At 33.8% G+C, this 72089-nt stretch overlaps 2 protein-coding genes across 5 annotated transcripts in view; both read left to right on the top strand.

The window, feature by feature from the left end:
• The window catches only part of LOC129940863 (proton-associated sugar transporter A), a 30789-nt gene extending 4402 nt beyond the window's left edge, over positions 1-26387 (top strand). The window contains exons 1-6 of one of the 3 annotated variants that reach the window (XM_056049375.1): positions 13527-13637; positions 23890-24873; positions 24935-25222; positions 25283-25413; positions 25471-25645; positions 25889-26387. In XM_056049375.1, coding sequence (XP_055905350.1) covers positions 23914-24873; positions 24935-25222; positions 25283-25413; positions 25471-25645; positions 25889-26110 — 1776 coding nt within the window. In that variant the 5' untranslated portion in view covers positions 13527-13637; positions 23890-23913 and the 3' untranslated portion in view covers positions 26111-26387. Of the gene's footprint in view, positions 1-13526; positions 13811-23889; positions 24874-24934; positions 25223-25282; positions 25414-25470; positions 25646-25888 lie in introns of those variants that run through there. The other 2 variants (XM_056049373.1, XM_056049374.1) reach the window with 2 other exon arrangements.
• A 4448-nt stretch (positions 26388-30835) lies between these two features.
• LOC129940556 (sodium-dependent nutrient amino acid transporter 1) lies at positions 30836-67435 on the top strand. 2 transcript variants are annotated; one of them, XM_056048934.1, is made up of 8 exons: positions 30836-31186; positions 56617-56739; positions 56819-57086; positions 65371-65638; positions 65759-66029; positions 66168-66638; positions 66700-66976; positions 67046-67435. In XM_056048934.1, exons 2-8 carry the CDS (start codon positions 56623-56625, stop codon positions 67288-67290), a joined length of 1917 nt encoding a protein of 638 aa, XP_055904909.1. In that variant the 5' UTR covers positions 30836-31186; positions 56617-56622; the 3' UTR covers positions 67291-67435. The 2 variants fall into 2 exon arrangements, with proteins under 2 accessions (XP_055904909.1, XP_055904910.1); XM_056048935.1 differs by lacking the exon at positions 65371-65638 and adding an exon at positions 57177-57405 and having other exon boundaries at positions 30838-31186; positions 67046-67432.
• Positions 67436-72089: the final 4654 nt, after the last annotated feature.

The following is a 72089-nucleotide window of genomic DNA, read 5'->3' as shown; positions in this document are numbered from 1 at the left end:
TTTAAGATCTAAAATTCCAAGAACTCAAAAATGACTTTAACACTAGTTCAGATATGATTAGAAGTGAAGAAATGCTCGAGTGCAAAATATTTTTAAAATGAATTTCCATAGATAAACCAAGATTTCTTTGATCGATTTTTTATTTTATTTTAGAACTTAGTAAAGAATTTGCTTGTTAGTTTAGCCAATTTTAATATAGCCTTGAAAGTTATTTTGAACGTAAATAATTTAAAGTTATTGTAATCTTTCCTATGTGTCGGGTTTATCTTTATTTTTCTTTGTCCAATACCAAAATTTCATTGCAGGAAAAATAATGAGGTTTGAAATTTGGAAAATATGTTTTCAAAAACAAAAAATAGAATTTTAATAAAGAATTCGGACTTAGTAAGAATTTCATGCACTTAAACCACCCGTCTGTCATTTACCTTCACATTAATAACTTATTTTTGATAACATCAACACATAATACGCACAATGAACAGTTATTTCAATAAACTTATCTATTTATTTACATAGTGATAAAAATACGTTTATTTGGAATATTTTATGACATAATCTATTCTCATCTTTAATAATTCCAAATAAACGATCCATTGTTAAGCGATTTCTATTCAATCAGTAAATGAAAGATTTTAAAACATTAAAAATAATAAATAACATTTTTAAATAAAAGAATATCTTATCATAAGACTCAATAAATGATAAGAGACAACAGAACTAATCGGTTGTCAAATACAATAAAATGAAGATGATAAAATATTAAGGCTAGATAAGTCGAAGCACATAGAGTCCTTTCCGCTCAATAATCTTACAATGATAATACAAAAATGTCGTTTGGTAAAAATGTTCGTCAACAAAACTAATAAGTCCAAATTTCATCACTTAAGATTTTGCCCCTGAAGATAATTTTGCTGGGTTGTTCGTTATTAGGTTAGTTTAAAAAAATGCATATCTTGATCTTTTACTAGACGTAAGCATGCATATATGAACCTTAATAAATGAAAGTAATCAAATTATAAAAATTCCAAAAACAATTAAGTAATTTATTGTTTTATGTACAGGGTGAGCCTTTTTTTGAGTTTTTTTTTTAAATCTTATTCTGATACTGACAGCTTATTTTATTCTGAATATTGACAGAAAGTTTATATCATACCTCTTTGCGTTGGAAAATATTGAAAACTTGTTTCAAAATTGAGTGCTGACTGGCTCAAAGAATGCGTGTTTTGAAAATGTTCTGTCAGACATAAAGCACCCACCACGCCTGCCATCGGAAACTTTGTAAACCAAAATTCATAGATGGCTTTTCTAATGGTATAGCCGCAAAATATCGAATTAATTAGAATTTTTTTACAATTATCAATAAAAAAAATAAGACGTACAAAATACTGTTTTAATTTTATATACATAACGGGTTTATTTTGAGACGTTTGTTTTTAAATCTGGCAATACTTTTTTTGAAGTTAGTCTTTTTGACAGCTGTCACTTAATATATGTTTAGTTTGGTCTGTTATTTTTAAACTAATAGACTTAATCTTGAGAAAAACTTTTATTATTCGAGCGAAACATCAATTTATGGAAGGAAACTTTTGGTGAGCTTATTATCTATCGTTGTTGCGCCTGTTGTATGGTCTCAAAGGTCATGTGATTTAACACCGTTGGACTATTTTTTTCGGTTCATGTGAAGTCGCTACTCTACGCAGATATGCCCGAGGCTTAGAAGAAATAATTATAACATTTAGAGCGATGTTGCTGACATTCTGCCACAAAGTGGCCTCATACGGAGAAGTGGTTGGAAAATGGGCCTTTCGACTGGAATTTATTATAGCTTTCGGCGGCGGCGGTTACTTTGCCGAAATTAGCTAGCTGTTATATTTTTAATAAAGCTTTATTCTTGGTCATAGCATTAAATTATATGTGTCTTATTTTTTTCAAAAACACAAGTCTAAAATCTTCTACCCTTATTTTCCATTTTCTTTCTTCCATTTTGTTCATTATCAGGACAAGAAAAAACCTTCGAAGAAGAAAAGTGTAAAGGCAGTTTAATCAAACAAGGTACAACTTTTTATACCGTGATATAAAGCCAATGGATGAAGTCCAGCAATTTTTAGAATTGGCCTTATTTCACTTTCAATGATAGAGATTATTTTGATACACTCAACCTCGCACCTATCCAAATCCTGAAGCATACCCAACCATGGGGTTGCAGTAGGGCAGCATGCTCCCATAACAGAAACGTATTTATTAAAGGTGGTGCTACAGTCCTGTGTGAACTATAGGGCCTCACACAACAAACTTCTCCATCTAACTCGGTCTCTAGCTAGATATCTCCAGTTGGGTGAGGTTTTGCGCGCTACCTTCCTCTACTGCACTGTCCTGTGGGTGTGAATTCGACCGTAGAACCTTACTCTCGAAACGGGCCAAGGTCCTTCCATCCGCTTTTGTCTTAGTCTATGAGGATGATGAGGGCCTTACATATATATCGACACTGTGGTTGCTCGATAGAGGGTTTTACTACTTAGTTGCTTTCTTAGCTTAAAAAAACAGCGATTAGCAAGTGCTGCTTTCTGGGTCAATAGCGGAGCCTAGGTAGACGAAGTTCAAAACGAACTCAAAGTTACGTCTGTCGATTGTGACGTTTGGCAGGAATGGCAAAATTAGACATGAGCCTATTCAACTCGTCCCTTTAGATGCTGTCATAGACAGCCCTAAAATAGATAAAAAGATAATGGTTGTCGATTTGATGCTCTTGGGGTTTTTCCAGGATCTGCCGTAATGTGAATATTTGATGGACTGTGGACTTTCCTGGTCTTAAGCCACACTGATAAGGACCTATCAGATTGTTGACGATGGGCTTTAGACGTTCACATATTACATCAGAGAAGATTATGTAAGCGATGTTAAGTAGACTCGTTTTTTTCATAAACGGCAAACAATACTGAGCTTCCATTCATCGGACAAGCTTTCTTCCAACCAAATGTTACAGATAAGTTGGTGCATGGTTAGGTTAGGTTAATGTGGCTGTTGGCTGAGAAGTCAAACACACTTAGACCAAAGTATGGTTCGTTGTGATACCACATGGATCAGTTGATCAGCTTAACTCGTCGAAATAATTGTAGCTCCGAATGAAGCGTATGAGACAGATAGTGTCAGAATTTTTTAGATGCTGGTATCGTTGAAGTAGTAGCCTACAAGCTGAATTCTAAGTCTTTGTGATAAGGCAGGGCATGTGCACAGAAGATGAGAGATTGTCTCCTTCTCCTCCTCGTCCATACAACTCCTACAAAAATCATTTGCAGGGGCTCCAAGTCGAATAGCATGCCTTCCTATTAAGCAGTGCCCTGTCAGGACATCTATAACGTAGCTAATGTGCAATCTTCTCAGAGAGATTAATTGTTTTGAGCGCCTGACTCTAAGATTAGCCCAAATTAGTTTTATCGCTTAACAGGTGGTGGTGTAATTCCACCTGAAGTTTGTTTTCTCTATGGAATCTAGCTTTAGCATGAGTTTACATGTAGCTAAGGGGATACCTATGCTAGCATTGTGAGCCAGCAAGTTCGTCGCTTTTTGCAAATTCGTCGGCTTTGCAATTTCCTGGAATTTCTCTATGGCCCGGCACCCAGAAAAGGTGAATGTTGAACTGTGTAAGAGATAATCGACAATTTAGGGCTGTTAATGAGTTAGTGGAGACAGAGTCTAGGGATTATAACGCAGCTTGGCTTTCCGAGAAGATGCGTTTATCATAAGTTGATATAACGTTTTCTCTTAGCCAGGATAGGACTTCTTCTATAGCCAGGATTTCAGCTTGGAACACGCTACAATGACTGGGTAGACGAAAGGAGAGACTTAAGTTTAGTCTATATCTGAGTATACGCCTCCACCAACACCATCCTCCGTTTTTGATCCGTCTGTATAAAAGTTTATAGGATCATCGTTCAAAAATGATGTATTCTCCCAAGAAGACCTGGGAGGTATAGTCACTTTGAAGCTATAGTTATTAAACTGAGGATGGGGTATGGTGTAGTCAATATTACTGTTTATAGTTCTGAACGAGCTAAACATAGTGATGTGGCCAATTCCATTATTGATCCACAGAGAGGAGGCTTGAAGCCGTATGGCTGTATTAGCAGCTGTTTGCTTGCTGAAAATGTCAAGCGGTATTAGATGGAACAGAACATCAACTGAGGCGGAGGGGGTAGAGCGAAGTGCTCCTCCCATAAACAGGCAGGCTGTTCGTTGGACTGAGTTTATCGCGATTTGTCGCTGTATTTAGCGCAGTCCACCATACCGCCACTCCATAAGTAAGGATCGGCCTTATGACCGAGATATATAGCAAGTGTGTAATGCGGGGCTGTATGCCCCATTTATTAATAATAGCCTTTTTCCAGGAGAACAGGGCTACTGTGGCCTTGTTTATTCTCTCTTGAATATAAAGTTTCCAACTTAATTTCTTATCCAAAATGAGACCCAAGTATTTTGCTTGTTCAGAAAATTTAAGTGGTACACCGTTTATGAGGGGACAATCAATGAGTGGGACTTTGTATTTGCTTGTGAAGAGGACAAGGTCGGTGTAACGCATAGTCCACACCGATTTGCTCATCTGGTGCAATAGCAACATCGTCCGCATAAGCAAACATTTTGTATCCCTCTCTTTCTAGAGTAATTAGTAATTTATTTATAACTAAGTTCCAGGGGAGAGGGGATAGGACACCACCTTGTGGCGTACCTATACTGACACCACTTTGTGCAGTAACATCCCCCAGTTTTGAATTGAAAATCCTGCTTATCAGCATCTAATTAATCAATTTGCTGATCGACTTATCTACTTTCAGAGATGTCAATACACGTGCAATTGCAGATGTGTCGACATTGTTAAATGCACCTTCTATATCTAAGAAGTAAGTTGGTGTATACTCCAAACCAAATTATCTCCAGCTGCTTTGGAGAGGTCAGCATTCAAGCGGCTTTGTTAGACTTTAGCTTGGATATGGCAATCTTTACTTCGTCTAAGTCGGGAGAAGGGGATTGTTGGCTTTGGTCTCCGTTATACAGTCTGCAGAAGTTGTTGTTCTATTGGCTGCGATTCCACTATGATGTTTCCAGTTTGGCCTTTGCTGCCTTCGGTTGAAGGTCTATGCACTTGTGAATTCCGTTTCACCTGCTCATTTTCGAATTTCATTGCAGATTTTGAACTTCTCAACATCTTCGACCGCGCACTTCTCATGCTCTCTCTTTTTCCTTCTGAGAATTCGATGTTCCTTCCTCCTCTCTTGCTCATAGAGCTAGTGAGCATCTCTTGTAATTCTGTATAGCGCCGCTTTGCGTGCCTGTTGTTAAGCTGTATTTGCCTACCGACATTCCTCATTCCTCACTATTTATACTCACACTAAAAATAAGGCCTACTTATTTCCCGAAATAATTTGATCTTTGTCAAACTGCTGAGAATTAGCCTGATTTCACTTTGGTAGAGTGTAATAATTCCAATTTTTAAGGATAATAAAGAAAAAATAAAAGTTCAAAACGTTAATATTAAAGTGTAATGAAGACACTAGACAAATAGTTTACAATTTTGTGTTTAATTTAAAGTACGAATATTTCTTAGTAAACTATATTACTAGTTATACATCAACATATATGTTCATACATAGCAACAAAAGCTATATTGTTTTGTAAATATTTTATGTAATATTTAATTCGCTCATAGTTCTACTACTTTCTTGACGTTGAATTGCCTTCAAATTGTATCACCACTAATAACACGTTTAGACATTTTATAAGAACAGTTTATTTTCAAACAAAAATTATTTATATTTTAATGAGTGACAAAATGTAAACATAAACAAAAAGCACGCACTAAAGTTTAGTGGGGGTATTTTATTTATAAATGCTTTTTTTTAGAAATTCAAAATGCTTACTGTCACAATCTTTCACAAATAATTTCGTTACATTTTTTAAATTTCCACCTCGTGTTAGCTACAACACAGTTCAGAGCTCATTATGGTTAATCGTTTTAAATAATTCTTTTTTTATTGATAAATATCTACATAATACTATACTATAATGGACTACAATAAAATTTAATAACTTCATGAACTTAAACAAAAATTTAATAACGTAGACATCATGTTGTGAGAAAATAAACAAAATAAGTACAATGAATAAATGTGGGTGGGCTTTTTTCATATTTTCGTTCTAAAAATATGTTTAATTTAAAAAAGCTTTTTATTCAAATGTCTTGTCTCGAAGAAAACCTAATGTTGATCTAGTGTTTGTTAAAAATCAGTTTTAAAATCGGTGTCCAACATTTGATTCTTATGAGGCGACTGATTTTAACCTTACAATATTCGTAGACGAATACAAAAAAATCAGCTGGTCTTCTAAAAATATCGTTTTTTTTTAAAGAGCTTGAGAACTTTACGTTCAAATACGTCGCAGCTACATTAATTTTTAAAATAAATCTAGCCTTATGGCTAAATGGCGATGGCGGGGCATTAAGTCCCACGAACGAGATGGCAAGTTATAAGAACCACTTTTACAAATAAAGGTGTGAACAATGCAATAAATTGACGTTTAAGTCTTTTGGAATTAAATGTCGGCAAAATAAACTCGCACGCACGGAAACGCCAGGTCCAAAGAAATAAGGACCCATAAATCCGCCATTGTGTGAGCCGCACTAAACAGTGATTCGTTAGTGGCTTAAGGATTTTTTTCGCTCCATACATGGCCATATTGTTTACTTACATAGTAGTGAGACTAGAATTGAGTTCCATCACTTAACACTTTATATTTATTATATATTTTATTCAAAGTAAATGTTCATAAGTTGATCAATCTTAAAAAATAGAAAATAGTTTGACATTAACAACTGTCAAATCACATATAACACCCATACAGCTAAAAAACACTTTATATAAATGTTTTTTTTTTTTTTAAATATTCTTGTTTCAAAGATGTCATTCACATTGTTTACAAATAATTCAAAATTTTCCTGAAAATTGTATATTTTCATTATCAAGTGCACAATCTTGAATCTGCGTAAGGTACTCAACATTTACTTTTCCTAAATTCGTATAGAGTACTTAGATAAAGCTTTAAACAAAATTAATTAGTGATTTTATTAAAATTTATGAAGCTTTATTATCCGAAATTTTATGGTTTTGACCAACAATTATATCTTGACGTTAAACGATTCACGTAAATTAGAATTTATATATTTATTGGTCAAATGGAATATCACCAATCTAACGATTGTCATCATCAATTAACGTCGTGGGTTGGAAAAAATTCGTCTCAATTTTATCGGCAGAAATAGCGATCTATATCGTGACCTTAAATAGAAATAGTTAAAAATTGAGAAAAAAGGAAAAATTGCAAGTTTGATGGATAAGATACAGGGTTATCCATTTTGTGGTCTCAAAAGTAAACGTAAATAAAATACACATACAATATATTTGTTCATGATATTAAGAGAAAGTATAAAGTTTGAACGTTGAATGAGTGAAAACTAAAAATAAATAAATAAATTGGGTGCGCCAACAGTCCGTTGGGAACTAGGACCAAGTGACTTACAACCTTCAACCTATCCTGAGTGCGAGTACTGTTGTCAGGGATGGAGGAACCTACAATTTTTTTTAAGTGGAACCCGAACGGCTAATTTGAAAAAGCACTTTTCATGACAAGAATTACTCTTGGGGAATTTGTCAATTCCTCACAAGACGCAGTATCCGTACAAAAAACTTTAGATGGAATAGGCAGGAATCGAGCTCAAGACCTCGGGCCTGTCATGTCCAACGCAATAACCATCATTCCATGGGCACTACTGTGAACAACTAAATCATTTAAATGACCACCACGCGAATTGTTGCAAGCATCGATTTTATTGACTACAGTAACTACCAATGTGTTGTTATTGATTGTATGAACTCGGTTTGCTCACACTGTAAGGCCTTGAAATACAAAAACGAATTTAATGGATTGTGTTGCGTAAATGGTCAAAAGTCAAATTGCCACCATTGGATCCACTACCAGAGTACTCTAAGTCATGATGTTTATTGATAGCTATTAGGTACACCTAAATATATAATTTTTGAGATCAAATATTATTTAAGTTTGATCACTGTCAATCCATACATTTATACCCCAATGCTTATTTATTTTATTTTATAGTGTTTGTTAGAGATATACAATTTTTCTTAAAAAGAATGGGAAATCTCAATATATACAAATCAGTGAAGAAATTTACAATAAAGCATTGATTTCAATTGAGGACATGTGCTTGATAATGTCAAACAAACTATTAATTCAATCAGGCCTGACCGCACCCAATTGTCAAATGCCTGATTCTTCTAATCAAGAAGAGAAAAATTGATGATCTTAACACTTTGAAAGAATTAATACAAACAAATCTTCCCCTGTTAAATGAACAACAGAAGTAAGTATTTGATACTCTTATGAAAGTAACAAATGATGAAACTGGAGGGATTTACTTCAAAGATGCACTTTTTCGATTTCATTAATATTAGCAACAATACGCTTCGTCGGGAATCGCAGCAACTTTGCTTGAAGGTGGTCGAACAGCCCATTCAGCAATAAAATTACCATTGAATATGCAAAGCATTGAAACTCCAATCTGTAACATTTCGAAGAATTCTACAATGGCAAAGGTTTTGCAGCAATGTAAATTGATTGTTTGGGATGAAAGTACGATGGCACATTAAAAATCTTTGGGGGCTTTAGACAGAACCTTAAAAGATCTACGAAGCAATAATAACAGATTTGGTGATGCAATGACTTCATTAGCAGGAGATTTTCGTCAAACTTTGCCAATGCAAGTCTAAAGTCCTCGAATTCGTGGAAACATGTCAAAATACTTCATTTAAGCAAGAATATGCGTGTCGAGTTGAAAAATAACCAATCTGGAAACATATTCTCTAAAAAACTCATTGACATTGGTAATGGCAAATTTTCAATAGACATGTTGACATTAACTTTCCTCAAAGTTTTTGTCAGTTAACGCAATCAAAAGACGAACTTATTCAGAAGGTGTTTAAAGATGTTTCTCAAAATAACAGAAACCATGATTGGTTGAGCGAACGGGCTATACTGGCTGCAAAAAACATTGATGAAAATGAATTGAATTTCAAAATGCCATAACAAATTACAGGCGAACCGAGGATATATAAATCATTTCATTCGGCTACTAACCAAGATGATGTAGTGAACTATCAACCGGAATGTTTAAACTCGCTGGATTTGCAAGGATTGTCACCTTCCAATCTTCAACTAAAGGTTGGATCAATGCTTCTAGTGTTGCGAAATATCAACCAACCGCGTCATTGCAACGGTACACGGTTAGCGATAAAAAAAATTACTAATCAACGTGATAGAAGCAACTATACTCAAAGGAAAGTATAAAGGAGAAGATATTCTTATACCGCGCATCCCAATGATACCGAGTGATGTGTCATTTGAGTTTAAACGAATACAGCTTCCACTGCGATAGCTATTGCTATGACCATAAACAAGTTCCAGGGGCAATCTAGAAACCCAATCTTTTTCAAATGGTCAATTGTGTGTTCCCTGTTCCCGTGTTAGAAAACCATCAGATTTGTTTGAATATGCGCCAAGTAATCAAACAAAAAACATGGTATATCCACAAAGCACTACAATGATAATAAAACTGATTTCTGTTAATAATTATGATTCACATGATTAACAATATAGCGATTACTTACTTTTAAATCGTTATATATGTTTCATTTTTTTTTTTTTTATTCACAACACCCTATCACCAGGGTGACGGTTCTGTTCAGGAGAATGTTAAAAGCCACGACTATAAAATACGTAGGAACAAAAACTTCCATTTTAGCAATCTTTATGACAGGACGAAGTCTGTAGGGTCCGCTAGTTTGCTATTAAAATTGTTTTTAGGCAGAAAGGCAGTAGTCATAAGATAATGGATTAACTTAGAGCACCCGCATAGGGCCAGTAAGATATTCTGTTTAAGTTTTTGAAATGTACGCTTGTTTTTTTTTAAGAATTTTTGTCTAGCTTTAAGATTTTGATAAAATAAAAAATAAAAAAAACCGACAAAATAGCATTATTTCCTTTTTTTCTTACAGAAAGAAACTTTGGAGACATAGAACTTTAAAATAGGTTCAAGTCAAAAGAGTATTGCACGTATCGTTTGGCGGCAGTGTTTCGGCGCATTCGAAGTCGAATTGCTGAAACTATAGCTGCGGTAATTTTCACTAAAAGCAAACATTTGTTTTGTTTCTTTCCTTATTCATATTTGTTCTATAAGAAATGTGAAAATTTCAAATTGTAAAATTTAGACATTGTGTGCATTTTTTAAAATTCTTACTTCACACAGAGTCACATTTCTTACAGAATAAAATAAACTTGGATTTAAGAAAATAGGTAAGGAATCTTTTTAGATATCCTTCCAGCAAAGTGTTAAAACGTAATTCACTAAAAAAGCTCTTAAAGTTCAAACACTACTGTTCTCCAAAAACATGTACACTCTGACACACAAACCTACACTTTCTTCGAATACGTTTCTGAAACAAAGAACATCAATTCTGAATTGCAAAAAGTTTCAAAAAATCCTTACCGAATTACTTTAAATTTTGGACAAAAACCTTACACAAATAATCTTTAATACTTGCCTAATCGATCAAGCAAGAAAACCTTTTGAGACGAAGGAGGTGGAGGCATATTTAGGCAAAAAAATACTTTCGACAATTTTTACAAAACAACAGTAACACTTGCAATTGAAAACTTTATAAGTTTTAAGGACTTTGGAGACATAAATAATTAAATTAACCTTTATACCCGTATTTATAAAAAACAAATAGTTAAAAATAATTATTTCAGATTCCGTGTTTAGGAAAACTACGCAACGGAATACAAATATTCCGGACTCAAATGGAACAGTTGGCAAATGCCTTTATTTGAGTTAGGAAAATTCTTATTCCATGGTGTAGTTTTTCTAAACACGGGAGCTGAAAAAAAATAATTTTAACTATGTTTCCTTTATAAATACCGGTCTTAGAATTTAAAAACATTTTAAAGCTTTCAAACCTGGTATAGTTTTTAAAGCGTTATATTGAGTTGCCACTGTTTTTAAGTATTATTTTAGGTATTCTTAAATTGGGGTCTTCTAAAAATATAGTTATCAATTTATTACCCAAAGTTAATTTATAAGAACGTTTTTGACTTCTGTTAAATTGTATCGACAGTTTTCTAATAAAAAAAATAAAGAACTAGACAAAATACAACTAACATTTTTAAAAACTGTTTTTTGACTGCAATATTTTCAGAATGAAAAATAATGAAGATATTTTTAAATTTCTATATAAATTATAAAGATTAACAGAAGCGATATATTAGGTGCAAGTTTTTTCATTGACATGAATCTAAAGTCATCAGTGTTGGTAGTAAGATTCTTTTTCCAAAAACGTCATAAATATAAATTTTGAATTTTTACTTTTGTAAAATAATCATACAATTTATTGTTAGTTTCAACCATGCCTTAAAAAAACATATTTTTAAGTCTTTTAAATGAGCATATTTATTGTTAAGAGTCTTAGCCAAGCCTTAAAAACACATATTTTATTTTAAGGCGCATATTTCCGAATATGACTTGGAAGAAAAATTAGAAGGCGAGATTGGATAACAACGTATTGTTCACTTTTTGGGATATAAAAGGAACTTAATTTGGTTATTAATATTATTTACTCGAAATTATTTTGTTCCTTCAATCTTTTTAATCTATGGATATTTACTTTTATCAGAAATAACAAAGTATAAAAAAATTAGTGTCACATTACTTTATACAAAATATCCAGGAGCAGGTCAACGGATTACAATTTACAAGGGATTTCAATGCACAAACTAACCTACCTAACTCCGTAATCAATATGGTTACTCATCAGAAGATAAATTCATAAATTCGTGTATTATGTCTACAAATTAAGCGTCGCGTTATTTATTATGAGATCTGATAGATATATTTTTTTTAATTTCTCGTACTCATTTGAGCATAACACAGTGGACCAAGCAACGAGAAAAGTGAGACAAAAATTATTAAAAAACTATTTTTGCACCAAAACTGTTCCGAAATTATTATTGATAAATTATTAAGTTGTTCAAAGTAATCGAAAATTATGTGCGCGGGTAGATTTTGGACCCTCTGGGCCATTTTGTTTTGGTGACATCTGTCAAATCTTTTGTTTATTATTCAGTTCTTCATGCTAAATCATCAAGTTACACCAGTGAACAGCACGTTCAAATGATGAATTTTATTATCAAAATGAGTGTTTGTGGCCCTTCACATTCGACTCTTCAACGTTTGGTTGCCAAATTTGTGACGACCGGTTCAGTAAGCAGTCAGCCAATCGCCGCAGTCCGTGAAAGTGTACAGCAGAACCCGAAACAGTCGATTCCTCGCCGTGCACAAGAACTCGGCCTTTTGCAGACTTCAAATTGGCGAGTTTTGCGTCGAGACTTGAGCCTACACCGGTTCAAGACCCAACTGACCCAGGAGCTCAAAGTTCATGACCATAGACAAAGCTGTTGATTTGCTGACTGGGCTTCGAATCGTTTGGAAGAGGACCACAATTTTTGCTTAGCTATCATCTTTATTAATGAAGCGCATTTTTGGATAAATGACTGTGTTAACAAGCAAAATTGCCGTATATGGGAGTTGGGACCCCACAAACCCACGCGAGGTTAACCAGGTGATAATGCATCCTCAAAAAGTAACCGTATGGTGTGGATTTTGGGCCGGGCGGCGTTATTGGTATAAGTACTTTTTTTGTCATTTTCAACATGACGATGATAACTAATATCTTATGGCCCAAATTGGACTATATGGACCTAGACGGCATGTGGTTCCAGCAGGACGGCGCGGCCGGCGCTCCGCGGCCCCACACAGCAAACGCCACGACATCTACACACAACATCTACCTGCCGTTATGTAAAAACTTATTTAAGGATTTGAATTTGATTGCAGACATAGACCGTATATTTCCAAGGCTCTTAGAAAAAAGATTTAAGGTCTTAAATCACAGGATAAGTACCACTGGGCAATCCAGAAATAACACGGTCAGGACACGTACCATAATTTTTGTAGTAAATTTTATAAATGTCAATACGTTGTTTTAAGACGTTTACCGTTCCATTTTTAGAAGTAATGTTGTTTTTAATTGTCAAACGCAAAAAGATGACAGCTAAAAAAGTGACAGATGCCAAAATATTGGACTTTTCAAAATGAAACCTCTTTTTAGAGAGACCTATGTTTATAAGTTTCATAAAAGCCACAATCGTTTTTAAAACATAACCAATTTACAAAAGATTCATATCTTTCTTGATTTCAACATTTAGAATGAATCCCTCCACTGTACACATCATTTGTAGATCGCTCGTCGCTCAATCATACAAAAATAAAAATAAAGATCAATTCTTAAGATTAAAGTAGGTACCTACAAAGAAAAACACAAATAATATTACTCCGAGCCGAGCAAAAACACACCCACAAACAATCTTCGAGGTTCCTTCAGCGTCAACATTGGTCTGGTCAGTCTAATTCGTAGTGTGGTTCAAAAAACATCGTTTTCATATCGAAAAACAAATAAAATGTAATTTGAAATTAAATAATTTGTCTGATCTTTAATTATTTTTAGTTTTTTTGTTGAAAAATTACAATAATTATATTTCTATCACGGTGGTAATTCGATTTCCGGTTCCTAATTACTAAAACCTGTGACTCTATAAACGGAATTCCTTCTGACAGCAAACTTCAAAACCAACGGTTAGTGAAAAATATTCGATTTGAAATAAATTTATTTATGCACTGTGAAGAAAAACCTTGCATAGTTTTATTGTTGCATAAAAATAATAATAAATTATGACACACTTTGGATGAAATTGATGAAACTCATTCCAGATAACTTCACATGGTCACTGAATGATATTCGAAAACATAAAGATTGATTGAGAAGCATCTTCCATGTATAGTACTGTATCGATCTATTAGTGAGACTCGCCGCTCGTCGCGTCGGGCGCGTGTTTTATTTGTTTATGGAAAATCAATTGAAACGCTTTAAAACGCAACCGTTAACAATACAATTTATTGATTGTTTAGTTTGATGTGACAAATAAGTTTAATTTTTTAAATGAAATCTAAGAAAAATCTAGTTCAAACCTTCAAAACTATAATTGCTTAAATATGATATTTAGAGTTATTATTGAAACTCAATAATCGCGATGAATGATGATGTCCTTAATTATTCAATCTTTGTGTGATAATAACTACGAGTAGTTTGCTTGTGTTACTTTTTGAAAACTAACGTGTAAAAAAGGATTGATCCCTGTGAAAAAGGAAGACATCACTTCTCTAAATTAAACGTTCAAAGATCTTTATTCAATATTTTTAGGTTAAGGTTCAAATATCTTAATTCAAATTAAAAACAAACCATTCACAATGGCCATTGACTTCAACACGTGATAAATTGTTGTCTGTCTTCTCTTAAATTTGCGAAAAGTTTTTTTGAAATGAATGTTTTCGAATGATCTCCATCTTTTTTAAACGTTGTGTTGGGTGAACAATTTCAATGATTTTATTCGTATTTTTACATGAGATGAATTTTAGACTTTTCTTTGACTAATAAATTTCTAAGCATATTATTGTAGAAAAGTTGGTATGTGTGATTGTGTTTACATCGAGTCACAGGAAAAATGAAAATTAAAGATTTTATTCAGAGTCATAAACTTCTGTACGAGAATACAGCATTGATTCAATTATATGGCATTTCATTTCTTTTGTCATTTAATTGTCAATTATTATAGTTTTTTTTTCTTACTTAATTTTTGTTGTTGTATATCAAGATGTGTTTTATTGTTTAGTTGGTTTTGAGTTTAATATGCAATACTCTTGAGAGATAACTTGCAGCAAAGGGAAGAGAATTGTGAGCAGATTTAATGTTGAAAGCATTTTTGTAACGAATATAATAACAAAAGATTTGAATTGTCTACTGTAAAGCGGTTATAAAAGTGAAACTAAGTTGTGCATAGCATAAGCATAAAATATATAAAATATTTAAATGAACAATAAAGAAAAATCGTTTTTAAATTATGTATCAATAAAATAAAGTGGCGTTATTGGTCAATAATAAAAAACATTCGTTTTTGTATAAAAAAGGACCCTTACAAAAATAAATGTATTTTACAAATGTTAAAGATTAAGTTTCCTGAAATTATACCGAATTATATTTTTTATGAGAATGAAAACGGATGTTAATTAAAGGTGTTTTGAAAGGGCAATAAAAAGCCAATAATTGTATGATATTTCCAAGGATTTAGCTTTATTATAAAAGTATGTAAGAGTTTTGCGTTTAAAAATAATTTCGGGCAAAGGGCCGCCGGGACCCGTTCTAATAAATCAGTGTTCAAAAGGTTAAAGCTCGTAAGCCTAATTGTGAAGTTTTTCAGAAAGCAGATTTTTAACTTGCAATCAAGGTACAGTTTTTAGTAATTTTGCCTTTACAATACAATTATTTAAATAGTAAAGCAAAATGTTGATAAGTGGAGTATTCAATACATTTATTAATGTTTTTTGACTTAAGTGCTTTCAACAAAACAGCTTTTACAGTTTTTCATTTACTAAGTATCCTAACAAAAGTGAATGTCTAAAAAGGCCGTTTTGTATGTTTTTGTTCTTTTTATACAGAACCAAAGCATTTACTGTATCTGTCGAATGTAAAAACTCGAACCCAATCTTGTGGTACCAGCGGATTGTTTTTCGTAATGGTGTATAATAGCTAGCCATTTGATCTGACACATCAATTCTATGTTTAGCTTAATTATACTCTAGAAAAACTTCAGGCTTTTTTACATTATGGTCACCTCAGGTTTTTTTTCGGTTGAACATTCTTCTAGACCGTGTTTGGTACCCAATATCAAAACATCGCGTTTATCCTTCAATTTTGAAACAATCACAGAAGCAAACTCTTCCACGGCAAGGAATCATCAATTCGTCTACAGCCAAAACTTCTCCTTGAGCTTTTTTCTAATAAGACACTTACTTTTACAAAAAGGTTGCTATCGCTTGATGAATTGTTTGCGAAATGAAAAATGTTGAAAAGCAAATGAAATATTCTTCTGGACATTATGCCCAGGATATACCTATGTGTTTTTATAAAAGTTAGCTTCACTCCAATATCATACATAACTACAGCGTCTCGGTCTCGGTTACAATCAAATGACATCATCTGTTATAAGAAGATTGAAAAATTCAATAGGCTTCATTTTGAACACATTTATGTTTTGCATAGGATCAATTTCGGTTGGCTCAGAAGTAATTGCTTTCAAAGATACTTTTGTTACAGCTCGTTTGATTCGTTTGAGGATGTTGAGCCAGGGGTAGAGGGAAAAACTTGATCATCTTCATGTTCTGAAACTACGTCTTCCATCAGAATATTTTTGTCGGAATCGCTGGAATCAGCATCTGATGGTATGTATTCTTCTGATTCAGAAGCCTCGAAATCTTCATCTTCATTGTCAGAATGGTTTTGACCTGGGTCCCCGTAAAATATAATGGGTTTTATGGTAAAATCTCTATCCATGGTTTACGATCAAAATTTAAAAAAGAAATAATAACATAAAGAAAGACCGGTGGGTCACATGGCACATGGCACTAGACACAAACACCCACCAACCGCGTGACCCATCGGTGGTCACATTCAAAAACACATAAAAAACACTTCCTGCTTAAAACAAAAGACAAAAAGTATTAAAACAAACCACACGGAGAAACGTTTAAACCCAAAAAATCCAGTTGGCACTTTGGTGATATTCTTTTTTTTTTTTGTATGGTGGCAATCAACGTGTTAAGATATTTTACTAAAATTATTTCTGCTTATTATCTTTTAAATAAAATAAGTTGCTATATAAGACGAATCACCATCTTTTTAATGTTGTTTTACCTTTTGGAAAGCCCTACCAATTAAACTTAAGCTTTTTTACAAAATATCACAACTTTCTTGTTTTAAAAGATTTGTCAACGAGGGTAAAGAAGAAAAATTGTTTGTGGACAGAATATATAAAAAAAGAATATGTACCCAAGACCGCTTAAGTCGACTTAAGAGCCTTTACCTTTTGAGCACAAAAATTACAGCCAAGATTTCCAATTTTCGACCAATTTTTGAAGTAATTGGGTCCATATGTTAACAATTAACCGCCTAATATTCTCTTCTAAGGTGTGAATCGCCTTGGGCTTTTTTGCGTATAAAACAGCCCAGCGTATTAAATCGCACGATATTGGATGCCAAGCCACATGTCCACGAAAGGTGTAATGCGTTTACCAAAAGATTTCTTCAATAAATTGTTTTGGTATTACATTTGCGTATTGGAAAAAGTTGTACAGAAGTTTCTTAATTTTCTATGAAATGTAAAATCAAACTAAGCCTAACCCAATTAGGGTTATATGATATATGTAGATACATAAGTATTGCGGGATTGAAAACTACACGTCTAAACTTACTTATTTTATGTAGGGTACTATTACGGCTACGATTGCAGAAACATATTCTTTACCATTTACGGCTTTATGTCCTCGACATCTTTACAAAATTCATCTTAGTTGCCAGTTATAGCTTTCATTGGTTATTATCATTGAAATATTGTTTCTAGATTTAAATGCGATTAGGAAAGGTAGGTTTTAAAATTGAGTTAATAAGTTGTCGAATTTGTTTCACTTGAAAAATAATTAATCCACAATTTTACGATACGTAGATTTTTAATTTTTTTAAATTTTTGAATGATGAAATTATTTTCAATGAGTAATGTTTGAGTTAGAGTAATGCAATCATTCAATTTTGTTTATCTATAATCTGTAATTTTCAATAATAGCTGTACCCGAACAGTCAATACAAAATTTCAATGCTGAAAATTAATAATAGCTCTAATTGGTCTCTCAAAGGTCTGTACAGCTTTTACATGGAACTTTTCTTTCACATGCCTCCAAGGAAAAAAGCCAGGAAACTTTTCTTGCATAATTTTCTTTTTTCGTTGCTTGTGTTGCAGTCTTGTTGAACGAAAGTCGTCAACATTAATATTTTTCAAGTCTGACTTCAAAATACCATTAATTATCTTTCAGTTGCCAAATCAATTCACCAGCCCAAAGACTCAACCAAAGTGTGAGTGATTTTTTGATGAAAATCAGGATTACACATTCCTGGTGATCGCCAAGCTATTGGTCTTTTGTGAAGCAATTTTTACAACCTTAAGAACTAAGCTATCATCATCTTCGATTCGACAAATGGTATTCGAAATAAAAAACTTATTAAAAATCGAATTACCTACTTACTTTTTATTTAAATGCGTCAGAATTATTAAATTGGCCTTATCGCATTTCGATACCTCTGTGAAGCTAAGGTCTGGAAAGTTTTTAAAATAATTTGGATATCTTTTTTAATTAATCGTTCTTACAGTATTAAAAATACTTTATTAGATCTTTTTTTATTTATATTGAAATATGTACTTAGAAAAAATCCTATGAAATATGTTTGACAAACACAAAATTTAATCTTTTTATGATATTATAAGTTTTTTTTTAATTTATTAAACTTATTTCTATTAAATTATTTTTAGGTCTACTATCTATAGGTAATCTTAAGTTGATAAAATAAAAATAGCTTTGCATACTAATTTCTATATATAATCGTAGGAACCATTGAGTCTTACCACCTATGAACTTAATCATTTTTAGTAAGTAAGAACGAAGCGAAGAACGAATTATTATTGTGAAGTATTAAAAAAAACTTAGTGAATCTCGCCTATGTGTCTTAAAAAGGATCTTTAATTTGTAAGATATGTTCCTTTCATTAATTTTATCTTAAAACTATGATTAATAGTGCCTTTTTGTTTAGTTGCTATTAGATATAGTGATTTTATTTGGTAAGGAAAACCTTTCAATTGTTAGATTTATTGAAAGTTATTATTATAGAAGTGTCGTCAACTCATCATAACTCTGAATTTTATGTTAATATATGTACATACGTATTTTATACAAATTTATTAATAATAAACTGACGGTATTGTTAAACCCTTGATTTGAGCTAAGTGCTCTCATAATGTTAACCTCCTAAACATGCTTTTTCATCAAGTTTTTTCATCGTACGTAGATTTAGAAAATCTTGGCTCCAAAAATGTCGAGATGGCTGATAACAGCAATTTGGGAATCATGCATGGCACGCTGCACCACATAAACCAGACGTTGTAGAAACTCATGTCATCCATTTCAGTGAAAAAAGGTTAACACGGCACTGCACCGACCACCACACCATTAACCGAGACGTCTTTAGTGGCCTCATTTTTGAAGAAAATCCGTACTAAACGTCATTCACAGTAAATGCTTTGACTTGTCGCTTTGTTTTTCAATTTAAGCAGTTCTAAAGCTCAAATTGCGAAGAGATAACTGTCGTGCACCTTCAATTGCTGAATTTATTGGACCTTGCAAGCGAACAATTCGAGATATGTATGCGGAATTCTTTAAGGCTAGTTTGAAAAATGTTGATATCGATGACGAGTTGGTGTTCTTAAACGAACTTTTTGAAAAAACGTGGATACAGCAAACCTCTTTTTTTCCCAAAAAATGCATTGTTGGAAATGCATCTCAATACTTTCTCAACATTTTTCAAGAGTAAGCTAACTCATTTCGTTCTGCGGAGGTATGATTCTGTAAAAAATTCAAGCGAGAAAAATCTGACAGTGTCAAAAAGAACCTATGATTTAAAATAAAACACAAAATATTAAGAGCATCTTATACAGGGTAATCCATTTTGCGGTTTAAAAAGTAAACGTAAATAAATTATTTGTTTTGATGATAATTCTTTGTTATTAAATATTTGAACGTTGAAATAATTTGTGAAACACTTTAAATTACCACCACGCGAGTGGTTGCAAGCATCGATTCTTTTGAGGTAAATTTCGATTGCTTTTTGAAACATATTGGGCGGTATCCCAGCCATAACTTGACGAATGTTGGTTTTTAATTTTAAGTGCTCAAGAGTTAAAGGTTTATCTGCATAAAGACGGTCTTTCAAACGACGAGGAATTACGCGGCGATGAAATGTCTTTTGCAATATTCGCTCGAGTTGTATGGTATGTGGCACCGTCTTGTTGAAGCCACATATTCTTCGAATTGACGGTGATAGTCGTTATCGTCGTTTTCAAAGAAGAAAGGTCCAATCACACCTTCGGAACAAACAGTGAATTTTTGTGGTTGTAATGGCCTTTTGGTAGTACCAATGGCATGATGGTTAGTGCGTTAGATTGTCATGCCAAAGGTATTGGGTTCGATCCCTGCCTATGCCATCTTAAATCTTTTCACGGGTACTGCCTCTTGCGTGGAATTGACAAATTCGCCAAGACTAACTCTTGTCATGAAAAAGTGCTTTCTCAAATTAGCCGCTCGGATTCGAAATATAAACTGTAGGTTCCCTCGATTCCTGACAACATTACTCGCACACAGGAATGGTTGCGAGTTGTAAGTCACTAGGCCCTAGTTCTCAACGGACTGTTGCGCCACCCAATTTATTTGTATTTTTAATGGCCCCTCTGGTACCGTGGCATGATGGTTAGTGCGTTGGACTGTCATGCTAGAGGTCTTGGGTTTGATCCCTGCCTATGCCATCTAAAATCTTTTCACGGGTACTGCCTCTTGCGAGGAATTGACAATTTCTCCAAGAGTAACTATTGTCATGAAAAAGTGCTTTCTCAAAATTAGCCGTTCGGAGTCGGCATATAAACTGTAGGTCCCCTCCATTCCTGACAACATTACTCGCACACAGGAATGGTTGCGAGTTGTAAGTCACTAGGCCCTAGTTCTCAACGGACTGTTGCGCCACTCAATTTATTTGTATTTTTAATGGCCTCTCTTCAATTACTTAAGCATTCTCAGAACCCCAAATACCACAATTCTGTTTATTAACATACCCACCGAGTGAGAAATGTGCTTTGTCGCTGAAGAAAATTTTGTTGGGAAAATAGCAGTACACCACCCATTAAGCTTCATAATTCCTGAAAACAACGAGGAATAGACACATTGGGATCTTTGGCAACACTTTCACTTACGACAGCGATGTTTTCAGTGGTACGAAACGATATTGCACAGGCATTATTTCTTCACAATTTTGACAATTGCTGGCGTATTTGGACGATACCAAATCATAATCTCTTCTTAAGCGATCCATTTTCGTAAATGTTAGACTTTCAACTGAAAGAACAAATTGGTTTAGTAATTTAGTATGACCGATGTCAGTCCTATACTTTTGAAACCACAGAGTGGATAGCCCCTATTTTTTGACAGTCTCTTAAAACTTTAATAGACTGTTTTTTTGCTATTTTATCATTTTAACTTTGTGTCTGGGGGTTTCGGGTTATACAATTATTTCAGGGGATTTATATCATTTTATTTCGTAATGTGTTGATATTGAATCAAAGAAAATGTATTCCTTTTCTACGACCAACAAACTTTCCTTCATGATATTTTCTATTCCACTACTGAATTGTATGGTGAGTAACATTTGTTCACCTTGAAAGTATATTATCATATCTTAAATCGTCTCGATTAACTTCCAATCTGGATGATTATAGGTTTGTAGTCCACACTTATTAGTCTCGAACATGGAAATCCCTGATCACATAATTTCTATATTTTTTCAATGATATTATTATTAATATGTTTTTGTCTCCATAAGTGATAAGGTCAATCAATCACATATCAAACAAAAACAACTGATACTCAAATAAATCTTGCTAATTCATTTTGATTTCAGCGTGTTAGAAAACTAACAAAAATTTATTAGATATGAATCTTGTTGTTTATTTTTATCTTAACCACAATAATTGGAACCTAATTGCTTTAAACATGAAGAAAACAAATGAAATGGCATTTAAAAAAAAAAAAATCTACCCCTGAGATCTGATTCTGTCAGCAATTAATTGAAGTCTTGAAATAACCTTTAAAAAGCTGACAGAATTTATAAAGAAAAGCACGACAAACAATAGTGATGTTCATAATGTTATTATTGACCAATTCAATGCGGTTTTCGAAGAAAAGTCAAACTTGAAAAACCTACAAACAAACAAACAAAATAAATAACAATAATACACGGATACAGTCGTATATAAAGTCATTTGTTCAATTAATAATAATTTATCTAACTACTAATTGATTTACTGCGGCAATTTAGATCTTCTTTTTGAATGAAATTTTCCACATTTTTAATAATGAAAGCTTTCAATTTATGATACTTGTATTAATGAACTATGAGAACTTATATTGGTCATAATAAAATTATCTCGAATAAATTTGAGAAGATTTTTAAACATGTTTGGATATTGGAATTTGGTGTAAAATTATTATGGAGTGTCGATTTGATTGTAATTAAGTTAATGGCCAAATTCCTCGTAAGAGGCATTACCCGTAAAAAAAACTTTATATGGCACAGCCAGGGATTGAACCCAAAAATTGTAGCATGACAGTTCTAAGCACTTTTTCGCTTATCCACGATTCTTCGTCTGAAGCGTTAGATTCTGGTGGCTTGAAGAAGCTCTAGCGTGCAATTTCAAAATACTCGACTTCGGATAGAACGTCCCGAAAATTAAATTGTTGGTCGAAGACATAGCTTTTGCAATGTGACCCCGAACGAGTTTTGACACGAAATCGTCAATTCTGTTGATTCGAACCGCGTTGTATAGGACCTCGTTGGAATAGTAATGATCGAAAGAAGATTCGGCTGTTCGATGTAAGACGGTACAGCGTCATAAGCACTGCCGCGTGAACACCCAAAATGTCTCTATCTGGGAAGGGGCAACGCTGAACCACACAGGACAACCATAAACGATCATCGGTCGTATGATGGCCATGTAGCAAATTACCTTCACTCTGGGGTCAAGTCGACTGCTGTAAAACAGCCGTTTCGTCAGAGCGAAGGCTTCTCTCCAATATTCGCAAATCGCTGAATTTTGTCGAAATCACGCTGCAAGACAATTCTAATACACTCAACTTTTCAAGCCGTTCAATATCGAAGGCGTACGCAATTGCTTTAGACTAACTATAAGATCGTTGGTGCAAATGCTGAAGAGGATCGGCGAATTCACCGCTCACTGTTGAAGACCATTTTTAAACAGATATCTTGTGGTAGAAGTTAAATTGCCACTATTGACAACAAACTTCCTACCGTTAAGCATATCATAAAGTATATACAACAATGGTTTTGTTATGCCAAGTCTGCTCAGTTTTAGATAAAGACCTTCTCAACATACGGTGTCAAAAGCCTTTTTCCAAATCAAACAGAACAGCACCTGTGTATTGTTGTTTTGATTCATTCCATTGGATATTAGAAACGAGTTTAGTCGTAGCATGAATTGTGTCATGACCCGCCTTGAACCCGAACTGTTTATCTTGAATTATTTTGTTGTCCGCAGCCCACTTGATCAGAGCCTTATTGATGATATTCCACTAAACTTTGCTCGGAAGAATACTTATCGACCGAAGATTTGACGGGTTGGAGTTGTCCTTTACCTTTTTCGCAGCTCGATCTTTGTCACAAACAAGGGCACTACGAACGTATTCGGTAATAGTTTTTTCGGGATTCGTAAAAGTTTCTGATTACGATTACTACTTCTTGTTCTTATGATTATTCTCTTTTCTGGATTCTGGATTTTTACTTTGGTTTCACGTGAAATAAGTCAAGTTGCTAAATTTCGTAGATTTTAGATGTTAAGAATATCTCTCCCAAATATTAAACTTGACTTGACATCTACATACGTTTTTCCCATTTCTGTCTATGATTTTATTAAATTTTGAATTTTCCTTCTTTTCAGATTTCAAACAAAACTTAAGACAAAATGGTTGGTGGAGCTAAGGTAAAAAATGACCACACCACTGCCAATGATCCCATGATCAAGTACATGCTCAAGGTTCGTGAAGATCATGCCCGCCAACAAAAAAAAGACTATTCCCATGCCTTCCGGAGAAAATCACGTTTGGACCTCATACGACTCTCAGCCCTTGCCGTTGGAATAGAGTTTGCTTATGCTGCCGAAACGGCTTTTGTTTCACCGATCTTGCTGCAAATCGGTATCAATCATAAACACATGACAATGGTGTGGGGATTGTCACCGTTGTTGGGCTTCTTTCTGGCACCACTGCTGGGCTCGGTCAGTGATCGATGTCAACTTAGTTTCGGTCGAAGAAGACCCATTATAAGCATGTTATCGTTTGGGATCTTTCTCGGCTTACTACTTGTACCTTATGGAAGAGATATTGGCATACTGCTTGGCGATCAGCCGTCAAATACCATGGAACTTGTGGAGGAATTTATTACGACCGATGGAGTGGCCTCAGCATACCAGGCATCAGAAATTATTCCTCCTGAATCAGGAGGTGGAACCTTCAAATTTGCTGTGATATTTACGATCTTGGGAACGATATTACTTGACTTTGATGCCGATACATGTCAAACACCATCCAGAGCGTATTTGTTGGACTCTTGTATACCAGAGGATCAACCGAGAGCCTTGAGTACGTTCACAATAATGGCTGGCTTAGGTGGTACTTTTGGTTATGCGATCGGAGGAATTGACTGGGAGTCAACTAGAATTGGTAGTTTTATGGGCGGAAATATACCCACAGTATTTATGCTTGTGACAGTTTGCTTTTTGTTGTGCTATCTTGTGACCATAACAAGCTTCAGAGAGATTCCATTGCCTTTGATGGAAAAGGACGAATTGTTAAAACCTCTATCAGCTGGCGCTATAACAAAGGAGACTTCCAAGAACAATAATCAGATCTTTTATATAAAAGAGGTAAGGATTGTATTTCATATTTTTTGGAGACGTAATCATTTTTTAAAATCACTTCATTAAGACAACCACTTTGGAACTTAAAATGGCCGAAGAGGATCTAGAAGCTGAAAGCAATGGAACTACGAATGGTAACGTTATGAAATACAAACCACCAAACACCGCTGACCCAGAGATGTGTGGTGTGAATGAGAGAATATCTTTGGGACAGTACCTGAAGAGTATTGTTATCATGCCTAAGTCCATGAGAATCTTGAGTCTGACAAATCTGCTCTGCTGGATGGGTCATGTTTGTTATTGCTTGTACTTCACAGATTTTGTGGGAGAAGCAGTTTTCAATGGTGATCCAAATGTAAGAATTTATTTTTGTGCTAACTTTAGAATCAGGCTAACCGCATTCTTGGTTTTGTAGTCTCCTAAAGGTTCAGAGAAATACAACCTATACGAAGAAGGAGTCCGTTTTGGATGTTGGGGAATGTCAATCTACGCTTTGTCTTGTTCGGTCTACTCCTTGACTGTTGAGAAACTGGTCGATTGGTTTGGGTAAGTAACCCGGACAAGTTAAATTGAGCTTTTAATAAAAATTTATTGTACTTAAAGGCTTCGAGCAGTTTATATTGGAGGTATTTTGTCCTATGCAATTGGAATGCTTATCCTGGCGATTTGGCCCTCGAAACTTGGAGTTCTTCTGCTAAGTACAACTGCTGGAGTCATCTATGCTACTCTTTTTACAATGCCATATATTCTGATTGCCAAATACCATGCTACAGGATGCGTAAGTTAAACAATCAGTACAAAATTGTCAATTGTTAAGTAAATAGTCGAAATAGTTATGACCAATTTTAAATTATCAACATAAGTGTCAAAATATTGTATCACCTGTTGATTTGTTTATTTTATTTACTATAACTTTAAACAATTTTATTTTTATGGCTGAACTACATTTTTCTACTTTTTAATTCTATTTTTATTTGTTGATATTTATTAAGATTATTTTTGTTATGGTTTTTCTTTTTAGTTCAAAATGCGCAGTGGTGAGAATGTTCCTCTTAAACAAACTCGAGGTCTTGGAACTGATATTGCCATCATAAGTAGTATGGTCTTTGTGGCACAATTCATAATCTCATTGAGTATAGGAAGTTTAGTGGCTTGGATGGCAACAACCAGTGCCATTTTATATGCCGCTAGTGTACTGAGTATAGGAGCTGCAGTATCTGCCATGTTCGTTTTATATATTTAATGAAATTAGTCTAAATTAATTAATTATACATAAATATAGTTATAATTTTTAATTGTTTAGAAGAGATACGTATATAAATTGTGTGAAGATTGAGTGTTTGAGACGAGGGCCTATGGTGCCTTGTTTTATTATAAATATTTTTGTTTGTATTTGTATTAGAACAAAAATTTGATTTCTATGACCTTTTTGTATTATTATAATATTATTCACAAAAATTATAATTTAAAAATGTAAATATTAAAAAACAATAAAAATACATACCCATATATATTTTAAACAAAAAGTTCTTTTTCATTGAAATTCCGGGACATTTTTCACAACTCTCACAGGTAAGCAAAGTTTGCTCATGAAGAATTAAAAAGTTTTTGACCAAATCAGAGTTTTTGATAATGTTTTCCAAATTTGGTTTTTCAATTTCGAAACCTGAAAAAAAAGATTAAGACTAGAAATGTTATTTTACAATGCTAAACAAACTAAATATTTATTATTCTTTTTCAAAACTATATTTTTAAACCTATGTATAAATCATTATGGGAGTAATTTGTAGATAAGTTGATAAATCAAAGTGAAAAGCTTACTATCCCTGAGGAATGCTTGACAGTTGGAAGTCAATAGTCAATCGGCTACCAGTTCTGGTAGCCAGTTATAACGGTTTGAAAACTTTAGCATAATTCCGTTCTTGCAACTTACGGTTTGAAATTTCAAATAAAACTCAAATTTTAATGAAATAAATAGATAATTTATTTAAAATAAAGCTTTAAATGATAACAAAATATTTTAGTAATAGTAGCGATAATGTAATTTTAAAAAAAGTGGTATATTCGTACATAAGCAAGATCACATACAAAAATATAGTAAAACAAAAGTTCAATAAAAAAAAGTTTTATCCTTCTTCTTCATCATCACCTTCAGAAGCTGTGGTTGGCCATGTTAATATTGTTAGGTAGAACTCCTTCTTGTCGTCTTCTATATACGATATAATTTTGCGGACATCCTCCATCTTTTTATGGTTTATGGGAATTTTATTTTCATAAGCCATTGTCGTTGGTCTTCCTCTACTGCGTTGCCCTGTGGGTGTGTATTCTAGGACTTTCCTGGCCGGAGCGCTCTACGTGACCCAGCCATCTTAGTCGTTGGACTTTTACCCTTCTGCCTAAGTCTACGTCGCTGTACAGCCTGTACAGCTCGTCGTTCGTTGGGTCTCAAACCGACCCAAGGTGCTTTCATCCACTTTTGTCATAGTCCATGCTTCTGCACCGTCTAGCAGGACGGGGATGATAAGCGTCTTATATAGCCACACTTTGGTCCCTCGACAGAGGACTTTACCACTCAATTGCTTTCTTAGTCCAAAGAAACAGCGGTTAGCAAGAGTTATTCTGCGTTTGATCTCAGCGTTGGTGTTGTTTTCTGCGTTTACAGCGGAGCCTAGGTAGACGAAGTCCTTGACTACCTTAAAGTTACGTCTGCTGATTTTGACGTTTTGATCAAAAGGTCGGTGTTGTATGTCCTTTCTAGGCGACAGCATGTACTTTGTTTTGCCCTCATTAACCGTTAAACCCATTTTTGCCACCTCTGCCTCAATATACTCACAAAAGTCCCATTGACATCACGCTGAGTTCTTCCGATTATGTCAATGTCATCAGCATATGCCAGTAATTGGACAGACTTTTGAAAGATAGTGCCTCTAGTGTTGACGTATGAGCTCTGCACTATTCTTTCAAGCACGATGTAACAGAAATGACATGACAGCGCATCACCTGTCTAAAACCTTTTTTGACATCGAAAGGTTCTGTTAAGTTGCCTTCAACCTTTATGAGGCAGCATGAATTCTCCGTCATCCTGCACAAACGGATGAGTTTGGCAAGGATGCCAAAACTAGACATGGCTCTATACAGCTCGTCCCTGTAGATGCTGTCATATGCGGCCTTGAAATCGATGAAAAGATAGTGGGTGTCAATTTGTTGCTCTTGGGATTTTTCCAGGATCTGCCGTAATGTGAATATTTGATAGACTGTGGATTTTCCTGGTCTTAAGCCACAGTGATAACCTATCAGGTTGTTGACGATGAGCTTAAGACGTTCACATATTACGGCAGAGAAGATTTTATAGGCGATGTTAAGTAGACTGATTCATCTATAGTTGGTGCAGTTTAGAGGGTCTCCTTTTTTCAGGATCGGGCAAACAATACTGAGGATCCATTCATCGGGCATGCTTTTTTCCGACAATATCTTACAGATAAGTTGGTGCATGCTCCTAACCAACTTATCTCCAGCTGCTTTAAAGAGCTCGGCATTCAAGCCATCCGCTCTAGCGGCTTTGTTAGACTTCAGCTTACATATGGTAATCTTTACTTCGTCTAAGTTGGGAGGACGGGATTGTTGGCTTTCGTCGTCGTGTTGAATGGATCGTCCTGCCTGAAAGAGGAATTCGGTTCGTGGGCACCTTTATAAATTCTGCAGAAGTGGTCCTTAAATATCCTCAGTATTGACTGCGGTCCCACTATGATGTTTCCAATTTCGTCTTTGCAGCTTTCGGTCCAAGGTCTTTTTACTTGTGATTTTCGTTTCATCTGTTCATAAAATCTTCGGACTTCATTCCTGCTTTTAAACCTCTCAACATCTTCGACCACACGCTTCTCATGCCCTCTCTTTATCCTTCTGAGAAGTCGGTGTTCCTCTCGCCCCTTCTGCTCATATATATCATGAGCAGCTCTCGTCCTTTTATGCAACACCGCTTTGCGTGCCTGTTGTTTGGCTGCATTTGCCTGCCGACATTCCTCATCAAACCAGGGGTTCCTTGTTGGCGGCTGCCTGAAACCCAGCACATCAGAGGCGGCTTCTCTGATTGCATCTTGGCAATGTTGCCACTGGTTTTGGATACATTGTGTTGGCGGCAGAGAGCTTCGAGAGAGGTTTCTTTTAACTCGGTCGGAAAAGGATTTGGCGATCTCTGGCGATTGTAGCCATTCGACGTTGTACCTTCGTTTTGTCTTGGGTCTTAAAACTAGAAGTGTTACCTTGGCTACAACAAGGTAGTGTTCGAGTCGATGTTAGCTTCTCGGAAAGTTCGGACATCCATGATGCTGCAAGCGTGTCTGGTGTCAATCGCAATATGGTTGACGGTAGATTGGTCTGGAGAACTCCAAGTTCCATTGTGGATGTTGAGGTGTGGAAAACGCGTACTGGCTACTATGACGTTTCGCCCCGCAGAAAAATCTATGAGTCGGAATCCGTTGTCGGAAGTGTCGTCGTGCAGGCTGTTTTTCCCGATTATTCCACCAAAGATGTCTTCCTTTCCTAGCATGGCATTAAAATCGCCCAGGACAATTTTAATATCGTAGCTAGGCCGCTGCTCATATGTTTTGTCTAAGAGCTCGAAGAACATATCTTTGGTGTTGTCATCTTTCTCTTCTGTGGGGGCGTGCAAGCATTTAGCCTTGATGCGTATGGTCATAAGGGGTTCGTTGATGCACCAATACCTCAAGACTTCTTGCCTAAGTCTGGCTCCAATGACGAAGCCGCACCCAAATAAGCGCTGTTGGTTTTCGCGGTAGCAGTCACCATAGTAAATATCGCAGTTTTTCATCCTCTTTTTGCCCGGCTTATCCCATCGTATTTCCTGGATGGCGGTGATATCTGCTTTATAGCAGTATAGGGATTCCGATAATTTTTCGGTCACACGTGGTCTGTTAAGGGACCTAACATTCCACGTGTATATCCAAGGTTCGTTGTCCGTAATTCGTTTGCGGAGGTTGTCAACAGTAAATCCGTCCGTATTCGAAGCTTGTTGGTGCTTCGCAACTATGAAGTTTTTACGTGGCCATGAAGTCTCTCCGACGGCACAACCCACAACCTGGAGGTCTAGATGCTAAGTATAACTCTAAGGATGGGGAGCCGGATAAAACCGCTCCTTATAGGCCTGGGCTCCGAAAAAGTCGAAGAAGCCCTATAAGGTGTTCACTAAGTAGTTCAACCTTACTGGAACTGTAGACGACACAGTTGATTCGCTGCAGTCTGGATAGGGAGAGGTGCCTTAGTTGAAACACCTCTCCCCTACTCTCTCGTTGCTGCCCCCAAAAACTTTCCACTGGGGTTGGAACCCAATCTCCAGTTGAGGTACTAGGCACCCGATGTTCACCAGAGTAGGAGTGAGAGTAGGAGTTGATAGACAGAGGTGGGTTTCGTGAAAAACCTGTGGACGCTTGAATGCACATGTCTACCATTTGAACATCAAAATTAAAAGAATAATGATGAAAAAAAAAAATATTCTATATGCGTTCTATCTAAGATTACTTTAAAAACTGTCACTTTTTGAAAGCATCGCCAAGATTTTTAATGATATTGTATTTCCGTTCAAAATGTTCCAAGTAAGCTTCCGTTTCATGATCATTTTAATTTCTCCCTAAAACTATGCAACACCATTCAACCACAGTTAAATATTTTTCGCAACTAAAATAAGCTTTTCAAACGTTTAGAAAATATTTTCATATGATCTTTAAAAAAATCCGATTTCAATTAACTGCCAATAAAATTGTCAAACCAATTATTATACTTAATAAGCTTTCGGTTTTTAATGGCTAGCGAAAGCTAACCGTTACTAGTATGGACTACTACAATCTACCTTACCGACGGACGCGACAGCAAACTCAAATACCGTTTACTCGCATTGTGTCTCGCACATGGCACAACAATCAGAAATCAGAATATTAACTCCGATACGCGATCATTTTAAGCTCAGTTCGCTTCGCAATCTCGGTAATGGTAAACGTTATTGTAGTTCAGCCGTATGATGTGCAAAAACGGATTCAAAAATTAAAGTGCGCTATTTGAAAACAAACAAAAACAAAAAGCTACCTACATTATCGTTGAAAGTGAGCCATATAATTTTGTAATTTTTTGAAATATTTTATGTGAAGATCTGAAGCGCTGAAGTGCTGAAACGAGTAGGAAAATAAAATTCAATTTTCTCTTCATCTTCACACGATTAGTGTTTTTTTTTTTCATTTTCATTTCTGTGATTGTGAATCTTTTGTGCGAACGTTTTCAAACCACTTATAGGACCCCTTTCACTCCAGAGGTAAGTTTAAACAACAAAACCCAGTTTATGTCGTATTATAGTTTCCCTTTCCTGTTCATAACTTGTGCACTATACATGCGATAGATTGTAAAGGTACGTTTTTATAGTTTCAAATGTGAAGCTATTAAGAGCTGCAATTAAAATACACCTTGGCCTAAAGAGCTTTGAAAAGAGGAATTTTTGTTTATTGTGGTTCCGGTATCTGCAACTACCAAGCAACAACTCGAGTATGTGAGCCTCTGCACATGAGCTCAAAGTGGGCCTTCAAGAACCATCATCGTACTTGGTGCGCTGTTGAACGTCCGTCTCGTCGTTGAAGAATCGTGATGATGGACAATTACTTTTGGTTTTATTTAACCTACCTCTGATCTAACCATTCTTCTTACCTCGCCTGAGGGGCCAAACTTGAGCTTTGTTTAGGATTAGGTAACCGATCTGATAATACCGTCGCGTCGCTCGTCGTTCGTCGAACGTTGACGTCGTCATAGTCGTTGTTGTTGTCATTGTTGTAGTCCGTTGGAAGTGTGTTACTTTGGTAATTTTCTTTTTGCATGTTTGGAAAATGAGGTGTCACATGATTATAATGTAAGACTCGACTCTGGATGGGTTCATTCATTACAAGAGTCTTGCCGCCGCCGGTGAAACCGAAAGTATATAGCCTAGACTATAGTCGTAAAGAGGTAACATACCATTGCGGGCAACATTAATCTTGAAATTTCCACCAGAGCCAGCTTAAGACTCGACTTGAGCTCAAGAGTTTATGATGCGGTGCTGTGGTAAAAGCCGTGGTGTTGTTGTGTGGTTTTGTGTCTTATTATAAGCAAAAATCTATATGAAACCAGTTTTTGGCGGTTTAAACTGATTCCTACCGCTATTCGCGTTTTACAAGGAGTTTTTGGTTAATTTCTTCTTTTATGTTTTTTTGTTTTTGGTAATATATTGTTGAGATACCTACTCTTAAATTCATATCGGAGAGTGGCATCTTGTGAGCTGGTTTTGGGCCTTAAGCCAGGTTTTTAAGATATTTTAAACAAAAATTAGGTTAAACCCTGATTGCAAACATATGTACGACTAACTCCATAAAAAAAAAAACAAAAAGACTTATGCTGAGGTGTATTAACGGTTCAATACATTTTTGTTTGAAGATTTTTAAGAATAAGTCATTAATCTTTTATAATGAGGTAGTTTTTGCATCGGAATGAGGAAATGTACGATTTTTGGGCTTTGTTAAAATTTTTGTGTAGAATTTGAACATAATGAGGAACTTTTGAAGTTGTTAGCATAATGGCTAACTGTCGATGTTTTTATTTTAAGGTCTTCTTTTGCTTTGACAAACAATCTTGAATAACCTTAAACTGGAAATTGTTTTATTACAAAAAGAACAATCTTTTTAGATTTTCATGGTTAACAATGTTAATAGTTTAAATGATATTTAATCAATTATTTAATGTTAGAAAAGTTGATAGATTATATCGTAAAGTGTATTTTAGCATTATTTATGAAAACGGCAATACGGTTCTTCAAAGTTAGTATTTTTGGTGAAAAAAAACTAAATAACAATAAAAAACTAATGATTTTTTTTGTGATTTCATACAATTTTTTGTATTGTTTGTTTTTCAGGAACTTATCTTCTAAAATTTAAGTTTTGACAAGATTTAAATTAAGGGTAGTATTTTAATAAATTATGAAAGATATTTCAAATTTTTAGTTGCCTGTTTAAATTGTGTTAAATGAATTGAATTTAGCCTTAAAATCCGCTAAATAGAAGAAGAAGCTCCCTTTAGTTTTATCTAGAAGTTGAGCTTAAGTACTTTTATATATAAGCTTTCGGTTTGCCGGAACTTATGTTTAGTAAAAAAAAAGTCATTTTGTATTGGTCCATGCTTTATACAAGGGGTCATTAATCTCAAAATAAGAAATGTCTAAGTTTCAATGCTTCCAAGAACTCTTTGAACCATAATTTATCAGGGGAAGAAAATCCTACTTGGTTTATTTACAATTTCCATATGATGTTAATTTGTGGTCGTCTTTGAAAAAAAATTTCAATCTAAAAGTTACATTTTATAAAAAGAAAATATGTGTTGATAGTTTTAGAACATGAGTGCAAAATATTGGTCGATTTTAAAAACACTAAACACACCATTCCAAAACATAAAAGGTTAGGTTTTTAAAATCGAGTAAAGAATTACAATTGAGTTTATAAACCTTCAAATCAATAAAGTACCTTTTATTATTCTTAAAAGAAGATAATGAAATGACTGCCAGTTAAATGTGTTCGAGCCAAGTTGATAGTATAAAATACTAAAGTTAACAAATTAAAACTTAAAAAATAGGACCGTACTTGTATAGCCAATCAAAAAGCAAACAATTGAAAATTTAAGACTAAGAACACTTTTCAGCGTTTAGTTTTCAAAGTCTTCAAAACCAAAAATTCAAAATCAATTTTTCTGAATTGGTTAAACAAAAATAAGATACCAAAACTTTCTTGACAACTTTTTTGATTCAAAAATCTTCAATAGTTCACTAAAAATCTCGTACTCACGAGAACTGTTATTAAATTAAATCTGTCATCTTTCAAAGTTATATTAAGGGTATTCATGCTAGGATGTTGAACACTAAATAAGTTTGCCATGCTTAAGTTTACATTTTGTAAATAAATAGTCAAAACTTACATCGGAAACGATTTATACAAATTATATAAATTATATAAAAGTATTTAATAATCCGAAGACCATCTGCTTAAATATAATGTCATCTAAATAAAGCTAAAGCTGTATAGTACCTGTGGCATGATGGTTAGTGCGTTGGACTGTATCATAAGACCGAAAGGCATTAGAATTAAGTATTATTGCTAAACTTAGAGTGTTCGTAAGGAACGACTAAGTTAGTTGTAAGTTAAGGTCAATTGAGCTAGTTTTATGAATCTTTGTCTAGCTTTAAGATAGGTTTAATATTAAATTAAAAAAAAAACGTTTGTTGGAGTGTGAAGCCAGAGGTCTTGCGTTCAAACCCTGCCTGTGGCATCAAAAGCTTTTTTAGCGGGTACTGCCTCTTGCGAGAAATTGACAAATCCTCCAAAAGTAATTCTTAAAAATTGTAGGTCCCCTCCATCCCTGATAAAATAACTCGCACACAGAAATGGTTGAGAGTTGTAAGTCACTAGGCCCTAGTTCTCAACGGGCTGTTGCGCCACTAATATTTTTTTTTAAATAAAGCTAAACATCTGTCAAGAAGATGTTTCCTTTAATGACTGACTGAGAATAAAAATGAGTTATGTATACACTGCCAACTACTAGCATGATTCCGGACATTTTAAACCGATTTTTAAAGCTGGTGGAAGTTTTGTACCCGGAAACCTTTACTAGCTTTAAATTGATACGTTTGTTGATCTGCCACCTTCATAAACTTTATGAAAAAGTCATGGCCATACTTTCTAAATTATGTTAAATTGCGGTGAATATAGGGGTCATGTCAAAAGTTCCACGTCTTCTGATTCAATTTAACTTCTAACAACCCTTGAAGTATGAAAGGGGGCATTGGGTTTTTGGAAAATCCAAGGCAGAGGTCGGTACGGCTATGATGTATTTGCTAATCTTTCGCAAATCATGGTAATACAAGTTGTAACCAACGGGCCCTTAAAGTTTAACTTTTTTTCCCGAAAAGACCGTTTTCATTCACTACTTCAAGGAACATGGTCTCTTGCGAAATTCATCCGAGGCTCCTCAAAAAAGGTTTATTTTGTAGTTTTCTTCTCTGGGATACCAACCCCTGTTATACTTTGGACAGTTGTAATTCTTTCTCATAATAAGCTTTGGGCCCTTATTATGTCGCTGGTAAAGTGAAACTTAATACAAACCGTAGAATTAACCGCTTTTCTCATGATGTTCTTATTTCTGAAAGATATTTCTTTCAAAAATGTCATCCTTTTTTTTCTGTTAACCTTCATCAGTTGTTTAAAAACAATTTGCACTTTTACAAAAGAAAACAAACGAATCATCAATCTTTTCAAATAGTTCAGAAATATGTTAATTATTCAAAGTAATTAGCCATACAATTGATTGATGTTCCTTAATGTATTTAACCAATTTATTAGATACAATTTAAGTAATTCGGCTCTATGAGTTTTAAATTCAAATAAAATAAATTACTCCATTTATATTTAAAATCATAAAGACCAAAATTATCGAACTAAAAAATAAATGTCTTTACTAAAATGACGTTTATTTTGACATTTAACAAACAGTTACGCAGCATTTAAACTTGTGTGTAAACTTGACATTTTACACAATTAGCAATCTTATGACTGTAAATGAAAAGCCCTATATTGTTGTTTGTCCAAAATAATTATAAATTTTATAATTCTACAGAGAATTTGTATGTGGATAGAATTAAAATAAGTTATATTTAATAACTTCCCAACCCGGCTGATCACCGTGGGAAGAGTAGATCAAACCCCCCCATATAAAAATAAAAATAAGCGAATAGAGAACATAACACTCAAAAAACAACAAAATACATTAAAAATCTGTACTTTCAATGTCAGGACACTCTCTTCGGACGAAAAACAGGAGGAATTAAGACTAGCATTGAAAGACATAAATTGGGATATAATAGGTCTAGCTGAAGTAAGATTGCTCGGACAAAGAATAATTAATAATGATAATGATGTCTTCTGCTACATTGGTGAAACAAAAGGACTATATGGAGTTGGATTTCTAATTAAAAAGAATTAAAAGACAAAATAATTAATATCCGATTCCGAGAGAATGTGTACTCGTAGCATACAACGTTAAATTCAAAACACAAAAATGGCTATAAAACAGGTATATGCACCTACAGAAAAAGCTGGGGAAGAAGAAATGATAAAATTCTACGATAATCTTGAAGAAACATTCAACAACCAAAAAACAGAACTAATGTACGTGATAGGAGATTTTAACGCAAAACTTGGAAAAAGATTAAATGAAGAAAACTCAGTTTTAGGATCTCATGGATATGGACTAAGAAATGAAAGAGGGGAGAGACTCATCAAGTGGCTGGAAGAAATTAACTTTCAATTTGTTAACTCATTCTTCAAAAAGAAAGATAGCGAAAAATGGACGTGGATCTCACCAAATAGAAAGACATAAAATGAAATAGACCTCATGCTCACTAACAAAATTGAAACTATCCAAGACAGTACTGCCCTTAATAATGTAAATTTTGACAGCGATCACAGACTAGTAAGAATGAAGATAAAAATAAACCATAAAACATTAAGAAGAAATCGACAAATCTATTACATCCCTAAAATAATACCAGAACAAAAATTTATCAACTACAACGAATCAATAAAGATCAACCAACTTCTACAACCGTCAATAAACGACCTTCAAAATACATATGACAAGTTAGAAAATATCATAAAGACTACAGCAAAAATCTCAATAACGAAGATTAAGACGTCCAAAGAAAAAATATCAGACGAAACCAAAGCACTTATATCAAGAAGAGAACATTTAAAAACAAAAACACAACTACTCAACCAAGAAAAAACAGAACTAAGTGAACTCAGGAACACAACAAAATCTAAAATAACGAATGATATTCGTGCATATAATATAAAATTATAAAAGATACACTAAGACAAACAAAATCTATAAACAAAGCAAAACGATATTTGAATAATAAACAAGAATGGATAGTTAATATGAAGGATCAAAATGCAGTTAATATAACAAACCGAAGAGACATAAATGAAAACGCTACATTATTTTTTGAAAAACTGTTCACCTCGACTAAAATCAACACAGAAGAAGAAAAAATAGAGAACAATGATTCAATATCGACACAAACCTATATATTTAGCAAAGAAACTATAGAAAGGACCATACACGATCTGAAGAGAGATAAATGCGCTGGAAATAACGGAATCACTATCCAACATTCTTACAAACATATTCAACAAAATCGTTCTAGCAAAACAAATCCCTGAACAATGGAAAGAAACAACAATAACACTAATACATAAAAAAGGAAATAAGGACGATATCAACAATTATAGACCAATAAGTAACATTTCGACAATTTACAAGCTGTTCTCCAAAGCACTTTAGAGGACCATAAAGGACGATTTCAATAACAAACAACCAAGAGAACAGGCTGGATTTAGAGAAGGATTCTCCACAACAGACCACCTACAGACAATGAATCAGCTAATAGAAAAGTGCAACGAATTTAAACAACCTGCTTATTTTCTTTTTATTGACTTTAGTAAAGCTTTTGACTCCGTTGAACATGAAATGATATGATCCGCCCTAAGAAATCAAAAACTTTCACCACCTCTATTTAATGCTGTCCTGGAAGACATTTTTCAAAAAGTTAACTGGAAGAACTATGGAATAACAATATGTGGACAGGTCCTTAACAATTTAAGATTTGCAGACGATATAGTTCTTATTTCTAGAAAATCTTTCATATTCAAAAATTGTTGACAGAACTAACTAGCTTGTGAAGAAATTATGGACTACAAATAAACAAATCAAAAAATAAAGTCGTGACAAATCACACTAAAGATGATATAACTTTGGACAGAGAAAAAATCGAGTACGTAGAAGATTATATATATTTGGGACAAACAAAATCATTCAAAGGCCAAGAAAATAAAGAAATAAACAGACGCATCACGAACACCTGGAGACAATTCTGGAGCCTGAAAGAAATCTTACAATTGGACCAAAGAGCAGATACAAGGACAAATATCTTCGACTCTGCTATTCTGCCGATTCTAACTTATGGACTTCAAACAATGAGCTTGACTACAAAAACACTTGACCAGCTTAGAATATGCCAAACCACAATTGAAAAGAAAATTCTAAACACACGACCGCGAGATAGGATTAGAAATGAAGATATCCGCACAAGAACTGGAATTATAGACGTCATAAATAGAACAAGAAGACTGAAGTGGAGTTGGGCAGGACATTTATCTAGACTTCCGGATCAAAGATGGACAAAACTGACGACGAAATGGAAACCAGATAACAAGAGACCAGCAGGACGATCCAATAAAAGATGTAGTGACATTTATCCCTTTTAACAACAAATTGGGCAAAAATAGAGATACATGGGCAGCCCTGGGGGAGGCTTATGCCAATATTCGACCGACATAATAAACTTTTTGATTTCAATTCATTTGTTAAACTTTAATTTATTATATTTTAATTGCAATTCAATTTTAACTTAAAATTAATGTATGTATTGTTAGATGTAATTTTATGTTAAGTAAAATCTAAATGAAAATTAAATGTAATAGGTATCAATTAAATTAATGTATGTATCAAACTTAAGGCAATAAAAAAGCTTATAATAATAAATAATATAATAATAATAATATTTAATAGCATTTTTTCTAATATTCGAGATATTCGAAAAGAATGACTTTAAGCAACTGTTTCTTATTAACTAAGGTTGTATTATTTGCTTTTAAAACAAAAACCATTTACTTAAAACTAATAGTTTATTAGTTTTTTAAATAAAATTCTACCAATTAAGTTTCATTAAGGTATCACAAAAAGTGGAAATACGGTACAACTTTAATAAACGTGATTGTAAGGAACATTAAGAATAACTTGTCAAAGAAGATTTTGTCCTTAAGAGAAGGTGTAAGGTTTACGTGCAAAAAATAAATGTATTCATTGTTTACTATTCTGATTAGTTTAAGCGCCATCTATACGCTATACACCCTTCTTTGGCCGTCATACCGTTTAACCATTATACCGACGCATTTAAATTGACGATTTTAGAAGGAACATCATTTCTTTTCAATCAATCGGATGTATGAACTACAAACATATAGCAACGCCATCATAAGAACTTTAATTGAAATTGATTATATAAACACTGGATCGTGCCGATCCAAACTGAATTAAATATAAATCAATTTATTTCTATGTTTGTTCCGAATCATATTAATTATTTACATATTATTTCTGCTTTAGTTAAATTATTTATTTTTAAATTAACAATACGAAAACATTAAAAACCTGTTATGATTTTACTGGCGATATTATAGTGGATAGTAGTAGTTAAATAATTAAACCCTATTAAGCACATTCCACAAAGTTTATTGGTAAAACAAAAATGATTCATTCTCTTTCATTAATTGTTAGAACTTAAAGTTGAAAACCAAGGTCATTAAAGTTTCCTATTTACTTCATATCACTTTTAGTGCGGCTGCTACTTAAGTATGTTTAAGATGAATGTAGAATAAATATAGATATGTTATTATATTACAATAAATACAAACTAAATAAAGGTAAATGTGATAATATTTTTACGATTTTCAAACTTTTGTTTATGCTAATTAAGGCATACAATGTAACATATGTTTAGCTATGATATTTTTGGGGTACTTTTTGTTAATAAAAATAAGTGAGTAATTTTTGACAATATAACTGTTTTATTTTTGTTTTTTAGATAGTTGAAAATATGTTGTACGTGTTGTCCTACATAAAAGAAAAATATTTCTTTAAGTTTAAAAATGCCGAAAAACAGGTCAATAATTTATTTTAATTAATTCTTATTATTATTATCAGTTATTCATAAAAATTGCGCCTGGCACCAACTATCTCTAATGAATATCATCATTCGGTCTAAGTTCTTTTAAACGCTCAATAGTTTCTTTGAAATCTTACATCCAAAGAAACCCAAGCAACTACTCATTTATTCTTGAGAAGACTGATATTTTTGTTCAATACGTCAGGATCTAGCTAAATATGAACTTGATTCGAAAACTGTTTTTTTTTTTGGATTATTAAAGTTTACAACTTAAAAATGTTTAGAAAGACTAGTAATAATTTATTGAATCTTTGCACTTAAAGAATTTTGTAAAGCATTTATACTAGGAGCGATTGGTAACTACTGGTTTTACGATGAGCAATAATATGTCAATAAATCAAAACTTCTATTAGCTTCAAAACTTTCAAAATCATTTAAATTATAGAAAGGTGAAATTCTTATTACTATTGCACTTAGTTTTTTGAAACTTATCTAGCCATTTATTTTTCGCAAGATTACAGAAGTTAAGTGTTCCCTTGTAAGATTTAGTTCATTTTGCACTAAGTAGGAGGGTCTAGTTCTTCGCGAACGGTTCAATAATTTTTTTTCGTCAACCGTTTCTGCAATTTTATTATTTATTTTTTGTATATGAAAACACCATTTGTATTTTACTTCCTTAAACTTTGTTGCTAAAAGTACTACTTTTGACTGAATATTGGACCAACAACATAATATGAATCAAATATTCAGCCTTATTCCAAAAACACAGCACAAATTCATCAACTTTTGACCACTTGACGATCCAGGGGGGGGGGGGGGGGTTATATGAGCCAAAAAGCTTATACAGTTAAGTTGTATAAGTAAAGATTTCATTTAAAGATTTATTAGTAATTAGTAACGACATTTAGAAAAAAGTGGTTTGCTGTCAAAAACAATTCAAATTTTGATTTTCGCTCAATTTAGAACTTGAAAAACTTTAGTCATGCTTTAAATTATTTTCATAAAAATTGTTTCTAAGAAAAAGAGCAAATATTCAGGTTCTATATTAAGTTGCCTTTAAATTCCTTAAACTATCCTTCAATTTTATTATTAAACTTTTTTGACACACATAGAAAGAGAGCATTGAAGTGATTTTTACTTGCGGCATATAGGAACTATATGGTAAGTTTTGCATAAGTAATCAATTTCGAAGTAGAGCTTTTAATCAAATATGACATCACGGCGGTAGAGAAGTCGAAAAAAGTGTGTACCTCGATTCCTTCCGTCTGTCGGTCTTTCCTGGCCCCTACAGTCCAAACAATTAAGATTTTCACTTGATTAGTGTAAGGAGTTTTTATCATTTTATTAATACGAAAAATAACAGCAGTCCCCACACAAATTTTTCTACAAGAAAAACATATTTTCGTATTGCTCCAGAAGGATACCCCTCAAAAAACCTTTATTTTGTTTTTAAGTTTTCTCAAGAACTAATGGACCGATTTCAAAATGCTTCTCTTTCTGTGCAAGTTCTTGTCAATGATCAAATTAATGATGATCTCTTATGATCAAAAATGTATTTTTTTATTTATAATACAATACTTACTTTGTTTACAAAACTCGATATCTCGGAAAGGGGACAACATTTTTTTTCGAAATTTAAATGTAAAATGTTCATATATTTATAAGATCTTTATTCAGTGCTTATACCAAATATATTTTTAAGACAAAATTTAAAATGGGTTTCGAAAAAAAAAGTAAAACTAGATTTTTTGGTTGATTGGTTTTCTGTTGAATACAAAAGATCTTACAAAATTATATAAATCTACTTTTGAAGTAAATTTGCTTTGGATGCTCTAGAGCTGAGATTCAAACACGAATTTCAATAATACAAATGTCCCAAAAAATCAAGAGACACTTTTGTTAAACTAATGGCTAAGTGAAAAACATAATAAACGTTTAATATCTATTGATATACAAGCTTCGAAACGTGTAATTTGTGAGTACTACTAAACTCTTCTTCCCAACTTATTTGTTTACTTACCATACTTTGTTTTAATTTAATTGTTTTTAGAGAAATTATGTGCTTAAATGCAACTATTTTCTTAAATTCAAGAACCAAACCTTTTTGTCTCTACAATTTTGTTGACGACTTTATAAGATCTAAATACGAGTAAGCAGATTGATAACGATTGTAATAAGAGACTCCCGGAAATTGAGTTCGAAAAAACTACGCCAATAAAAAGCCCGACATTTTTACATTTCAGATCCTCTCTCATTTTCTGGATTTTTAATTTTTTGCAGCGTTCTTCGCATAAATAGAAATGAAAACAAGAAAAGTGTGTTTTTTTTTGGAAAAAACGTGCGCGAAATGCACCAAAAACCTTCTATTTTAGCTCTTAAACCTGTCATATTTAGACAACAATTCAAATCTTGGAATGCGTTCATATGAGTCATCCAAATTAAATAATTAGACCATAACTTGCTTGACAACATTGTTTTAAATAATTTGATAACTAAAGTTGTCATTTGAGCAATTATTGAATTTTGTTAGAATCCTTTACAAAACATTAAAGGACAGAGTAAAAACTTATCTAAGTGTGTGAAACCCCCCCCCCCCCCCCCTGATGAAAAGTCTTGATCTCATTGAAAATTTTTAACCACTTACATCTTTAGGAGGAAACATGTGTGTAAATATAGGTTTCAATTTAATACATTTTTAAGATCAGAAAACATTATTATTTGTCATTTCAACTTTTTCCTACTTCTTGATTGAAATCATGTCGAACAACGAAATTTTGAGATACAATAGATTTTTTTAAAATTGGTGAAAATATATAACGGGAAGACTTATCCAGTATTTAAGTCAAATTACTATTGTGTTGTTTTTATTTTTTTTTTAAAGAATAACACATCCAGCACACTACTTCTTTATTTACATAAAGAGATATTTTACAATAATGCGATGATTGTAAAATTACTGCTTTATAACGATTGAATAAGTTGTTGTTTCATAGACGATCGGTGTTTGCACATTAAGATATTTATTAATTGTCTTTACTAAAGTCACTTTTACTGTTGATTATTATGTTTATTCTACAGGGTACTTATTTTTTCATTTAGATTTTTAACATCAAAAACTAAAAAGAGGCAAGGATGCGACCCACACTGATAACTTCCTTTTCCGTCTGTCGATTTGTCTTGCTTAAATGGTTTGTAGGTTCTCGTATTTTGTTTAAAAAGTTGTCAGTTGAATTATTTAAAAAAAAATAAAAATTACCGACAATATTTCGCATAGGATGAAATAGTTTAATTTCAACATCGATTTTTGTCAACGAGATTTTAAGTCGAAAACCTATTTTTACCACTTTTAGCGGATTATTTTTCAAAGATTTTATTTTTATATGAAAAAATTGGCTGTTGGAATTTCATACAAAATTTACTGAATGTCGAAAAAAAATAGTTTGAAGCCAATATTTCTAATTTTTAAGAAGATATTTGAGTCGAAATTCCATTTTTTTTGTTAACTAGAAAATTTGGACATTTCTCGAAGTTTCAATTCACCTAGAGTCGAAATAAAAGATTTTTAGAGAGATATCTGTGCGTAAGTTTGTACGTACGTTTATACGTTAGCGACGTTTTGCCGTCGCCCATAGCTCAAGAACCAGCAAAAATATCGACTTCAAAAAAGTTGTGTTGTACAGAGAATAATGCAGAAAGATGCAGAAAGGACTCTCAAAAATGTCAAGTGGGTAGTTTTTTTTTACCATAGCAGTTTAAAAAAAGGTCAACATTTTGTTTTACCCAAAATATCTCACGAATTGTATTGACGTGATACAAAACAAATATATTTTTGAAAAAAAAACAACTAACGGTTTTTTTTATAAATAAAAAACATATTCGTCACCTCGAATACTTTACGTTTTTGACATCTGGTAAAATTGTGAGAAAAATCGAATTGACAGTTTTTTACAAAAAAATAAAAACCAAAAAAAAACATCGCCAACATCAGTTGGTAAAAATTGATTCGACTCAAATATCTTTTCAAAAATTTCAGATTATGGCTTCAAATTTATTTTATCTTATAAGGAATATTGTGTTTTCAACATTCATTAACATTTTGACTTAAATCGAATTGACATTTTTTAACAAAATAATAAAACCTACAAAAAAATTACTAAAAGTTCGTAAAAAATTATTTTGTACTCAAATATCTTTTCAAAACTTTGAGACTATGGCTTCAAATAAATTTTTTTATAAAAAAAATATTGTTTTTAACATTCTGTAAAATTTTGAGATAAAACGAATTGACAGTTTTCTTACAAAAAACCTAAAAAAAAAACAATTCTTAAACTTAGTACAAAATTTACTTTCGACTCAAAAATATTTTCAACAATTGAAAATATTGGCTTCATACTAGGCTTTCCGTAAATTTTTTATAAAAATTCAACAGCCAATAATAATAAATAATTTTTTTAAGAAATGCTACTAAAATTGGTAAAAATTGGTTTTCGACTAAAAATCTCGTTTACAAAACTAGATTTTGAAATCAAACTATTTCATCAAATGCAAAATACTGTCGGTAATTTTTTAATCTTTTAGAATAATTCAACTGACAACTTTTTTAACAAAACACGAAAACTTACAAACCTTTTAAGCAAGACAAATCGACAGACGGTATAGAAAGTTATCAGTGTGGATCGCATCACAGCCTCTTTTTTTAGGTTTTAATTATTTGTAAAAAACCGTGAATTCTATTTTTCTTAAAATTTCACCAGATGTCAAAAACGATATTCTTTGTTGCATACAACTATTTTGGTGATAAAATCAATTTTTGTTCGTAAAATACTCGAGGTGAGAATTTTTTTTTCAGATTTTTTGATATAGAAAAAGCGTTAATTGATTTTTTTTTTTCAAAAATAGACTGTTTCGGTATCATCACATCACAATACGTTTAGTTAGTTCGTATTAATTAGTTCGTGAGATATTTTTTTTTTAAATTGATATGGTAAAAAAACCCACCCACTCAATTACGAAAATACTTTCCCGAACGTACGGCGTACGAATTTAAGTACAAAATCTTTTATTTAGACTCTAGGGACATTGAAACGTCGTGAAATGTCAACATTTTAAATTCGTTTAATCGGAACGATTACAACAACTTCCTATGGGAAGTTAATTAAAGCTTATTCAACAAACTAATGTTAACTCATGATTTTATTTTTAGATTTTTAAACACAGTTTAAAAGGACTTTCGGACATATTTATTTTCAAAACTAGTCTTTGAAGATCAATAGAGTGTAACCGCATTTTATTTCCTAGTGGGTTTCGTTGTGGAACCACAAAATGGACACTTTTTTTATGTGTTTGTTCTTAATGTTTCATGACAAAAACCAAATATATTTTTGCAAAATGTAATTAACACCTTCGGGAACAAAGGTTTAAATTGGTTTAAGAACTTATAAATACATATATAATTAACTTGAACCAACCATGTTATATTTGTATGTATGACTATTAAAAGAAAAGAATTCATATAAATAAAAACAAACAAATTAAGAAACCATAAAGAAATTTTGAATAAGGGTCATGGACTCATATTGTTTGTTTTCAAGGCTAAGTCTGTTATGCTCATCTACGTTACTAGCGTACCAAATATTTTACTTCTTGATGTGAATTACATTTTTGAACGGAAAATGACTTTTCGAATGATCACTTAATCAACTTCATTCAACAATTGAACGTGATCTGCTTTCTAATACAATACACGTTTTTTGGCCATTTCACAAACATTTCAGTTTTGTATTTTTGGTCTTTATCTTAGATTTGAGCCCATAAATATTTACATAGATGTAGGTTATATATGTTTTTTTTTTTTAAAGATAGTTATCATTAATAAATAAAGTACTCATACATTTGTCTATTTTCATTTTGATTTTATTTACAATTCACTTATGCATTTCAGCAAAGCTTAAGCAATTAACTTGTGTAGTCTATCGAGACCAACGTTTTTAAAACGATACCTTCAACCTACCTTTTTATATTATAGCTTTTAAGGTAAAATCATTTCTGTTGTTCTGTTCCAAAAGGTTGATAAAATTTAAACAGATATTCATTAACTTTGTTGTCAATTGCGTCATTCTATTAATAAGTTATTCAAAAGTTATTCATCCCTATGCACTTTCTTTTAAAATGACAATAATTGTATTGTACGTAGACAGTCTGGTGTTGTGGCTAATAAATATTTCAATCCACGTCTCTGAGAAATGTGTTTTTTTTTAATAAAAGTTTTATGGGAAAAATGAGTAAATAGGCTAATTTTTAAATTTTTTTTTAATAATTAAAGCGGATTAGAAACAAAAGATAAAGATAAGATAAACAGGCTTCCGATATATTGCAATCGATGGAACCTGGAAGTTAATTTGCAAAAATCGAAGATGATGATTTTCAGAGGTGGGGGTGGCATATATTCAGGAAATGAGCAGTGGAAATATAACGGACAGACAATCGACATTGTGCGCGAGTACAAATACCTAGGAGTTTTGGTAACCTCAACCCTGAATATGAGACAACATCTGGAGGGAAAATTGGTGGAGGCCAAGCGCGCAATTTCTTCGTTATGGGAAAGGTGCTTCAGAAACAGGTATGTTGTTGAACACAGTCAATCCTGCTCTACGGAACGCAAGTTTGGGGATATTCCGCCTTTGAATCTGTGGAAAAATTCCTAAGATATTTTGTGAAAAGAATACTTTGTCTACCAAAAACTACCCCAAACTACATGGTTTACCTAGAAACAGGTACACCACCTTTGATTATGGACACCCTCGCAATACACTTCAACTATATTGTAAAGGTATTTGAAATGGATTGTAATCGGATACCAAAAAAAGTTCTAAGAGCAGCTATCCAAGGAAAAGGATCAATGTTTGAAGAATAGACTAACCTCACCGAAACATGTGGTACAACCATGAACATATCCTCAAGGGAACAACCGTCAATGCTAAGGAGAAAGTTCAATGAGATCCTCGAAAAGTTTGGCAGCATCTTGTTTGAGAGATATGCATCTGTCTAGATGCTACTATAATCGTCTTAACTATAACCTTCAACAGAACTCGTACCTTCTAAATAAGAACTCATTAAATAAAATAAATATCATTTTCAAAGCAAGAGGAGAATTGCTCAGTCTCAACTTTGTACCTGCTCAGCATTCTCAACGGCGACCAGGGATGGGATGGACTTTACAACTATGTTATCACAGCACTGCGTTATAGAAAAGCTATTATTGAAGAAGATTTTTAATTATATAAAATAGTAAACAAAACAAATTTTAACAATTTCTGTATTTTTTCAATGAATTCATATTATAATATGTCACTCTGGTAGACGGCCAAATAGGCCATACCAATTAGGCTTTAGAAATTAATAGTATGTAATGTTATTATTCTAAGAAATAAAGAAGTCAATTAAACTAAACTAAACTAGAAACAAAACAAAAATGTTCCTCAGTTCTTTTAATATCGATGAACTATCCTATCAAAAAGTCCAAACAATATTAAGTTCTTTTGGAGATAGGAAACATTATACCGGACAATTCACATCGAATAGCTCCAAATAGGACTTGTCAACAAATTAATGTTTGTATTTGCAACACAAACCAAACAATGCTTGGTGTGAAAATTTCTGAATTCGATAATTGAATTCATTATCATTTCATTAGGATTAAGCTTCAAAAGATTGATCAAACAAAGAAACAAACTGTACAAACTACACACAAAATGAACTTAATACTACGGAAGTGTGTCAAAATATCAAGTTATGAGTTATGTCAAGTTTGAAATTTCAATCAAGGTCTATGGGGCTATTCTGCAACTTTTACAACTCACTACAAAACGTCCGTCTTTTTGTATGACAGCAAATACTTGGTCGTGTTGACGATTGAGTTTTGCACAATTATTTCCAGAAGTACATATATTAAAGAAGTTGCATGACAATGCTTCGCCTTGTCTAAAACCTTTTTTGAACTTTTTCCGATCTTAATAGAGCAGCGTGCATTCTCCATCGTCATTCTGCACAAACGGATAAGTTTGACAGGGATTCCAAAACTAGACATTGCTCGATAGAGCTCTTCCCTAATGGATGGTGTCATACGCGGCTTTAAAATCGATAAAGAGATGGTGGGTATAGATTTAAAGCTCCTGTGTTTTTTCCAAGATCTGCCGTAGTGTGAATATTTGGTCGATAGTGGACTTTCCTGGTCTGAAGCCACACTGATAAGGACCAATCAGGTTGTTGACGAACGGCTTCAGACATTCACATAATATGGCAGAGAGGATCTTATACGCAATTTTAAGGGGACTGATGCCTCTGTCGTTGGCGCAGTTTAGAGGGTTTCCTTTTTTATGTATCTGGCAAACTATGCTGAGATTCCACTTTTCGAACATGCTTTCTTCCGACCATAATTTTGCAGATGAGTTGGTGCATGCTCCCTACCAAGTCATCGCCTTCTGCTTTAAATAGTTCGGCAGAATTGCCGTCAGCTCCAGCAGCTTTGTTGGACTTCAGTTTAGACATAGCTATCTTCACTTCGTCGAGGTTGGGTAGGCGGAATTGTTGGTCTGCGTCTTCTAGGTTGAGTGGTTCTTTTTTACTTACAGTGGAATTCGATTCAACATCGCCGTTATATAATTTAGAGAAGTGGTCTTTCCATATTCTCAACACAGACTGCTGTTGTAATACGGTCTTCCCCTGATCGTCCTTAGATGCTTCGGTTAGTTGTTGGTAATCTTGGGAGGGTATTCAGAAATAATTAGTAAATACATTATAAAATGGCAAACCAAACCGAACATGAATTAAGTGACAGCTGTCAAAAACTTCTTCCTAGCCAAGATTAAATTCTTCAAAGTCTTCCTTACTTCTTTTGTATCGGTTTCCTCTACCAGTTATCTCTTTTTTTTAATGTTTGTTTAAATACTTGAATTTTTTTTCTATTTTTCATTTAATTTTTCAAGAAACTCAAATTGACACTAGAAATTATTAAGAAGTGCCTTCGAGGCTTTAACATTGTCTGGAGAATATTTTCTTTTTCCAGTACCCATATGCATTCAGTTATCAACTGGAAATCTTCTTCGCGTCATCTTTCAGTAAAACCCCACATACTTGCGAAATTAGGAGAACACTGTTAAGACCCCACCATTCATCCTGTTCAGACTTTTTACCGTCATCACCATTGATTTCATCGACCTCTAGGACAACTACCATAGTGCAGCAATTCTGAGTGCATTCAGAAACCCTATTCACAACCACACAGAAACTTAAGAGGCAGAAGGATTCCTTAAAAAATTAACTATATTTAATTACAAAAATAAATAAGGAAATTAATATAGAAAATAAATAATATTATCAACTTCTGTATAATCACACCAATTGATTACTGATAACTTTTTAGAGTTAATTAATTAAATATTGAACTGACTTATATACAATAAGATCGGGTCCCTAGTGTCGAAAAAACCAAATAGAAGTTGTCAGTCAATTAAAACTGTTTTCAGGAATGATTATTTGATTTTTTGTAGTTAAATAGTTCTAGGGTCACTATTAAACCAATTTAAAGCTTCAATAATCGTCTCTCCTTTTATAAAACATTATTTTAGTCTAAAATTGTATGTTTTTTTTTCTACGTCTTGAAAAACGAAACAAATAATTCATATATCGACAAATTTCTTAAGCTCAAAACTTGTATAAATATTTAACTGAATCAATTCTATTCATATAAATATCTTTAGACACACGATTAAGAAGCAGACTTTTTTATCTTTTTAAAATACCAAAGTAACATGTGCATAAGTCTGCTATACTTTCTTAAAATAAAGACAATAAATATTAACAAATGTTTTAAATACGTATTACCCAATTTGTCAGTGAACGTTAAAATTAAAATAGCACGTGGTATGAAACAATACCGAGTATAGTAGACCTATTTAAGAAAAAATAAATTTGAAAATTTCTATGAATGTACATTTTAATTTTTAAGTTTTCGACGAATGACGAATGTCTTCCCAAAAAAAAAACTCTCAATCCTATTGCCGGATGAAAAGTATCAACTATCAATTGATAAGTACCAATGTTTAACATTTTGCATTCCAATTGGTAAGAAATTTTATAATTCGGAGTTTTGTAGAAATTTGTAAATAACAGACCAATATTTTATAACATAATTAATTAAAAGTTTCCTGGTTTTTTCAATTTATGAAATGTAAAAAAAGCCGAATTACAGTATTTATCAACTGTCAACAGTTGACACTTCTTGTAAGGATACATTTTTATCTGTGTTTCAGGTAATAATTAAAAATTATGTAATGAGAATTCAAACGAAAAACCCAAATCAAAAATATTGACATACAGTCGATTCTGTTAACATATATTCAAGGTCAAAAATAAAAAGCGTGTTCTAAATATAAAAAAACGCTTAGTCAGAAATATGTATGTACGTATACCCTCGTAAACAATAACTAAATGCCTTCCACACCACATTAATAAATTTAGTATTGACTTAATAAAATTCATATTACGGTATAATTGACACAAAAGAGTGTGATAGCTTTGATTGAGATTCATTATCAGATCTAAAAGTAAATAACAATTAAGAACAAATTATGTTTGTATGGCATTTGTTTGATAAAAAATAATAATAGTTAAACACTTTCTAGACAAAATAACGTCAACACAAATATTGTTTCGTCACGTACTAAATAATTTACCTACCCTAAATTTTAGACAAATTAGACATAAAAGAGTATTTTTGACTGATGATGAGTTTTTTTCTAAACCACAAGGTTATTATTCAGAAGATGCATTCAGCGTTTAAATGACTATTTGAAATTTCACACATCAACGAATGTAATAAGTCAATATTTAAATTGGGATTTTCCAGTTGTCCGCACAAATGTGAGTGTGAGACATGTGACAAGTAAAATTATGTTATTTTATGTAAATTTCCATATCCAATCCCATCTTATGGTGTCTATAAACTTTAGAAGTTCACCTTGGAAATCAATTTCGTTCCATAATATTATGGATGTATAACTGGTTCGATCTGTTCGAAAATGACTTCCAATTCCAAACCGAACTCTTATGCTGATTATTTCCGGTAGTGCAGCAGTAGATGCCTATATATTTATATCGGATGATATCGAATGAATATTGATTTAATCGAAAAGAAAAGTGGATTTAAATTTGTCAATAAATAAGAACTGCAACCGGCTTTTGCAGATGGTCAAGTTCGTTTTCATTTGGATTGTACGACTTTATAGTATGTAGTGGAACTGCTTTTTATTTTAAGAAGAAGGTATGTAAGTCCACCCTCCAGTTACAGATACGCAAGTTCTCATCTTAACACTATTAAAAACATAAATTTATGAAACTTGTTTTTGAACTGCGTGTTAATTTCTTTTCTTTTTTTTTTTTGAAAGTTGTTTATTCTTTGTTATTTTGTGAATACAAATGGAAGCAGAGTTACTTATAGAATTTTGTGATACAACTTAACTTTCATGGTGGTTAATAATTACGACTGTTTCGCAAAAAGAAAGAAGTTAAAGAAAATCACTTTCGATTCAATGACGTAATTTACAACCAGACGTAGAAAACATTTAACTACTTACTTTGTAAATGTAATTTATTTTCGACGTTAAAGAATAAGAAAGTCATTGGGTGCAATCCAGGATTGTACGAATTGACCATTCTCCATTTATCAAGTGGTATGATGCAAGAAAAGACGAGCTATCATTTCTTGAAACAAGAACTACTCGTATAGGGTTTTTCAATAAGGGCGATCTACCCGCCCTTGTGTGGATGTTGCAGCGTTTGCAGTATGGCACGTAGCGCCGCCGCCGCCGTTTTGCTGGGACCGCATGTCGCCGAGGTCTATATAGTTCAATTTGGGCCATAAGAAATCAGTTATCATCGATCGTTATGAAGAGCTCGCTGTTGACGGCCTCACTAACGCTGTTTTCAAAATAGTACGGACCAATTACGCCACGGGCTATTGAGGATTCTTTAGCACATGGTAAACCTTGCGTGGGTTGGTGTCGTACCATGTACAGCAATTTTGCTTTTTAATACAAACATTCATCCAAAAATGCGCCTCATCACCAAATATGATTTGTCGAAAAAAATTGTGGCCCTCTTCCAAACGATTCGAAGCCCAGTCAGCAAGCAAACAGCGTTGTCTGTGGTCATGAACTTTGAGCTTCTGGGTCAGTTAGATCCATGTCTCGAAAGAAAATTCGACAAGTTGAAGTCTGCTGGAGGCCAAATTCTTGTGCACGGCGAGGAATAGACTGCCTCGGGTTCTGCTGTACACTTTTACGTACCGCGGCAATGTTCTTTCCTTAAATTTTCGTTACAAACACATTTGATATCGAATGAATTAGAAGAAGTTCTAGAAATGAATTTTACAGTAAAGTATAGTTCTCCGAATTTGCAAAAAAAAAAAAAAATACAATTAAAACTTTGCCACCACTCAATCTGCTCGATATTAGTTTTTAAATAATATTAAAAGCTTATATAGCTTTAATTATTCGAAATTGTAGATGATCTTGCATTTGACATAGCAAAATTTCGATGACTGGTTAAAAAATGCAGATGCTGAGTGAATTGAGTCCTGGATTGAATTTTTTACTTTAGGATTAAAGATTAAACATAACACTGAAAGTTGTTTTAAAGTCATAACATCCTTGTCTTGAAAATCCATTTCGCGAAAACAATTTGACTTAATGTATTTTTATTAAGTCATAACTTTCATAAATCGCCCTTAAATACCAAAACAATCTGGCTTTAGTTTTTTTTTTAAATGACAACACATACAATGTAATCACCTAAAATATTCTTTATTACTAATGTTTAAGTATAAAGTTGAAGTATAAAGTTAAACTTCTTCATCTCCAGAATAATTTCCTACGAATAGTAACATTTGTTAAATTACTACAAGGTTTTTTAACAGGGACGCTACAAAAGTAGAGCGACAGAAACAGCAAACTACGCCACATTTCTTGCTGCCCTTTTGACATTTCTCTTTAGTAGGGTTAGCCATTTCATGATGCAAAGATATAAGAGCCTGTGACCTCAACATTAAGAATGCTACGTCCAATTTATGGTCGTCATAATCGTCCTAGCAGATCAACAATTAAGCGTCCCGATGTATCGAGAATATTACTGCCGCTGAGGCTTCAGTTGCAGAAAGCTCAAATGTGTCTCACAAACGTCGTTCTCAAGCGTTGCGCATCTGTGTGACGTCGTCGTTGTGACGAAAAGATCTTGGCCTTCATCCTCACAAGATTTAATTGACGGAACAACTGAAGCCATTTGATCACCAGAAGCGTGATACGTTCGTGAATTGGACTGAGCAATAATTTGGAAATGATTCGGATTTTCATCGAAAAATTATCTTCAGCGATGAGGCTCATTTCTGGCTGAATGGCTTCGTCAATAAACAAAATATGCGGAATTGGTCAGCACGTTCCCATGAGTCATCATTGCATCCCGACAAAAATTACGGTTTTTTGTAGTTTTTGGGCGGTGGCGTCATTGGGCCGTATTTCTTCCGTGACAATCAGGACCGGCACATTACTGTAAATGGAAATCGCTACCGTTCAATGATAACCGAATATTTTTAACCCCAATTCGATGATATGGACTTGGAGAACATGTGGTTCCAACGGGACGGCTCTACAAGCCACACAGCGAATGTCACAATCAATTTATTGGAAACCAAGTTTGAAGAACGTGTTCTCACGAAATGGTCTAGTCGCTTGGCCACCTCGGTCGTGCGATTTGACGCCTATAGACTATTTCCTAGAGCTAAGTCAAGTCTATGGTCTATGCCAACAAGCTAGTGACGATTGATGACCTTCTTATAAATATCGAACGTGAAATTGCAGCAGTATCTGCCGATTTATGCTTGAAAACCGTCGAAAATTTGGTTCAGGGTCTAGACTTCTGCAAGCGTGCCCGTGATGGGCACTCACGGGGTTATTAGTACCCTTTATATGTCTATATTTAAACACAGTGCGAGCGTTAGGAAAATAGGGAAGGATTTAAAAGGAGATACCGGTGCACATTGGTCTTAAAGTTCTGAACATCAAAATGGGAGGGAAAAACAGAGTTGGCCAAAGCATTCCACATTCTCGATGTGCGATTTAAGAAAGAATCTCTATACTTGACAGTACGCCAGAAATTGAGCTCAAGGGTAAACTGATGATCATTCCTAGAAGTGCGAGTATTACGGCTGAATTGTTTAAGGGGTGGAATGCAACTGGCTAATTCGGCAGAACAATGTTTGTAAAAATATCGATAAAACAACGAAAGGCATGAAACATTTTTGAATTCTATCCAAGAGATTTAAACTTATTTTGGGGGCACCTGCCCAGATATGCGAATTATATTCAAGCTTTGGACGGATAAAAGCTTTGTAGATTATACCAGATTAGAAGGGGTGAAAACTTTCTTGCATCGTCGGAGAAATGCTAAGCACCTGGCAGCATTTTTGGCGATATCGAATATGTGATCACTCTATAAGAGGTGATCTGTAATACACATACCGAGTACTGATAGTTGATTGGTTTCCTGGAAGCAAGTGTCACTCATAGATAGTGGCATTGAGGGTTCGTTTTTTGATTCCCCATTGGACAATGCTGTCAAGATCAGAATTTAATGAGCTTATCATACGCTGCCGTTGAAATTCCACACCGAAGGATGTGAATCTAGAAACGAATATGAAAAGCTGAGGGTACTGTAGTCAGCGAAACAGTTTAATGGATAAGAAGTAATAGACAAAAGATCGTTTATGAATATAAGGAAGAGAGTCGGAGACAAAACGGAGCCCTGGGGTACACCAGCATTTATTTTATGAATTTCAGACTTGAAACCATCCAATAAAAGAAGAGATTCATCAATACCAAAAGCACGCATTTTCTATAAGAGAGCTTGGTGCCAAACTCTATCAAATGCCTTTGAAATATCAAGTGCAATAATCTTACTTTCTCCAAAACTATGTAAAGATTTGTTCCACAGTTCGGTGGGATGAACCATGAAATCACCGAGGACCTATTGCTACGAAAGCCATACTGTCGGTAATTAAGAAGCTTCCGTTCTTCAAGATATTTCTTAAGCTGAAAATTAATCAGTGTTTCCATGACCTTAGAAAGAAGGGACGTAAGTGCAATTGGACGATAGTTTGAGGGAGAGGAGGATTCGCCTTTTTAAGGGACAGGCTGGACAAATGCAGTTTTCCATCCACTCGGGAAGAGACCTGTAGTATAGGACAGATGGAAAAGCTTACGCAGTGGTTTTGCAAGCGTTGTAGAACACCTCTTCAGAACAATTGGGGGAATACTATCCGGGCCAGCGGATTTGTGTATGTCAAGGTCTTTCAGTACTCTTTCGACTGCACATTTACGCTCTAAAGAACAGGAGGACTCATGACACTATCCGGTAGCGTCGAATTAACAGCAAAATGAGCTGCAAGCAAATTGGCTTTATTAATCGAGCTTACATAGGGAGTGTCAATGATGTCAAAATGTATCCCAAGGGTGTCACGACTAGTCAACGAAAACTTGTAACAGCGCGTTGACAATTACATTGGCGCTCACTTTGACATTTTTGAATTACAGTGTTGAACAATTTCAGTGACCGTGTAATGTCTAAGTCAATGCTATTGGGACACGATGACTCGTTTTTGGAACTGTCAATCATAGCTTTAACCGTGTCTCAAGCCACAATGTAACATTTTATGTAATTTAATGGCATTTTATAGAAACGTACAATATACAAAAATTTTGATCATAATTATAATCAAATCCATGATGGGTCTTAAAAGAGCAACAGAACAAAAGAATGAACCAATATAAAACAAATGTAGATGTGATGTTGATTTGTCAAAGGCTCTATCTGTCTCGCAATGTATATAATTACCATTGTTGCTTGTAGCTATTATTTCAAAATAGGTTAAGAATATTAACTAACTAATAATTAATTCATGCAATTGAATGATTAGAACCTACGAATCCTGTATTGGTTATTTGTTCAGGCGTATTTTAACAGGATACAAGTAGGAAGTGGTGTTCAATATGATAAGTGCTGAGAATAAGTCATGTTTCCTAAAAATGGACAATCCTGTTCTTTTGTTTTCTGCCAACTTAAATTGGATTTCGAACCCTGGTATATTTAACACTTGACACGATGAAATAAAAATCAATACGACCCTACAAAAATGTATCGTCCCTCTCAAGGAAATCAATTTTCTTCAAAAAAAAAACACCCATTTTACTTCAATATTTGTGTTATTTCTTTTGTTTATTGGTTTAAATCAATTTATTTAAACACTTTAACCAATTTTCAAAAAAATTCCATACTTGAGAGAGGATTGGCACAAGTTTAACTACTTTTTGTACTACCGTTTCACCACTGATATTTTACTCTCATGTGATTCTTATTCAAAACATCAAATTTAATGAATATTCCAAGCTACGTTAACTTTATCATCATATTTTCGTCTGGAATATCTTAAGAAAAAATAAAAATACTTAAACATCAAGTGCAAGTTTTCAAGGCTAATAAATATAAATTATCATTATTTTGTTTTAGGTTTTGACAATAGTATTACTCAATATTGATTCTAAGAACGCGACTCAGCAATTTAACTGATATTAAAAAAAAGCAACTAACTCATAAATTAAATAGTTAAGATTCTCTAAACAATCGTAAACTATAACAATTCATTTACTCATAAAGATCTGTCAAAGGCGGTAAAAATAAAGATACATCTATATTTGCAGATCGTAAAATGAAATTCACATCTTTTATCTCTATCTTCTTCATTTTGTGTCTAATAATTAAAAACAAAAAAATAATTTATTTTTCAGATAAAAATGTCAACGCACGTGAATCCAACATTTGTGGGAGACGATGGCAAAAATCTAAACAGGCATACACAAAAGACACAACCGAGTCATCTGCCTCCCCCCTCAAAATCAACACCCATAAGTGTAATAATAATATAAAATGCATAATTTAAAAATTATGTACAATTATTCAATTAATTATTATTTCTGTTTCTTTAAATAGAATGGAGCTTCCAAACCTGGCCTGGAACGTGATCTTTGGGGAAATGACATTGAATTTCTATTCTCGTGCATAGCAATGTCTGTGGGTCTGGGCAATGTGTGGCGTTTTCCTTTCACAGCCCTGGAAAACGGTGGCGGTGCTTTCCTCATTCCATACCTGATAGTATTATTTTTAGTTGGTAAACCGATCTATTACTTAGAAATGATTGTTGGACAGTTCTCGAGTCGGGGGTCTGTCAAGGTATTCGAATTATGCCCTGCTATGAAAGGTAAGTCTATTTTTCGAAAACTGATTTTAGGATAGATATTCATAAGCATTCATAAACATATTTTTTAAAATCATAATTTGTAACAAACAGGCGTGGGAATTGGCCAAGTGGTATCAATCTCAATGGTAACCACTTATTATGTGGCCATAATGGGTATAACCCTTAAATACATGTTCGATTCCTTCTATACTGTCTTGCCATGGACAGAGTGCCAAGAAGCTTGGGGTTCAACTTGTGTTGCCTCAGACATCAATAGCACTTACAATGTTAGTAGTTTTAAAATTGGCGAAAGACAAACTTCGGCAGAGCTTTATTTTATGTAAGTTTTAATCATTTGACCAACTTGAACAGTCTTGATATCGGTGATGGGTTTTGTTTTTATCTATGTATCTATTAACAAATGGTGGTGGAAATTTTATTTGTTTTAGTATTTTGTGCGTGTTGTTGCTTACAAAATAAAGACGCTTTTTATATTGATTCACACCGGTATAGGTCAGTTCCTTTCGGATGATTCCATAGACATGAGGTATTGCAACAGATTCTTTAGATGTTTATTAATTGGGGAAATTTTTGTATTTATTGTTGAAAGTCAATTGATATCAAAAATGAAAATAGATTGGAATTGAGAGGAGTTCAATCAAATTGTCAGTCTTGAGTCTGAGTCTGGCTGATGGCAGCAGGCAACGGCTTCGTTAGAAGTGTGAATATACAGTGTTTCTTTTCCGATAGACAAATTAAGTATTGAAACCCCAATTAGTCAAGGGAAGGAGGCACAGTTTGTGTATTTGGAAGGTTAACAGAAATGTGCCACGAGATACAAATAAATAATTTCTGTAGAGTATATGCCCAAGGTTTTGAAGAGGAAGGACAAATTGGTAATTATTGTTTTCTTTTTTTAGTTTGAGGACTTCTTTACTTAAAAAAAGAATATAGCTAAGAATCACAAATGTATATGTAATGTACATATTTATTTATGTCATGCCTCAATTAACTCTTAAATATTTTTGTTTATAAAACTTATGACCAACAAATTTCCAACATAGAAAATGTACCTATCTGACCACTTAGTGTAGTGTTAGCAGTTAAAAACTTTAGTAACCAAGAATTGGTACTTGATATTACACTTACCTCTGACTCGATCCACAATATGATTTCAAACTGGCATGTCTCAAAAGAGAATTCTTTCTCTGACCACAAATACATTCAGTTTGAGCTCAAAGATGTAGCAAATACATCTACCGGATTTCGAAATCACCGGAATAGGTACTAACTGGGAGCGTTATAGGGAAGTACTAGCACAACTGCTTAATCACAACCTTCTTAAAAGCTCCTCCAGTAAAGATGAACTAGACCTTTCTGTAAATCATCTCACCGAAGCCTTAAATGAATCAATGAGATCTTCATGCCCTGTAACCATATTAAAGGGTAAAAAGAAACCTTATTGGTGGCGTAAAGAACTAGAACCATTCAAAAAGAGCTGTCGCAAACTCTTATACAAACAAGCTCGAAAGCAATATAAAAAAGAATTAAGAAAGAGTAAGAGGTCTTCTTGGAGAAATTTTTGTGGTAAAATAGAAAATACTTCAGAAGCCTCAAGACTCAGGAAAATTCTCTCAAAAAGTCCAACAATACCCAGTGCTTTAAAGACAGAAGCAGGCACGTGGACCATCACAGATGAAGAATCTCTTAATCTGTTATTAGACACCCACTTTCCAGGTAGCTCTAACATAATCAATGACTTAACATCAGAGTTTTTAGCTTATACAAGCGATTTAGTTGATCTAATAACGCGGGAAAAACTGCAATGGGCCATAGACAGCTTTGATCCATATAAATCTCCAGGACCAGACGGAATTATTCCGGCCGAACTACAAAAATGCTCAGACATGATTATTCCACCATTGGAAATCATTCTGACAAGCTGTGTAAGGTTGAGATATATTCCCAAAGCCTGTAGAATGGCAAAAGTAGTCTTCATTCCCAAAGCAGGAAAACCCTCACACGTTAACCCTAAAGATCTACGACCAATCAGCCTATCATCCTTCCTTCTTAAAACCTTGGAAAGATTGATTGAAATTTATAAAACCATGTCTCATTTCCACAGCTCAACATGCTTACTCTAAGGGAAAATCAGTAGAATCAGCACTTCACTCACTGGTACGTACTATTGAACATTCCCTCGAATACAAAGAATATAACCTAGTAGCGTTCCTAGATATTGAAGGAGCTTTCAACAACGTCAGCTACCAGGCAATCACAACAGCAATGGATAAGCTGAAATTAGAGAAGTCACTCATAGATCTTATAAGTCTCATGCTCAAAAGCAGGACAATAATTTCTAACATGAGAAGTTTTACTACCACCAGATCGGTGAATCGAGGCACTCCCCAAGGTGGAGTCCTTTTGCGTCTTTTATGGAATATGGTAAGAAACGACCTACTTACAGCATTGAAAGCAGAGGGTTTCAAGGTGATTGCCTATGCTGACGATGTTGCGATATCCGTATCTGGAAAGCATCCCCAAGTTCTCTCGGAACTCGTACAAAATGCCCTAAATAGGCTAACTAAATGGGCTAAGCAATGTGGATTGGACGTCAACCCACACAAAACAGAATAAATACTCTTTTCGAAGAGATATAAAATTCCTCAGATTAGCCCACCCAAGATTAGAGGAATACCATTAAGCTTTTCCGATCAAGCTAAATATTTGGGCCTCATTTTAGACAAAAAACTAAATTGGAAGGCAAATATTGATGAAAGAGTCAAAAAGGCTACTGTAGCGCTTTTTACTTGTAAAAAGGCCATAGGATCAAAATGGGGCTTCTCCTCAAAAATAACCCACTGGCTATACACTTCGGTAATCAGGCCGATACTCATTTATGGAGCCGTCGTATGGTGGACCGCACTGGACAAGATGGTAAATCTAAATAAGCTCATCAAAGTCCAGCGGTCAGCAGGTATGTGCATCACAGGAGCACTTCGCACAACACCAACCGCAAGCACTGGAAGTGCTTTTAAACCTAACACCACTTGACATCTTCTCTAAAAAGGTGGCTGCCAACTCATGTGTAAGGCTTAGAGCCACCTCTCAATGGACCAGTAACAATATTGGACATACTACTATTCTAGACAATTTCAAATCACACGCCTTCTACGCCTGCAGCAAAACTTTCGGCAAAAATAGGGACTTCAGTCGAAGATGATTTTATGGACGTACACAGCCGTAGTACGTCCAATCTTAACATATGGGCCGATTGTGTGGTGGCCTGCTCTTAGCAAAGACTATAATATTGATAACATAAAGAAGGTTCAGAGAACAGCTTGCGTGGGCACCACAGGGGCCATGCGTACTTGCCCAACGGACGCCTTAAACGTTGTTTTGGATCTTTTACCAATCGACCTTTTTATTAAATACATAGTTTCTTGCAGCGCTGTTAGGCCGAAGGAATCAATGAGCTGATTGTCAAAACCTTATAGTCACAGCAACACAACGAAATTGATTCCCTCAGATATTATCTCGGTTGACACTGACTACTGACTACTTTGAGCCTTAGTAAGGGTTTTAAGGTTATTTTCCCATCCAGAGAAGATTGGGAGGATGACATCGTGTCGATAGTTTTTCAGGCTGAACTGATCTGGGTTCCGGGCCATAGTGGTATCGTGGAATAATGAACGAGCCAGGCAAGGATCAGCCCTTCATAGCTCACTTGCGGAAATGGTTAACATTCCTCTTGGTGCTATGAAGGGTAAAATCTTTTCTATCTACCAAACTGAATCAAACCGAAGGTGGAGCAATTTACCCAACTGCATTATATCCAGGAAGATATGGTCCACCTTCAATAAAACCCGTACAAATGATCTTCTATGCAGGTAAAGGCAAGACATAGCCAGGATTGTTGCGGTTTGTACCGGACATTGGCCTATAGGAGTTCATGCAGAGAAGTTGGGTATCTCTTACAACACCTTCTGCCGTAGTTGTAGTGACCAAAGAGAAAGTAAAACCTTAATCCATTTCCTCTGCAAATGTCCTGCTTTGGCAAACACCAGAATGAAATGCTTTGGAAAAAGATTCTTTTAAGAACTCGATGAGCTATCTTGGACAAAGATTAGAGACCTAATCTTTTTTCTCAATGCGACAAAATGGCTCTAACATAATCGCTATGAAGCTTCTCTATCAATCTATCCCTTTCAATCAAAGGTCAAACGAGTTTTTGGTATCAAAACGACGCACTACATCGCTAATTGGATCTCAGGCTAGGTTGCCTTGAGATCGCCATTTCTACCTACCTTTTGTTGCTTTCACGATTTATTGAGAAAAACGCTACAAAAATTAAAAAAAAAAAACAAAAAGTGAGAAAGAATCTGATATTAAGAACTTCCTGGCTTTTTTTGACATAGTTTTTTCGAACTCAATTTTCGGATACTATTGCTATCAGTCTGCTTACTCGTAGATTGGAGCTGATGTAAGCAAATATTTTACTCTTAAAGGAGTCAACAAAACTTACAAATTGTAGAGAGAAAAATGTTTGGTTTTTGAATTTAAGGAAATAGGTGCATTTAAGTACATCATTTCTCTGAATATAAAATAAAAACAAATTAAAATGAACAAATAAGTTGGGAAGAAGCTTCAAAGTTTTTATATTAATAGATATGAAACGTGAGTTGTGTTTTTTAATTAGCCATTTGTTTAACAAAAGTGTCACTTTTGATGTTTTCGGGACATTTATATTCTTGAACATCTTAAGCAAATTCACTTCAGAAAATCAGTTTTGAAGTTGAGCGAGCGAGCTTGGTAGAGTCGTACAATACGTCTAGTTGCACGCACACAAACAAAATATCAAAGACTGCCGAACTAAAACGACGTTAGACGATGCATGGATAGGTGGCATTGAGTGAGTGGCGTAGATTAATCTTAATTTTCTTTTCGAAAATCATTAGAGCGGTTTTTTTAAGTTAGTTTTTTATTAATACAATTCTTAAATTTTGTCTTTAAAACATTTTTGGTTTGGAGTTATTTATGCTTATAAATATACATTTAAATTTCGTTGAGTGGTGAACAACCACTTTCTAAGATATCAAGTTTTGAAAAAACAAATACAACGACAACGACAAAAACTTCTTGAGAAAACTTAAAAACTTAAAAACAAAATAACGGTTTTATGAGGGGTACCCTTCTGGGCCAATACCAAAATATATGTTTTGTGTAGAAAGAAGCCGACAAAACAAAATTAAAAAAATCGGTTCATTTTGAAAAACAATTAATGTTCCATTTTAAAACCAAAACATTTGTATGTGGACTGCTTTTGTTTTTCGAATTAAAGAAATGAAAAAACAGCCTTAAGACTAAATTTTATGAAAATAATTTTAAAGCATTACTGAAGTTACAAAAATGTTAGTATTTTTTGACAGCAAAACCCTTTTTAGTGAATGTCGTTAAATAACTAACAAATATTTAGATAAAATCATTAGATATTGGTCAAAATTTGATGAATATGTGCTCAGTTTTTGGAATAGGGCTGAATTTTCGATTCATATTATGTTCTTGGTCCAGTTCTCAGTTAAATGTGATGCCTTTGGAAACAAAGTTTTAGGAAGTAAAATACAAAAACAGTTTTTTCAATTTAACTGAATAAAACCTATCTTGAATATAAAAAGAAATCCCAATTGAGAAAGAAACCAAATTACAATTAGCTTAAATTTGATAATATCATTAGAAAGTTGGCCAAAGGCTTTAAAATTATTAAGTGTTCTAAGGTATTTGAGCACTTATTCAACAATGAAAACAAATAAGTTATTGTCAATCGTTTTCGCATAAGACCATGTTGTTTTATATAATATTTATGAAGTCAAAATTAAAAGTATTACAAGCAACTTGCTCAAAAAAATTTACGGGATAGTGGTTTTATGCGATGAAGGGGCGTTACCATTGATTTACGTTGTTTCATGACAATTGGAGGAATTATATCTTGGACAAATGATACTTTATAAAGATAATGAAATATTTTGTTTAAGCACATTTTAGCATTATTGAAGGTAGTTTAAGAACAGTCTTGCAAGTATCGGAAGAAATTCTCGTCTATTTTTCGGAAAAGGGCGTTACACATTTTCTTGAGGACTAACTAAGTATTTTTAATTAAAGGGTGTGTACATTTTAAGGGCCGATGTTGCTTTGAATAAACAAAAATTAAATTATGTATGAAATAAAATATTAGCCAAATGGCCAAACGCGACCTGCTCGGCACTCCTCCATCTGATGGTTCAAATTTTCGATGACTCTGAGGCATAATTGTTAATGTTAATGTACCGATTTATATCATCCTTTACCTCTTGAATTGTCGCTGGCTTATCGACGTACACATTTTCTTTCAAATAATCCCAAATAAAGAAGTCCAACGAACGTGTCAAATTACATGATCTTGGGGCCAATTGAAATCGCCACCACGTGACATAACACGACCATTGAATTTGTCACGAAAAAGAGTCATACTTTTCTAAGCTGTGTGTCTTTCTTTTGTAAAAGGTGCGTACTGTTAAAACCACATATCGTTCACATCCATATTTCTCAATTCGTGGATTAAAAAGTTCGTTATCATCTCACAATAGCGAACACCATTCACAGTAACTGCCTTAAGGGGGTCGTTTTGGACAAAAATACGTCTGGATGATTCCTCCAGCCCATAAGCAGCACCAAAAAATCACTCTTTGGGGGTGCATTGGTTTAAAAATGCAGCAATTCTGCTTGCTGGCGAATCCACTAAGGTAAAAATATGCCTCATCCCTAAAGATGATCTTTTTTGTGAATGACTCGTGTCATTACTTGCCACTATTTTGACCATTGGCGACGATTGAAATAAGGGCAGGATGTAGAGGTCCAGAGGCCTCGGGGCAATAAAGAAGCGGAAGCCCCCTCGGCCCAAATTATTTTCAGAAAAAAGTAAACCATTTTCATTCACTCGATTTTTTCAATATATAATTTATTGTGAAACGAAGTAGATTCCAATAGTATTGAAATCTACTTATAAATATGAACGGAAAAAAGAATCATCTAAGATTAAATTTGAGGGGTTAACGAACAGATCCCTTCGACCTTTTTTTGCCGAAAAATCATTGATTATTTAAAAGGACAAGATGTTAACTAGTTGGAATTTGAAACAAAATTTTCCGAAGTCGCTATTGTGGAGGCCCCGGGGCGTCTACAACGCTTACTCTCCCCTCAATCGGGCTCTGATTCAAATGGTCAAGAGACTTTAGTTCTTGAATCAATTGCACCTTATAAGCGTGTAAATGCAAGTCTATGCAAAAGCATGAGAGGTGCAATTGTTAGGCACGTCGACAATTTAAGGTGGACGGCTTTTCAATCACACTATCGCTAACAGCAACAAAATTTTCTACAGTTCGAGCTTGCACTGGTGTTTTTACATCTTCTCCCAACCCCGTTTGTTAGATTTTGTTAACGATTTTCAACATAGGCCCTTAAAATTTAACCACCCTTTATTAGTAAAATTGACGGGATAGCCATTAGATTTCCTTTTTTATTAACAAATTTATAAAAAAACGTTTGGGGATTAATAATAATACATACATAAATAATTAGAGAGATATTAAAACCCTTAAAAAAAAGGTCTAAAACTAAAGGTTGATTTTAATACATATGATTTAAAATATAACCAGCATAAGTGTTCATATATGCGTTTCGCCCCGGCGTAATGGTTGGGCTCATCAGAAGATGACCATTACACCTTGTATTGATGCATATTTTCCCGAATAAATCGAGATTCTAAATAATCCGAGCTACATAGAGCAACTGCGAATTATATAGTTGCTACAAGTCTTCAAAGAAGAATTTGATGTTTTAGAAGCAGGGCTTACATTTTTAGAAGATTTTGCTATATTACGTCTACTTTTTTACATTTCTTAGAAGCATTTTCGTTCGTTTTAGGACCTTAATAACGCCTTAATGGAAAAATGATTATAAATTAAATATATAAAAGAAGAACCATAAATACATTTTTAAAAAATCCAAATCTGTTTATTACGAAAAAGTAAATCAAGTTCTTATTTCCTTGTAAACCTAGTCTTAGATATTATTGACATTTGGTGAAAAAAACCGTATTATACATAGCTTACGCTTTTCTTCATTTTAAAATCATATAAATGGGAATCATCAAAACATATTAATTAAACGCAAAACTCATTAAAATAACAATCATTTAAAATATCCATAATAAATGCCTTCATACTTTATCACTTAAAATAAGTTTAACATTAAAATATCAATTTCTAAGGTGTTGGACTTGGTCAAGTGTTTATGGTGTTCCTGCTTGGTACATATTACGAATCAGTAGTGGCATTGATCTGCTACTACTTTGCAAGTTCGTTCAGATTTCCATTGCCATGGGCTAACTGCCGACATGAATGGGAGGCTCGTTGCTTTGATTCATCATCTGGAGGAGAATTTAATAGTTCTGGTTCCATATCTAACATAGAATATCTTAAATTTGTGGAAAAAACTAGTAATGACACAATAATGACAAGCTCTGAATTGTTCTTTATGTAAGTTTTAAGTCTTGGTGATTGGTAGTTTGATATTGTAGATAGCTTCATCATTTTATTTGTACACATTCTAAAATATGGTTAACCATTTTTTTAATAAAACAAAAACAAAATCTACAGAAAGGAAGTTCTTAAAGAGAAGGACACAATAGCTGATGGCATTGGATATCCAAACTGGCCACTAGTTGTGGGACTGTTTCTTTCGTGGATCATGATTTATTTGCTGATCATTCGTGGAGTTAAGAGTTCGGGAAAAGCTTCTTACTTTCTTGCCATTTTTCCATATATCGTGATGTTTATTTTACTCATAAGAGCTGTTACATTGGAAGGATCTGCTGATGGAATCATTTATTTCATCAAACCTCAATGGGAGAAGATCTTAAGTCCAAAGGTTAGAATTAAATAGATCACTATTCTTTTCCCAACTTCACCATCATTTTCTTCTTTCTCATTCACTTACCATCTATCCTCGCTTTAAATGTTTCTTCACTGTCCTCTTCTTATTTTTTTTTCTTAATTCTTCACACAGGTCTGGTACGCTGCCGTAACTCAAGTCTTCTATTCGCTATCGGTTTGTTTCGGAAACATCATCATGTACTCGTCTTATAACAAATTCAACCACAACGTCTACCGAGATGCAACTATTGTCACACTCCTCGACACATTCACCTCGCTTTTGGCAGGTTTTACGATATTCGGTATTTTGGGACATTTAGCTCATGAAATTGGAACAACTGATGTCGGAACTGTTGTCAAAGGAGGTACTGGGCTTGCCTTCATTTCTTACCCAGATGCTATCGCTAAATTCAAGGCTATGCCACAGATTTTCTCTGTTCTCTTCTTCGTCATGCTGTTTGTCCTGGGAATTGGCAGTAATATTGCAATGACATCGTGTACAATGACCGCCATTCGAGACAGTTTTCCAAACATCTCACAGTCCTATTGTGCTCTTGGAATATCCGTCGTTAGTTTCCTCCTGGGATTGCTATACGTTACACCGGTAAAGACTTATTTCGACACTTAAAAGAAACACAACCTATATTATCTTTGTTTTACTACAGGGAGGCCAATTTATCTTAACACTGGTTGACTACTTCGGAGCGTCTATGATTGCTTTGACTTTGGGAATTATTGAACTTTATGTGTTCGCTTGGGTCTATGGTGTTGATCGCTTATGCCGAGATGTCCAATTCATGATCGGAAAAAGTCCAAGCTGGTATTGGAGAATTTGCTGGGGAGTTATCACACCTTTAATTATGACATCGATCTGGATCTACACCTTTGTTGCATATGAACCCCTTACCTACAAAAATGTACAATTCCCTAACTGGGGCTATGGTGAGTTTACATAACACATTAAATTTGAATTTCCTTTTTATTGAAGTTTTTCCATTTTTATAATTTCAGCTATTGGATGGACTATTACAGCATTCGGAGTTGTTCAAGTTCCGATTTGGGCATGTGTAGCTATTGTTAAACAACCTGGTGATACATTTATGGAAAAAGTTCGTGGTGCATTCCAGCCAAAAGCCAATTGGGGTCCAAATGATCTTATACTTCGAGAGCAATATCACAAAGAAATGGCAATTTATAAAGATTCAACACGAAATCTAGGTTTTTGTGGAAGTATAAGACAAAATCTTTTCGGATAAAATTACATTTAATATATTGTTCTTTTTGAGAAGTCGATCCGTGACTGAGGCCCTAAATAAGAGTACTTAAATAAGCTTTAAATAATAAATAAAACCATTAGTTAAGTTTTATTACCTAAGAAATAAACCATTTAAAAAAAAAACTTTTAACAGAGCTCTATTTTATTTTATGAATTGCTTTCGAGACAAAGACGACAGGGAAATCAATTTGATTTCTTGACATCGATATTTTATTGAAAATATCTAATTGGAATATGTTTCCAATTAAATTAAGTTCAATCACTTCACACAAATGGAAAGCACAATTGTGATGATGCCTGCATCAAGAAATGTATTTAAGGATTTAGTGCTCCGGGCGAAATAATTTTGCCACCCTTTAGAACGATGAAAATTAAGTATTTTTGTGAGTTTAGCTTCTATATTTATTAAAGCTAAGCTTTTAAGGCGTTTACAACCACGAAGACTTCATTGAATCGTTTTTCTTCTTGACGATTCCGTTTCGGTCCATTTTGTAACTTTCAGAGGTTTGGATTTTTCCATTTCTTCTTAAACATCGAACCATACTCACAAACCTTGCCTCGTAGAATTTTAACGTCTGTATATTTAACTGTTTGAGTGTAGAACCCCAAAACTGAGACAATATTGCTGTCTTAAAAAGAGACTTCATTTTAATTGGGTCAATAAACCTCTAAATTCAGTTTTTATTCTGTTGGTCATTAGTCATTGCATTGCCAAAATTATTTGGTCCCAATCTATGTTTAAGCTCGTACAGGGATTCACGTGTTGACGAATTTATTAATGTGATATTTTCAGAACAATTAATACATGAATTAAGAACTTGCGCTTTAAATGAGGCAAACAATTTTGCATCTTCTAGCAAGTATAAGCTACCGATGACCTGATTAAAATTTAAAATGTGGTTCTTATTCGCAGAGCTCAGTAAAGCTTTTAATAAATTGTGCCATAAGACATTATCTACCAATCTCAAGGTTCTAGGTTTTAGCGATACAGTTATTATGTGGCTTTCTTCTTCTTTTATACAACTGATCATATCATATTTTGGAATATGTGCTCATCACAATTTTACAACAACTCTGTCGTGGCGTACCACAAGGAAACCACTTAGCTACTTTACTATTTATTTTATATCTTCTTCGATTTAAAACACTCATCCTCTTACTACCCTGATGACATACAAATGTTTTAATGTGTAGACTCTATTGAGGACTTTTTACGTTACCTTAGAGGGTGATCGTTATAGTTTTCGCAAGTGGTGAAATAAAGGTTGGAAAATTTCTCACTTATCTTTATTTACGAAAAATTTGGACAACACTTTATACTAACAAGGGCGTTCGCCATGGACCCGGCGGCGCTATGTCCGGGCTATATCGTGGATGCGATAAAACCTCTCATCCGAGCTCCCGTAGCTTCTAACGAGTCATCAACGAAGTGTGTGGTCTGGCGTTATCCTGGTGAAACATTACACTCTTCCTGTTGGCCAACTCTGTTCGATCGCCAGTTATTTGCAATAAATAGTAGAATCATTCTTTGGCCATATGGTAGCAGCTGATAGTGGATGATTCCCTTCCAATCCCACCAAACACACAACCTTTTTCACTTGATATTGTCGTATGTGATCCATTTTTCGTCGCCAGTCACCATCCGCTTCAAAAATCGCTCGAGTTGATTCCGTTTCAGCAGCATATCACAGACGTTGATTGGGTCCAGAAGGTCAGAAGGTTGCGTCAAATCATGCCAAACATCAAGCTTTTTTTGTATCACGCCTTCTGCAGATGTTTTAAAATGGTTAAGTGACTAACACCTATCTCCTGGGCGATGTCACGAGATGTCACATGTCGGTCTAACTCAATGTTTTCCATGATTTGATCGGTATTCGTCGTCACTGGTCTTCCGCAGGCTGGCTTATCCATGGTGTCGTTTTCACCGGCTCTGAATTTTCAAAACGATTCCTCCGCGGTTCGAAGTAATAGAATACCATCCCCCAAAACACAATTATTCTTACCGAATATTTCTCTAGCAGATTTGCCTTTAACGAATGAAAACTTTAAAATAGCGTGAATTTCGCCGTTAGTAAACTCTATGTTTACACGTCTATGAGATTTGAAATTCAAGAGAAAAAAGGCAGAAGAGAGATATTTGTACCTTTATATGTAAATAAACTTTAACTTAACACAATGTGTTTTACACGCAAACACACTGGTTTTGACTTCCAATTATGACCAAGCTTTTATTCCTGAATCGAAATTAACTTTTACACATCATTATGACTATATTATAAAAAAAGGCCAATAAGTCACCCGGATCTATAAAAGGTTTTTCACATGACTTCTGCAACCCATATGTAATTAAATGTATATATATATTATTTGTAAAGCCAATACTATAAAATGGGTCCCCTATTATTCAGTTCATAAAAACAGAATAAAAGAAATATAAAGAAGATTCTTACGCTTCTGTCTTCGCTTCTTTCAATAGCCCAATAGGTTCGAACATCCTCGGTACAATTAGATGGTCATACTCATAAATGGCTTCCTATTTTAAGTAGAATAAACTATATGACAAGAATAGCCTTCTCGACCAATTACTATCAATCTATAACGAATATTACTTTTTAATATTTTATTTAACGACCAATTTCTTCACAAGGTTCTAATCTCTGAAATTTGGTTTAACGAAATAAATTTGTATTTTGCGATTAAAAGGGCCTCTCGTTAATTTAGCTTGTTTGATTAAGAAAGCAAGGTTTTAGTTGATATTTCGGAAAATGTCTTCAATCTTATTTATTGAGCATTTCACAAGGATCTATTCTTTTTATTTTTTTTAAACAGCCTGCATTGAAACATTCCTTAAGTACAATACCATTTATGCCGATGACAATGTTACAATTTTCAAAACTGTTTTAAATTCTTGTGATTGTAAAAATTAGCAATGGGCAGGTTCAGCATCTTTGAAAGTAAATTTTGAAAGACTAGTTAGTTTTTCAAGTGCTATGAATATCAAATTCAGAACTTAACCTCGCAAACGACTACTTTCAGTTCATAGTACAAAAATTACCAAAAAAACGATTGTCTACAAAAAAAAACTCCTCAGGTAAGCTGCAAATCCAGTACGATTTGTATTTTGTATTATGAATATTAGTTATTTGTTTTCCAAATTGATAAGAAACCCTTTAAAGAAAGCATTAAAGGAATTTATGCGGTAAATAAATAAATCATAAAGTAACAAAGTTCAGCTTTCAGCTGAATGAAAAAAACATGATCAACTGTCATTTTGATAGAAGTAGATTTGACTTATAGGCTGCGTTCAATCTCGTGTTAGACAGGGTATCTTGGATAGGTGGATTTTAAGATACCTTATTGAACGAGTCGGATAAGCTGTCTGAAAAAAACAACTTTCAGCTGTTCACAAAAAGCAGAGAAACTTTAAGCTTGAAGTCAAAATTGTTGTAAGTTAAAACATTTAATGGATAATTCAACTGATTCTTCGGACGATGATGGATTGATAGGTTCGTAACAATTTAATAAAAAAGAGATAACCTTAATCTGTAACCTATGATAGATTTCCTTTTCAGCTCAGTTGGAATTCTATACGATTCATAATTTACTTGCGAACCCTTATAAAATTCGGAGGCAAATAGCTTCTTTATCCTCTATTATGTACAGAACATTATCAAATACAAATTCAACTAACATTTTGTATCTTTTTGTTTACCAACAAATACAAAAAGCTGAAATCAATTTTCAAGTTTCTTGAAATCCAACCATGTGTTGAATCAGCTGTTCTGTCAGATTCCTATACATACCCCAAAAATTCTTGGATACCTTTGGATTCCGTTTTTGACATTTCAGCTGTTTTTGATCAGCTGTTACTTTAAACGTAAAACACTAACAAAAAGCTATCCGGATACCCTATCTTTCTGAGATTGAACGCAGTCAGTAGTTAGTGAGATTTTTCTTGACTAACTTTCCAATCAACTGTCAATTAAAGTTGCCTTAATTGAAAGTAATTTTTTGGCAGCTGGCCAATAAGATACTTGAAACTTACCTAACTTTCAAGTCCCCTATGTCGTCTGAACCTGCTTTATGTCATCATTCGTTTTTTGATTGGTGTGCTCGTAACTATGTATGTAGGTGCTTCTTAACGTTGATAAAAGTAAAACTATGAAGTTTACGAGAAACATTTCTGTAATTTCTTTTAATAAATTAATTTTAATTATGTTTGAAGGTGTGTTACTCAATGGAAAATTAAAATTATGACAACACAATTCTCAAATACGCTTTTCAGATCTGCACAACATATTATGCCTGTCATAAATGGAGACGAGAACTGGTTCAAAAAAGGTTCTTGAAAATTGCGCTGAGGGGGTTAGGAATGATTACTTTTTACGATCTTCCACATGACACGACGCATTCCAAACTGTCGGACTACTCTATCCTTTGAAAAGCATGTTTAAATTTTTTAATTACTTCATGGAGTGAATTTAAACCAACTTGTGTTGACAACTACTCGTGTATATAAAATGAAAACGAATTCTGTAAAGCAAGTACTAAGCTGATTAAAAAAAAAAAACTAAATAAATAAACATAAAACAACTGGGACCAAAAACGTTTTTGTTTTTTAAGAAAATATTTAAATTGCACTAAGCTCGAAAACTTACTTTTGGCTGGCCCTTTAGTCTTGTAGTTCACTGCCATGAGAATATTTTCAACTTCCGATAGGAAGTTATTGAAATCGGTCCGATTTTTCGAATTGAAAATGTTGACAACTATTGAAGTTTC

This window comes from Eupeodes corollae, chromosome 1 (assembly GCF_945859685.1).
Source record: "Eupeodes corollae chromosome 1, idEupCoro1.1, whole genome shotgun sequence".
Classification (NCBI taxonomy): Eukaryota; Metazoa; Arthropoda; class Insecta; order Diptera; family Syrphidae; genus Eupeodes; species Eupeodes corollae.
Note: the sequence above shows the minus strand (reverse complement) of the source record. Positions and strands in the feature narration are given on the sequence as shown.

Excerpts from the sequence above, each read along its gene's own strand:
- LOC129940556 (XM_056048934.1), top strand. The coding sequence starts at position 56,623 with ATGTCAACGCACGTGAATCCAACATTTGTGGGAGACGATGGCAAAAAT. Across the intron at positions 57,087-65,370 it reads ATTATGCCCTGCTATGAAAG|GTGTTGGACTTGGTCAAGTG; the intron begins GTAAGTCTATTT and ends TCAATTTCTAAG. Across the intron at positions 66,030-66,167 it reads AGAAGATCTTAAGTCCAAAG|GTCTGGTACGCTGCCGTAAC; the intron begins GTTAGAATTAAA and ends TTCTTCACACAG.